The sequence below is a fragment of the Rhinoraja longicauda genome, chromosome 7 (assembly GCF_053455715.1).
Source record: "Rhinoraja longicauda isolate Sanriku21f chromosome 7, sRhiLon1.1, whole genome shotgun sequence".
NCBI classification, from domain to species: domain Eukaryota; kingdom Metazoa; phylum Chordata; class Chondrichthyes; order Rajiformes; family Arhynchobatidae; genus Rhinoraja; species Rhinoraja longicauda.
Window position 1 is genome coordinate 67,368,544 of NC_135959.1, and position 72,089 is coordinate 67,440,632.

At 41.8% G+C, this 72,089-nt stretch overlaps 3 protein-coding genes across 4 annotated transcripts; 2 read left to right on the forward strand and 1 right to left on the reverse strand.

The window, feature by feature from the left end:
* Nucleotides 1–1,122: 1,122 nt before the first annotated feature.
* Nucleotides 1,123–8,462, forward strand: tex30 (testis expressed 30). Of its 2 annotated transcripts, none has more exons than XM_078402780.1 (5): nucleotides 1,123–1,180; nucleotides 2,792–3,022; nucleotides 3,486–3,537; nucleotides 3,648–3,853; nucleotides 5,621–8,462. In XM_078402780.1, the coding sequence occupies exons 1-5, from the start codon at nucleotides 1,145–1,147 to the stop codon at nucleotides 5,777–5,779; spliced, it is 684 nt and encodes a 227-aa protein (XP_078258906.1). In that variant the 5' UTR covers nucleotides 1,123–1,144; the 3' UTR covers nucleotides 5,780–8,462. The 2 variants fall into 2 exon arrangements, with proteins under 2 accessions (XP_078258906.1, XP_078258907.1); XM_078402781.1 differs by lacking the exon at nucleotides 1,123–1,180 and adding an exon at nucleotides 1,347–1,427.
* Nucleotides 8,463–9,723: 1,261 nt separating this feature from the next.
* Nucleotides 9,724–21,403, forward strand: rmp64 (ribonuclease MRP subunit p64). Its single transcript, XM_078402765.1, has 9 exons — nucleotides 9,724–9,822; nucleotides 12,817–12,971; nucleotides 13,251–13,327; nucleotides 13,403–13,543; nucleotides 15,674–15,751; nucleotides 15,866–16,251; nucleotides 16,455–16,519; nucleotides 16,959–17,197; nucleotides 18,619–21,403. Exons 1-9 carry the CDS (start codon nucleotides 9,726–9,728, stop codon nucleotides 19,064–19,066), a joined length of 1,686 nt encoding a protein of 561 aa, XP_078258891.1. The 5' UTR covers nucleotides 9,724–9,725; the 3' UTR covers nucleotides 19,067–21,403.
* Nucleotides 20,523–32,495, reverse strand: slc10a2 (solute carrier family 10 member 2). The gene is made up of 6 exons (XM_078402776.1): nucleotides 32,098–32,495; nucleotides 28,633–28,751; nucleotides 28,442–28,530; nucleotides 25,553–25,728; nucleotides 22,534–22,691; nucleotides 20,523–20,761 (listed from the first exon to the last, which is right to left on the reverse strand). Exons 1-6 carry the CDS (start codon nucleotides 32,493–32,495, stop codon nucleotides 20,523–20,525), a joined length of 1,179 nt encoding a protein of 392 aa, XP_078258902.1.
* Nucleotides 32,496–72,089: the final 39,594 nt, after the last annotated feature.

The window sequence follows — 72,089 nt, forward strand, 5'->3', positions numbered from 1 at the left end:
CAGTCTCACAGCAGTGGGAAGGAAGGACCTCCTATATCTCTCCTTCACACACTTGGGGTGAAGGAGTCTGTCACTGAAGGAGCTATTCAGTGCAGTGACAGTGTCCTGCATGGGGTGGGAGTCGTTGTCCAGCAGCGATGTTAACTTTGCCATCATCCTCCTCTCTCCCACCGCCCATACTGAGTCAAGGGGGCAACCCAGGACAGAGCTGGCCTTCCTGACCAGCTTGTCGAGTCTCTTCCCCTCCGCCGCTGAGATGCTGCTGCTCCCGTAGACCACTCCGTAGAAAATGGCTGATGCAACCACCGTGTTGTAGAAGGTTCTTCGGAGTGCCCCCTGCACTCCAAAGGACCTGAGTCTCCTCAGCAGTAGAGTTTTGTGAGGCAGGAGCAGGCAGAAACAATAGTTCTGCCAGGGCAGTCCTACTTGTGGATTTTGTGAAGGAGGTAGAAATAGGCAGTGGAGGATTGGGCAAGGTAACTGGGAGTCAGTTGGTTTGTAGTACAGGCGAGTTTGTGTGGGATATTGCTTAATCCACCAGGCCAATGTATGCAGCCACGTGTTTCCAGCTGTTAACTTTGAAGACAGAATCTAATTAAGGTAGAGCGGCGGAGAATTTGACCACGGGTGAAGTTTGAAGGAGACGACTGCTGTTGTGAGTTCGGGAAACCCGGAAGTTCGGTTTTTACTGAACGCTATGCAGAATTTAACTCTGCTGTCCTTTAAATTTAAAAACAAAATATGCAGTTTTAGGGTTAATCGCTTTACAAACAAGATGCAACAAATTCGAAATTAAGACTGAAAATAACATGAAAAATTAATCCATAAATGGAAGCCAAAGATACCAAAGCTCGGCAAAAGTGTAAGCATTGAGTGCAAGCTTGCAAGTGCAAGCGTCCAACCCAGGTCCAGGCACCAAACTATACAATTCCCAACCTTCCAAATTACAAGCACAATTTTAAACAATTAGTCAATATATATCAATGCATTTGTAAATGTTATTCCACTACAAATTGAAAATCACCGAAGAGACAGCGCTTTCTGTGGAATTTATTTTTGGGAGATAATTGACGTCTGGTTTGGCAAATGGTGCAGCGCTTGAAGGTGCGTGGGCGGCGCTGACTTGGAGCAGAGTGCGGTTACAATGGAGGAGGTTAAGGGTTTGGGCTCGTACGAAACGGTGTGCACCTTTATTGCTCTCGACACATGAATGCTTTTAATAATTTCCTCTGCGCTCTTATATTGTTGAATTGTTAGTAACGTTTCAAATAGGGAGTGGGAGAAAGTGGAGGGGTGGGGAGAGAAGACTAAGGAGAGGTGAGGAGGAGACCAAGGAGAGGTGAGGAGGAGAACAAGGAGAGGTGAGGAGGAGACCAAGGAGAGGTGAGGAGGAGAACAAGGAGAGGTGAGGAGGAGACCAAGGAGAGGTGAGGAGGAGGAGACCAAGGAGAGGTGAGAAGGAGAGAAGAGGGGTGGAAAAGAAAAGGACATGGAGGAGGAGAAGAGGGGGTGGAAAAGAAGAGGAAGAGGAGGTGTATGTTCTTTATTCACCAGGGTTTCAGGTTTCAGCCGCAGCATCCACGCATACTGATGGCTCCAAGATAAGTGCGGCTGGTGGTAGAGAATTTGAATTCAGTCAACTGACCGAGCGACATTGACAACCAAATTCCTCATTCAATGTTGTGTACTTTTGGGCAATATTTTGGGATTGTAGACCAGGTCAATTGCGGATGATACCAGGAATTGTTACTGGTGGATAAAGTACTTCAGTTCGGATAAGTTGGCAATGCTCAGTTTTGGTACACTACATGATTTTAGCTGATGTTGAACAGATGGAGGAGTCCATGATGTTTATTTTTGTCAAGCAGCTTTTAGATTATTGGGATATCTGCTTGTAGTGAATTTCTTAGTTTATGTGATCAAGATGATGTATTTTTTTCATCAACACTCAGTTGACATAAACACGAGTTGTATCCAAGCATTTTACTTGGGGAATGGCTCCTTTTCCTGCAAAATGCTTGGATTAACTCGTGTTTATGTCAACTGAGTGTTGATGAAAAAAATACATAAAATTTCATTTGCTTAAATGTATAATCCATATCAACCAATGGAAATTTAATGTATTTTTATGTATCCAAGCATTTTTGCAGGGAAAGGAGCCATTCCCCATTATATCGCTAAACCACACAGTGGTTGCAGCATGGAAAGAGGTTATGCCAGTTCTATGTAGGAGCATCCAGCCATTCCTTCTTCCCCCACGCTCCACAACGCTGCAAATTCTTTCTCTTCGGGTACTTGTCCAGCACAAGTGAGGAACACTGCAATTGAATAAGAACAGGCTTTAAACATTTGGTCTAACCTTAATGGCTTTTTTGTCAATCTTCTTCAAACAGCTTCCCTAGTTCTTGATACCTCCTTCAATGAAAACATTGTTTATATTAATGACAATGATACAGATTTTTCTGCCAGATAAATATTTATCTAATTTGCATGCAGTGATCCAGAAGATTGGAGTGAATCATCTGATGCATAGTAGTATGTTATTTCTCTGTGACTGGCAGGCAGGCAGAATGTTTTGTATGGAAATAACACCAAACATTTTTTTTGAAAAGCCAAAATTGCTGTTCAATAGTGGAACTGGTGTAAAATCCTTCCATTTCACTACTTTAATGTAAACGCAGTAAATAGTATTATTTTAAGACTGTTTTGAATTAATTATATCATTAGTTTTCTTGGTTGTCAGATATTATTGTATTATTGCATATAATAATTTTATGTGTTGATTTTTCAGGTTAAATTGAAAATACCATTTGAAAGAAAAAATCTGGATGCGATCTACACAATTCCAAATGTTAGTTTCACACATGGAGTGATCCTTACTCACGGTGCAGGTGGAGACATGAATTTCCATCAGCTGGTATCCTTGACAGAATTTCTTGCATCTAATGGGATACTGTGCCTTAGGTTCACTTGCAAAGGCCTCAATTTGGTCTATAGAATCAGAGCTTACAGGGCAGTCGTGGTAAGAGAATTATCGTATTTTACTGCTTAGAAAAGAATTCTGACAAATTTAGCTTGCAGTGCTTTTTCGTCATTGATTTAGTATTTCATAGACTCTGATATTTTAATACATAACCCGACTTCTCATTATTTGACTGAGAAACGTAATGAAACATAGCTTAGGGGAGGTGAACATTACCACTATCCCATTTCTGTCTTCATGCAGTGTGTATTGTGTATTCTGGAGTGGTCACTTGAAATGATCAAGGATTGAGACTCTGGGTGAGTTTTCCAAACTTAATCCCGATGTGTTGACACCCATTCCAGGTGAAGTTAGCAAACTCAGTACGACGTTTTTTTTATTGGAACTACTCATTTGCATGGTCAGATCACTGAGCCAATGAATCAGCTTACACAAAATGTCTCTAAAGTCACATTTGTCTCACTTTCAAAAATAATGGCATTTTTGACAATAATTATTGCAGGAATATTTAAAATCTTCAAAGGAATATAAAGTGAAAAGCTGGTTTCTCGGGGGTAAGTGAAAACTTTGTCAGTAATCCTGTTCATTGTGATTATTGATTCTATCATTTTTGAAATATTTAATGATCAGAATTATGGATGCATAATAAATCTTTCTTATGTAGGTCGTTCCATGGGGTCTAGAGCTGCTGCCTGCATTGTTAAACAATGCAAGGATACCCCAGATGATGCATTTGTGCAAGGTCTTATTTGTCTGTCCTATCCTCTGCACCCTCCAAAGCAGCACAGTAAGCTACGATCAGAGGATCTGCTTCATGTACGCCATCCAATCCTTCTGGTTTCTGGATCAGCAGATGAAATGTGTGACAAGGTGAATCAAACTGTTTGTCTAACAAATAGATGTAGTGAATGAACAAATAGATGTAGTGAATTATTTTTATGAACATTTTTAAAATAAAATTATTCCTAAAATAGGTAATCATTTCTCAGTATGACACAACGTACAAAAGCATTGTGCAGAAACTGGGTGAATAAATTGGGGGTGGTTGTTATTAAACCCACATTGAGGAGTTCAAAGGCCTGCTGGTTAGAATGCAGGATCAAGACGGACAGGGATGGAAGGTTCAGAATGAGAGAGAGACAAAAAATGCTGGAGTAACTCAGCGGGACAGGCAGCATCCAACATGGAGAGAAGGAATGGGTGACGTTTCGGGTCGAGACCCTTCTGATTTAAACCAGCATCTGCAGTTCTTTCCTACTTAGAATGAGAGATGTTGCATATTTCGTCAAAAGATAAAGGAAGCTTATATATCGTTTAGAATACTGAAATCAGACTAGGCTCTTGAGTACAAAGGAAATGGGGGAAGGGGAAACTGAAATAGGGAATCACGAGGGCCAAAAGCAGCCAAGAAATATGCATGGCTAGTAGAATTGAAGAGAATCCCAAGGCATTTTACACATTCATTAAAAACAAGAGGGTAACGAGGGGATGGACAGAATTATTCAAGGGCAAAGGAAGTAATTTGGGCTGATTTACTAAATAAACACTGGATCGGTATTCACCAAGGGGAAGTACATGGAGGATAATGAGATCAATGAGACGTATTCTAGGACATGTTGAATGAGGGAGAAAATGCTTTTGGATCTCTTGAGAAACATTAAGATGGATATGACCCCTGACAAGATCTATCCCAAGTTATTGAGAGGGGCTTTGACAGCGATCCTTGTATCCTCTTTATCGTCAGGTGAGGTGTAGAGGATCAGAGAATAATTACTGCTGTTCCTGTGTTTAAGAAGGACAATAGGGACAAGCCAGGAAATTACAGACCAGGGAGTCCTGCACAAGAGTACGGAAATTCTTAAGAGAGATCCTGTAGGATATAATGTACTCACACCTGGAAAAGCATACACAGTGGGGATAGTCAACATGGGTTTGTGCGGGCATAGTCATGTCTTATGAACTTGCTTGAGATTTTTTGAGGGGTGATGTAGATGATTGATGTGGCAAAGGAAGTGGATGTCGTGTATATAGACTTAAGTAAAGCATTCAATAAGATCCCTCATGATAGGCTCATCCAGAAGGTGAAGGCACATGGGATCCCAGGTGACTTGATAGATGCTTTCCGAAGGTCCAGAGATTGTATGGAGATGTTGTGGGTCGCACTCTTAGCCATAATCTGAACACAAAGAGCTCTTAATTTCGGCAATCATGCTTGATAATGAATAAGACATATTGAACAGAATGTTATTGTAAATGAAGCATTTCGTATATTAGTTGATTAAATTAAAGGAACATGAAAAGTAGAGTAAAATTGTACGGTATGTGTTTCAATAAGCCATTAAAATGGATGACGTTTCGGATCGAGATCCTTCTTTGCACTGAAGGGTCTCTACCCGAAACATCACCCATTACTTCTCTCCAGAGATGCTGCCTGTCCCGCTGAGTTACTCCAGTATTTTGTGTCTATCTTTGGTAGAAACCAGCACCTGCAGTTCCTTCCTACACAAGCCGTTAAAATGGTTCGGTAACTATTTTGAAAAACACAATGTTGTTTTTATTTGATTCATTGTCTTATTCATGACTCTGCATAATGTACATGGATTTATTTAATAATCTAAAAATTATTTAAACATATAGGATTTATTGGAAAGCATATTGAACAAAATTCCACTGGCTGCCAGAGTACACTGGGTCGAAGGGGCTAGTCATGGAATGCAAGTTAAAGGTCGAGCAACAGAAAACATCATGGCTGAGATAAATACTGAAGTCCTTTCATGGATTAGGAAGATTCTTTAAGAAAAATCAAGTGTCCATGGGTGTTTACAGACAAAACTTGGTTTGTAACATAGTTATGATGAATGGTTTTGAGCGAGTGAATAAACCCAATTCAACATATTGGACAGGTTTTATTTTACCTCAATATTCATTGTTACTTGAAGGAAAACGTGCCATCTAATGTCTCAACACTGAAACTAAACTTTAATGTACAGGACCTCTATATGTAAATGAAAAACACGTCATAACAACTTTATCAGTCAAATATTTACTTGTGTTTTAACTCAACACGCCAGTAAATAATTGTAATGTAAATAATTGTAACTAGAATCCCATATTACTTTTCATTGTTATAAAAGGGGAAAAAATACAGAAAGTATGTCATAAAATGAAACAACGGGTATGTTAACTTTGTTTCACTTTCAACAGATGCTGCCTGTCTTGCTGGGTATTTTGAACTCTGTTTTATTCCAATCCCCAGAATTTTGCATCACCATTTATCAGATCAGCTACTACAGCAAAATATCTAAACATCAGCTACAGTTGAAATATCAAAATATACAATTAACAGGAATGAAAGGTTTACCTGAGTCTAGTGACAGAACAGTCTAGATATACAGCAGGCTTGCTCCCACCTTGTCCATGCCAGATGTGTTGCCCTACACGGCCAGTCCCATACCCTTGCATTTGGCCCAAAGCCCTCCCTTTTTAAAAAAATGTGTAAATATCCTTAAACTCTTAACAGTATCTGCTTGTATAGCTTCCTCTGGCAGCTCATTTCAGATCTGCACTACCATCTGAGAGAAAATGTTGCCCCTGAGGTCCCTCCTAAATCTCTCACCATAATCCAATGTCCTTTAGTTTTAGAATTCCCCACCCTGGGAAAATGTCTGTGAGAGTCTCTGTATACTTGTCCCTCATGATCTTGTACATCTCAATAAGCTCATCCCTTGGTTTCCTAAAGGCAAACTATGAGAGGAACTTAGTGGGTCAGGCAGCTTTTGTCGAGTGAAGTGGACAGATGACATTTCCGGTTGGGGCCCTTCAAACATCCTCTGTCCTCCTCCATAGAAGCTGCCTGAAAAATGAGGCCCACATTGGGCCCATTTGCTGGAGATCTGCAGACACATTGCACTTTAGATCTCCAGATGAAAGCGACAACAGCTGGGGTAACTGCTGCAACGCAAGATGGATGTACAGACTGCATCTGTGCTAGGTAGAGCAACAAGGACAGCACTTCCCACTTCATGGCCAAATCTTCCCAGTGGGAGGGTGGGAAACAGTGTAAACTCCATCATTAAGTTCACCACCGTTGTTGGACAAATCACAAATGATCATGAGTATAGAAGCATGGATCGATCGACTGACCAAGTGGTGGCAGCAGAGCAACCTGGGTCTCAATGTCAGTAAGACCAAGGAACTGATTATGGACTTTGGACGAGAAAGGATTGAGACCCACAAACCTGTCTATGTTGACAGGAGGATGGTGGAGAGTGTGTGTGTATTTTATATATATATATTATTGTTTATTTGTTTTTATGTGTGTGTATTATATAATACACAAAACAAATAAACAATAATAGTGCAAAAAGACAAAACCAAGTGTATGTAGTTCAGAGCTTATTTTGAGGTTGTAGTGTTTATGTGTGTGTGTGTATTTATGTATATATATACACACACTGAACTTTCTCTTCTCGTTTATTAAATTGTTCACAGAGTACTCTCTCCAGAGATGCTGCCTGGCTCGCTGAGTTACTCCAACATTGTGTGTCTATCTTCAGTGTTTACATATTCTGTTGTGCTGCTGCAAGCACAAATTTCATTGTTCTATCTGGGACATATGACAATAAAACACCCTTGACAATTGTAAAGGGTGCTCCCTCAGTGCCGGAGAGCAGTTGAAACCAAAGATACAAGAGGAAAATAGACCGCTCGACTCTTAAAAACCGTGGTAAATCATGGGTAGATTTCCACGCCATTTTAGTAAGTGGATTCTGTGTGCTAGACTGGGTAGTGTTAACAATTCTCTGCGATTTCTTCGTATATAAAATGTTTGCAAACAATTATTTTTGTTCAACGTCTTGGATAAGTTGATAGATGACATTTATAACTTTCTTGAAGAGTTGCTGCTTCGTGATCTTTAAACTTTGGATGTTACTGATTGAATATTTGCACTAGAGATCCACTCTGTCTGTATCAGGCCAATTGATCGTATTTAATAAACTGTTCTTCTTTGCTTTCTCTTTTAATTTTAATTTCACCTCCATGAGCTGTATCTCTTTTTGTTTTATTTTTAAAAAGTCATGGAAGCAGAGATTAGCCATTTTCAAACAATAGAACTCTACTGAATCCACAATATAATTGAAAAGACATTTAACTTTATACTTAGAGCCATAAAAAATTGAATTGATAAATTGATTAGTTAAAAACCCTTGACAGCCACTGAAATGACCAATGCTGCCTGACGTCGTGCAGAAGCATGAATCCAATTCAAATAGACACAGTGGGGGAGTAAATCACCGGATCAGGCAGCATCTCTGAAGAAAAAGGATGGGTGATGTTTCAGGTTGGGACCCTTCTTCAGACAAGGGGGGGAGGTGAAGAGCTGGTATAAATTAGGACCTGATCTTTTCATTGGTTAGCTGATATGCAAAACAGTGCAACCATGTATATCTCACACACAAAATTATGTAAATCTTGCCATGAATGACAAATAAAAAGTGTTATCCTTGTTTATGAAGTTCTTTTTTGAATGATGTAAATTTGAAGGGGGTTGGTGCAATATACTGCTAACCCACAAATGTGTGGTTATGAGATATTCACATTTGAAAAATCCATAAATCACAAAAAAAAACAAGAAGGTGCCTGTGTTATTTGACCAACTTATCGGTTGAATTTAAATATGAATTTTTTACAGGTTGTAGAGTAGTGGGTAAGGATCGTGTTAATGCATGTAACTAATTTTTCACAAATGGGTTAGCACTATATTGCACCGACCCCCTCAATTATATGTGAAATTTAAAACTAAACTATGGTAGCAATGTACATTATTCATGTCCAAAGCTAGCACTTCTGTATCAGTGTAGGTATGTATAATTACATTTTATTACACTAATATAGAATGAAAAAATATCTTGACATGTGTTCATAGTTATTTTATTCACAATATTAGGAATTCTGGAAATAAGTTTGATGTCACTGATTGCGAATGTGTATGGGTAGTCTCTAATGAAATGTATGTGAGAGAACAGTGATCATGATAGGGAGAACAATGTGCTGAGAAGTGTGTGCATGACTGGTTATATATATATATTTATGATTTATGTTAATGCATATATATATATATATATATATATGCATAAACATAAATCATAAAGGTCGAATCGCCTTTATGGTTTATGTACATCATGTAAAAAATAAGATGAAGAGAGAAATAGAGTGTTGCTTTAAATCAAAGTTGTTTCTGATCCATGAGAAGGCACTTTGAGATCTATTTTTCTCTATCTTGCCTCTCACACACAAACACACATTCATATATATATATATATATATATATAAATTTGTGCAGTGTGTTAGAGCAATACAATGGAAACTGCACAAAAGGGGGCTGGGGAGGAAGGATGGGAGGGAAATGGGCTGAAACAGTAAGCAAGACTAAAATCAAAGAAATGAAGCAGGGGGGAAACATTTAAAAATAAAAATGTGAGTTGATAGATGAAATATTTTCTGCATTTTAATGGTATCATCACACATACTGTTCCCCCACAACACTGATTACACTGCAAGAGGCAGAGAGAACGGCGGGTTTTGCCTACTAAAATGGCGGCCGTTCCGCTCAACACTTCAGTACAGGCGATTTCAGTACAGGAGTGGTCCATCTTGCTCCTCTAGTATCTTTGCTTGTGCAGGAGCTGCACTGGTTGGACGATGCGCCGGTTGCAGCCACTGTCTCTTCCTGCTGTGGAACATGGCGGCGGGCGGCTGGAACGCGGCGGAGGTTTGGAACGCGGTCGACATTCCATTCCCGGGCTCTGTTTCCCTCACCGTCACGTGCACCGACCTAGGTATGAGCGGACACGCGCCGCAGATATCACCGTCCCACTCACTACCCAGCACCGTGCAACCCACAAGCTGCTGATATCACCGCCCGGCACCGTGCAACCCACACGCTGCAGATATCACCGCCCCACTCACTACCCAGCACCCCGTGCAGCCCACACACTGCAAAGAAGGAGCGGACTGCGGCGACGTTCTGCCCACACGCTGCAAATACCACCACCCGACCTTGCTTATGCTCTGTAATCAGAACCACGTAAAAACACGCACGTGACCAGTCATATTTGACCTCTGACCATAAACAAACATTGTCAGCATAATATATAAAAATTTCACTTAATAAACTTCGACATATATGTCATATATACAGTACAAAACAATATACCTGTAATGCTTTCAGAATTAGATGAGATGTATTAGAATTAGGAGAGATGTATTCCACAATTTTTCACATTTTTAGTCACACACGTGACTAAGAATGGTCCCTACCCGTACTATTCCACTCATGATTCTGTACCTCTATATAAGATCCCCCCCCATTCTCCTGCACTCCAAAGAATAGAGACCCAGCCTACTCAACCTCTCCCTATAGCTCACCCTGATCCACACTGACCTAAGATCCTCGTAAATCTTTTCTGAACCCTTTCAAGCGTGACAATATCTTTCCTATAACATGGTGCCCAGAACTGAACACAATGTTCTAAATGCAGTCTCACCAATGTCTTATACAACTGCAACATGACCTCCCAACTTATATACTCAATACTCTCTGATGAAGGCCAAAGTGCCAAAAGCCTTTTTGACCATCTTATCTACCTGCGACTCGACCTTTAAGGAACTATGCACCTGCACTCCTAGATCCCTCTGCTCGACAACACTCCCCAGAGGCCTACCATTTACTGTGTAGGTCCTGCCCTTGTTAGACGTCACAAAATGCAACACCTCACACTTTTCTGTATTAAATTCCATCAACCATTCCTCAGCCCACCAGACCAATCGATCCAGATCCTGCTGCAATCTTTCACAACCATCTTCACTATCTGCAAAACCACTCACTTTTGTATCATCAGCAAACTTGCTAATCTTGCCCTGTATGTTCTCATCCAAATCATTGATGTAGATGACAAACAGTAATAGGCCCAGCACCGAACCCTGAGGCTAGTCACGGGCCTCCAGTCCGAGAAGCAACCTTCCACCATCACCCTCTGCTTCCTTCCATGGAGCCAATTTGTTATCCATTCAGCTATCTCCTTGGATCCCATGTGATCTAACCTTCCAGAGCAGCCTACCATTCAGAACCTTGTTGAAAGCCTTACTGAAATCCATGTACACAACATCTACAGCGCTGCCCTCATCGACCTTTTTGGTCAAGTCTTCAAAAAAATCAATCAGATTTGTGAGACACGATCTGCCACGTACAAAACCATGCTGACTATCAGCCCTTGCCCATCCAAATGCCTGGAGAACGTATCCCTCAGAATACTTTCAAGGAACTTTCCAACTACAGATGTTAAGCTCACCGGCCTATAGGTCCCTGCATTTTCCCTGCAGCCCTTCTTGAAAAGATGGACAACATTTGTCACCTCTCCTGTATTTAAGGATGACTCGTAAATTTCAACCAGGCCTCCCGCAATTTCCTCTCTTGTTTCCCGCAATGTCCTTGGATATATATACTTGAAGCTTGTATTGTGCCTGCTTGGTTGTTGCTCTAACGGCTCATTCCTCTCAAATTTACTGTTAGATTAAACAATAGACAATAGGTGCAGGAGGAGGCCATTCAGCTTCGAGCCAGCACCGCCATTCAATGTGATCATGGCTGATCATTCTCAATCAGTACCCCGTTCCTGCCTTCTCCCCATACCTCCTGACTCCGCTATCCTTAAGAGCTCTATCTAGCTCTCTCTTGAATGCATTCAGAGAATTGACCTCCACTGCCTTCTGAGGCAGAGAATTCCACAGATTCACAACTCTCTGACTGAAAAAGTTTTTCCTCATCTCAGTTCTGGCCTACCCCTTATTCTTAAACTGTGGCCCCTTGTTCTGGACTCCCCCAACATTGGGAACATGTTTCCTGCCTCTAACGTGTCCAACCCCTTAAAAATCTTATACATTTCGATAAGATCTCCTCTCGTCCTTCTACTATTTTTTCAACATAGCAACTTGTCTTTGTACGAGACCTGCACACTTTAAATGAAAATAGAAAATCCATTTTTTTAACAGTGCCTGTATAGAGAGAATGGTTTCTGATTACCATTTGTAATACAGACGTAAAACATGGCATGAATATTGTTGATAATGTTTGTTAGTGGGAAGAGTGTAAGTCGATGAGCTAGTTTTACACATTTTTTTTAGGACTCGTGTTTTGAGGAATTTTAGTTTAGTTTAGAGATACAGCATGGAAAAAAATGCCCTTTGGCCCACCAAGTCAATGTCTACCATTGATTACACGTTCACCCGAGATCCATGTTATTCACTTACACTTTCTACACACTAGGGACAATTTATAGAAGCCAATTAACCTACAAACCTGCCCTTCTTTGGGACTTGGAGAGAACCATACCAAAGTCGTAGAGACTTCCTACATGTGTAGGAAGGAACTGCAGATGCTGGTTTAAACCGAAGTTAGGCACAAAAAGCTGGAGTAACTTAGCGGGTCAGACAGCATCTGTGGAGAAAAGGAATAGGTGATATTTGGGGTGTGAAGAAGGGTCTAGACCCGAAACATCTCCGATTCCTTTTCTGCAGAGACTCTGTCTGACTCGCTGAGTTACTCCAGCTTTTTGTGTCCATCTCTATTCCTACCTTTTTGGTATAGTTTATTTCATTTAACACGAGACATTAATCTGTGTTCGACTGTTTCTACATAAGATTTAGTCGTAGGTTTTTAAATAAGGGTATCATCTGACTGATATTTAAGTTCATTTAAGGTGATTTGTGTCACGTGCTAGAAACGTTTCAAATTAAAATGTGTTGTGACAGAATCACACGTTGTCTTATTCCAGACAGCTGCATAATCGATCTTCATAAGGCCTGTGAAAATGCCATCAGAGTATTAACTGATAAATCCCTTACAGTGGAGCTGCTGGTCCTGCATTCTATTTTATATACTTTCCACAACAGGCTGTATCGGCATAAACCTTACCTTGTAATAAAGCAGGTTAGTATCCTTGCATAGAGATTTGTGATAACTTTCAGTCAACTGCGTGATTGCTGGAGTGTAATACTTCACACAAAATTAGCTCCATTATATTAAAAACTATTTTACTGTTAACCACCATTCAAGGATGGTTCTTTTACTTAAGGGAAAAGACAGAGTAATGCACAACATTCAGTTTTGAGATGTGTGCAGCAGAAGCTCTCACTCACATGTCACATTTATTTTGTATTAATACAGTGAATTTGTGAAATGACTTTTAATTTTATCTACCCTCAATAGGTTGAACATTGTGCAAAACGTTTCCAAAAAATGCAACTTAAACACTCAGTTCAAAGCCTGGTCAACATATGCTCAAGGTAAACCTAGAAACAATGTAAAAGTACACATTATTCTAATGAATTGCTTTGTAACTTTGATTTTTTTATTTTAAGTGTCACCAGAAAACGTAGGACGGAGATCAGTTGCCCAAAACAGGTCCCCAACCAGCCAGTCTTGGAGTGGATGTCACTGAAAGTATTGGGAGCCAGTAAGCTGATACTGCGGTTGATGGATATGTGCTCCAAAGCCTTTCTGTATCCTTTAGTATGGCGATACCCTCCATTCCCCACTGTTTACATGTGCTGCACTGTCTTACTCTGATGTGCTATTCGCCTTTATAATAAAACCATCTCTCAGCAGTTACAGATACAGAGAAACAGCGTGGAAACATGCCCTTCAGCCCACCGAGTACATGCCGACCAGCGATTCCCACACACCAGCACTGTTCTACACACTAGGGACAATTTACAATCATTACCGAAGCCAATTAACCTGCAAACCTGTACGTCTCTGGAACGCGGGAGCATCAGGGGAAAACCCAAGTGGTCAGGGGGGATTGTACAAACTATACAGACAGCAACCGTCGTCAGGATCAAACCCGGGTCTCAGGCGCTCTAAGTCGCCAACTTTATCGCTGCGCCACCGTGCCGTCCGTTTGTTATCGTCAAGAAACATTTGGGCTGCATAGTGGCACAGCTGGTAGAGCTGCTGCCTCGCATCGCCAAAAACACGGACTTGATCCTGACCCCGCATGCTGTTTGTATGGAGTTTCCACATTCTCCCTGTGATGTAGGTTTCCCCTGAGTGCTCTGGTTTCCTCCCCACATCTCAAAGACATCAGGCTTTGAAGGTTAATTGGCCTCTGTAAATTGCCCCTGGTGTGCAAGGAGTGGATGTGAAAGTGGAATAACAGAACTAGTGTGAATGGATGATCAATGGTTGGCATGGAATCGATGGGCCGAAGGGGCTGTTTCCTTGCTGCATTGTTCGATCAATAGCAATCAATTAGAAGTGGAGCTTTGTCCTGAAGATTTATGTATGTGTTTTTGACAGTTAAAAAAAGTGCACATTTGCAGAATATTTAATCATGTGGAGTTTAGAAATTGTTTATTTTTTATTACTATTCTTTTTTGAGTGAATGAAGTTCCCTATTCAATCTCTCTGGAAGTATTTTGAATGTAGCAAATTGACAGCTATTTTAAAATGCTGCTGAACTGTGTATTTGATGCAGGGGTGTTTTTGACTCTCAGCCAACCTCTAGTGGATAGTGAGGCACAAAATGAACCCCTGTTCTTCAAACTGTGTTACTGGACTGTACAAATAAAGAACTGCAGATGCTGGTTTATACCAAAGATAGACGTAGAGTGAGTGGAAAGACAAAAATGATATGTGACATTTCGGGTCGGGACCCTTCTTCAGGATTAAGGAGAACATTATGTGTGTATGTGTGTAAATATATATATATATATATATATATGTGCGTGTATGCTTGTGAGTATGTGTATATATACACACTGAACTTTTTTTCCTCTCGTTTATCATATTGTTTACAGTGTACTATGTTTACATACTCTGTTGTGCTGCAGCAAGGAAGAATTTCATTGTTCTATCTGGGACACATGACAATAAAACACTCTTGATTCTTGACAGTTCCATCTTGTCCAATTTCCATGTGCTCTTCAGACCTGAAGAAGGGTCCCAACCTGAAACGTCACCTATGCATTTTATCCAGAGATGTTGCCTGACCCGCTGAATTACTGCAGCACTTTGTATCTATCTTGTGTTATTGGAGTGTTGGCCTCCATCAATGAGAACTAAATCTCTATCTCCTCTCCACTTTTTGAATCCGGATGAAAGGTTCCAGCCCGAAACACCAACCCATTGCACTCCGCAGATGCTGCTCGACTTGCTGAGTTCATCCAGCAGATTGTTTTGTTGCGCAACATCTGCACAATTTTGTGTCTTATTTGGGAGTACTGGCATTCAAATAATCGACTGTTAGCCCAGAGATATAGCGTGGAAATCAAGTCCACGCCGACCATCGATCATCCGTACACTTGTTCTGTGTCTTCCCACTATCCCACGTGGTCACAGGGAGAACGTACAGACTCTGCACAGACAGCACCCATACTCGGGATCGAACTCACCTCTTTGGTATTGTGAGGGAGCAGCACTACTGCCATACCAAGCAACTCGACCCATTTTAGATTTTTATTTTAAAAGCACTGCAATGGGACTTGAAACAACAGCCTTCTGACTCGAGTAGGAGTGTCCATAATAGTTGGCAGGAAGCTACCAAATTGAAGTGAATTCTCTGATCTTAATCTAATGCGAAATTAAAACATTTCTGAATTGCTGGTTACCTTAATTCTAACATATTGCAGCTTGGCCACTCAGTTTCTTCGATATGGAAGGTATATAATCCTAAATGTGGTTACAACGGGAATGCTTAGCAGACTGTGGTAAGTCAATAATTGATTTGATGGAAATGTTATTTGTAGTTGCTGACTTGCAGTAAATATTTTAGTGAAAGATTTGCAACAAATATTTTACAATTGTCTTTTGCTTTTTTCTAGGGTCCTGTTTAAAAGAATCTTACTATATCTCGAAATTTTGTATGACAAACTGGTCGTGGCAATAAACAAAGTATCTAAAATTCAACCTTTGCCTTTTGTGAAAGACTTTTCCTTCCCTGGAAGCATCAGACAGTGGCTTGGTCTTTCCAGTATTAAAGGAACACTGGGTAAATTGCCAGGTGACCTTTCTCGAAAAACTAGAGTACCTTTGGAAAAGCCAAGTTTACTTGATAAGTTGTTCTCTGAAGAAGAAGCATTACTGTTGTCGGATGATCAAGGTATACAATTGGAAGGAAATAAAATAAATTACAACAATGATCCTCAGATCAACAGTCGGTTTCTGGATATTGGCGTCCCTGTACAGGGTAAAAAACTCTGTAAAATTGGTGAGCCTTTGTTTATATCAATCACAGTCGATTGTTGTGTTATTTTTATCTGTCTAGTAAAAATCTAAACTAAGGTTTTCGTCAGAATAATCTGCTGTTGTGATGTTTTTCACAATTGGTTGCTTTTGGGTGTGTTACGATTTTTTTGCCAGAATTAATTTTGTTGGTATTGAATTGAACTACTGATTCTGTTTACATTAAAGGAGCTGACGGACAGTTTGGATTTAAAATGAAGTTTCTACAGGCTCAGAGTCCCAACTTTTCTACGGTCAGTATGATTCCCCAGCTGCAGTAGCGGCACGGTGGCGCAGCGGTAGAGTTGCTGCCTTGCAGCGCCAGAGGCCCGGGTTCGATCCCGACTGCGGGTGCTGTCTGTATGGAGTTTGTACGTTCTCCCTGTGACCGCATGGGTTTTCTCAAAGATCTTCGGTCTTCTCCCACACTCCAAAGACGTACAGGTTTGTAGGTCAATTGGCATGGTTAAAATATAAATTGGCGCAAATGTATGTAGGATAGTGCTAGTGTACGGGGATCGCTGGTCGGTGCGAACTCGGAGGGGAGGGGGCAAAGGGCCTGTTTCCGCGTTGCATCTCTAAACTAAACTAAAACGAAACTAAACTAAAGGTAGATCAAAAATACATGTACTGCCATTGTTGTTACATGTTATCTTTCCTTTTTATATTAAAAAGAGCATTCTGTTTTACTAGAGGAACCAGAACTCTGAGGGAGAATTTAGCTGCAAAAGAAAGAAGAAGAATGAACGTGTCCCACTGAATGAGTTTTTGGAGAAGATTACTGCAGCACAGTCGTTCAGTGTACTATCTCGTGAGCTCAAGACGATATTCCGTTGGTTCGGGCAAAGGAAATTAAAGATTGAGCGCTGCTATTTTGGAAATCTTTATCAGAAATGTCACAAATTGAAGATGGTGGAATGTCTTGGCTACAGGTCTGTATAATCGATGCGAGGGACTCAGAGAGGATTCAATTGAAATCTTGTTGTAGGCGCAAGGAACTGCAGATGCTGGTTTACAAAAAAGGACACAAAGTGCTGGAGTAAGTCAGTGGTCAGGCATCATCTCTGGAGAACATGGATAGGTGATGTTCGTGGTTGGGAACCTTCTTCAGATTGATTGTAGTGAAAGGGGGTGGGAGAGGAAGGCTGGAAGGGAGGTGGGGAGGGACAGAACAAAATCTGGCAAGTGATACAGGTGAGGAGAGGGGGGGGGGTTGATTGGCAGATAGTTGGACAAAGGCTAGAGATGAAAAGATAAGAAAGTGTCAGGTGAGGAATTAATGATGGAAGAGGCATGAAATGTGTAGCCAGCGGACGGTATATAGGTGGCACGGGACAGGAGGAAGGTGAAAGGAAGAAAAGGGTGCACATGCAGGTGGGGCACAGAGAAGAGAGTGAGTCCGTCTTAACCAACCTGATCTCCCGGTGGCTGAGCACTTCAACTCCCCCTCCCACTCCCAGTCTGACCTTTCTGTCATGGGCCTCCTCCAGTGCCATAGTGAGGCCCACCGGAAATTAGAGGAACAGCACCTCATATTTCGCTGGGCAGCTTGCAGCCCAGTGGTATGAACATTGACTTCTCCAACTTTAGATAGTTCCTCTGTCCCTCTTCCCCTCTCCCTTCCCAGATCTCCCACTGTCCTCCTGACTCCACCTATATCCTTCCTTTGTCCCGCCCTCCTGACATCAGTCTGAAGAAGGGTCTCGACCTGAAACGTCACCCATTTCTTTTCTCCTGAGATGCTGCCTGACCTGCTGAGTTACTCCAGCATTTTGTGAGTGAATAAATTAAGATTAGTCTAAACGGGTGTGATGAATGGCATGGATTCAATGTGCTGATGAACCTGTTTCCATGTTGTATAATTCTGTTAAAGTGTTAATCAGGAAACTGCTGGAAAACACTTTCAAGCAGGAGAAGGTTTGCTCAAGACATGTTTTATGATTTGTAGTCTTTCTCACTTGTTGAATTGGTCAGGATCTTATCTGTTAATCACTTAATATCTTGTCGTAGTGCTGGAGTGGGGGAGAAAGCATATGGAGGCAAATTAATTGGTGAACCACTTGCTTTGAAAGTTGGCCTTTTGCAGCATTTGACTGCTCTTTATAATTAATGTGCACCCATCCTTCCTAGATGCTTGCTCTCTCATACTCCCTCCTACTCAGCTTGCACTTCATCATTTTGCAATGTAGCCACTTGTGATCTTTTTCAGCTGAGTTGCAGACCTTTTGCAGAGTGCAGGTGAAAATAGTTAATTTAATTTACAAATGTTTTTCAGTTCACTTGGTTCAGACTTATCCATTGGTGCGAGTGATTTGTCAAAGTTTAATACGGTTTATTTCTTTTTACTATTTAGTTTCCCAAAGAAGATCAAGTTTATAAAATCCTCTATCTGCAAATATCTCACCAAAAAGTTCCAAACATTCCAACGAGACAAAATATACAACTATCGTTTGAGCAGAACAACCCTTCTACGGAAGCATAAAATAAGACACAAGAGGCGGTTAAAGTTGTGCAAAATACAGTCAAGGAGAAAGAAATCATTGCTGAAAGCAAAATACCAAAGAGCTAGACTTACAGCAAAGAAAAGGAGCAGAAAATTGCATACAATCCCACATTTTGATATTGATGAGCAAGCTTCTGGAAAGAGACAAAGTGTAACCACGGACATGCCTGCTGAGCCTGTGGGCGATATTGGTCCTGATCAGAGTCTGAAGAATGTGCCACATCCACCAAGAACAGAATCTCCAGTCATGCTAAATGTGGATGATATTGATAATATTTTTGCATCAATTGGTGTATAGTTTGTACCTTTAAATTTAAAAGTCACTATAAATGATTTCCAAAGCAGAATATCGGAAGCAAACCTTGAAGTGCAATGCAGTTAAAAATAGAATGGTTATTATGATACTTGTGCCACTTTAATTATTCTTGTTGCAACAAACCTGGCTGCTCCAAGAAATTCCTCTCTGGAAATGTCTCCTCCACAACCTCTCAATGAGCCTTTGCAGTGATAAAGGATTTTATTTTTTTTAAAGTAATGTTCTCAATTTTTGTTTCCTGAATTTTGTCATTATAAGTTTCTATTGCAGCACTTTCAAGACTAAGAATGTACCCTCAAAATTATTTGAAAACCATTTCAGTGACTACTGTAAATCATTGGCCTGGTTTAAAAATTTGACCAAGATGGAAGGTTGCCATCAATAGTTTATTCTGACATCTTCAGCAAAAACAATACAAAATGGACCGTAATTTACATTCCACCACAAATATTCTAGTTTGATTAAGTTACTGTACATTATTTCATATTTAATTACTTATCCTTGTATTAAACTACAAGAGAATGGTGCATGTTAACTGATAATCACACTGTTGAACTTCATGGGAAAGGCTACCTACCATTACTCTGGCAGAGCAGTCCTCGGTTCAGCACTGGTGTAAAGACAGGTGTTTCATAAGTTCTTACATCAGAGACCTTCTTATCCGTTAAGTGTAAAGACTAGCTATGTCAGTTACCCTGACATTGGCAGCTTTTTACACAACTAATTTATTCCTTCTACCCACTATTCATACATTTATAGTTCAAGAATTGATTACTTGATATCAAAGTTGAAACATAGTCTTTGTGGTTTTTGCTCTCCCTCATTGGGTGACTGGATAAAAATAACTACAGGTAATTTTAGCCAGCAGTTTCTTATTCTCTCCTTTGGTCAAATGTTGCTGTTAGAACAGCTTTAATATCAAGTGAAGTTGTTGATTTTTCCAAATAAGTTTGGTCTGTGGACAGCAAGATCGTTATAATATTTTGTATTCCAGTAATTATGCATACTGATGCGTTTATATATAACAAAATGCAAAGAGGACAGTGGTCATTTATTCTTCCAGTCTTTATTCCTTTCCCCAATTTCACAATGTTACATTATAATTTTGATAACATTTAGATGCTTGTGAAGAAATCAAACAGAATTAGCAGGATGACTGAGCAGGAGATGAGAATGGATAATGCTTGTAGAACCTCATTCCGTTTCACGGGGCCATAATTTCAGAGCCATTTTGAAAATATATTTCAATTTCCTTCATTCTTGGATATGGCAATAGCATGGGACATACTTGAAGGAGGAAATTGGGGTTAACTATCAATCTTAAGGATGTGCAGATTGTTCTTTCAAAAAGTAATCTCTGCATTAGTATCTGCGAGGGCCAATCCATAATGACCTTGGCAATAAGTATGTTATCAAATGTACACATGAAGCAAAATCCCTACAGGTCGGTACCTGTGTCCAAGCCTTCTCTTGGTGGCTTTTCTGCAGGAAGCCCTCCCTTCAAGAAGCCATTGTTTAATTTATCTTCAAAGTGGGAGGCCCCAATGGGTATTTTTTCATCTGTTTGAAATCCTCCGTTTGTAAAAGCATAGGACGCGACTGTGCTTTCTTCATCTTTATCTTGTCCATCAGAGTCACTTCTGGTTCTCTTGCCATACCACTTGTAGAATTGATAAGCTGAGTGGATATAACAGGTTAAAAATTTCACTTCTGAAAATTGTGAAAATGGGCAATACTGTAATTAGTTTCTTCTGACTTTACATACCACATTTAATGAAGCAAACCATGCCATGGCTTTCAAGCCATCATCAAGCAGGATTGGAAGTCAAGTCAAAGACGAAATGATATTTGTTTTAAATCTGAAATGTTAACTTTTTCTCTTTCATGATGGTGCCTAACCTGTTGAGTGTTTTGATTATTTTGTTTTTATTTCAAATTTTCGGTGTTATGTTTTCAAATATTCAGCATAGTCAGTGAGTTGTATTTTACGGATGATCTTAATAGAGATGGAGGCCAAAGAAGTTTGAGAAAATTCCTGAAGAAAGGGCCAGATAGTGATGTGTGAAATGTTTGAGGATGCATTAACAGCAGTGCCAATGGACTGTGAGGTTTCAGGTGGTGGACAGGCTATAAATAGAATTTGCATTTAAGACATGGCGGTACTGACATCCAGCACAGATGAGCAAAGGAACTGAAACCCTCTCCAATGGGAGTGGACCATCAGGTGCGATAAGCAAACCGGCTGATCTGTGTCCAGGTTCAGTGGAGTTTGATATGGGTGTTATATTTCTGAACAATAATGGATCTGGGTGTGGGTGAGGTTACGGAATGCTTTGCCAGGCAGAGATTCTTGCTGCTTTACCTCCTGTTTATCAGTGTTGAATTAAATGGCATACTCCAGTGCTTATACATACTTCATTTATTTAATTACTAAATTCTGGATCCAGTGATTTTCCCAGATCTAATGTATTTTTATTTCCCTTTTCCAGTGTGCTCACACCCAGACCAATAGCCAGCAGTTTAGTTTAAAGATACAGCATAGAAAAGGGCCCTTTGGCCCCACCATCCGTGCTGACCATCAAATGCCTGTTCACACTATTTCTATATTATCCCACTTTTGCATCCTCTCCCTCCACACTAAGGACAACGTTTAAAGGCCAATTAACCTACAAACCCGCACGTCTTTAGGATGAGGGAGGAAATATACCTGATGTCATTTTCTATTTCTCCAGAGTAACTTGTATCACATTTACATTCCTGGTTTTGTGTTTTAACCCACATCCCCGTGTGATTAATAATGTTACACCCTTGAAGTCTCAGATTTACTAAGATTCATCATTCATATATAGATCTGAGAGATCAATTTCCCTTATGCTCCTGACGTACAGGTATGTAGGTTAATTGGCTGGGTAAATGTAAAAATTGTCCCTAGTGGGTGTAGGATAGTGTTAATGTACGGGGATCGCTGGGCAGCACTGACTTGGAGGGCCGAAAATGCCTGTTTCCGGCTGTATATATATGATATGATATGTGTTTGTTTCATTATAAGCAATGGATTAGATGGAAAATATAAAATGTACGTGACTATAATCTGCAAATCCCTGCTGCACTACATGCAGTTGGTATATTTTCTAAATCTTTAGTGCCAAATCTCTTATTCTTTTCCCACTCGCTCCCTTCTTCTATAATGTAAATCCTCCACCTGCAGTTGAATTCTCTGAAAATATTGGTGCCAATCTAATTCTGATGAAACCAATTGTGCATATAGCCTTGTCCTTCCCCAGCACTTGTCTGAGTAGGAATGTCATCCTCTCATTGCAATGGCCTCACTCGCCTCTGTTAGCTCTGATGTCACAGTGTCCTTAGCCCTTGTGACCACCTATCATCAACTAGTTTGAACTCTTGTCAATGGTTGGCATGAGGACAAAGAATCTTTTTTTTAAACTTACCTCCAATCAAGGTAGCTGCAAACGATATTTGAAACACGCTGTAGATAAGTGGAAAGGTGAACATGAGTTTAAGCTGGTCGTGTGTAAAAGAGAGCTGGACTATGGTTGTGCAGAGCTGAGTATTCTGTGCACCAGTTTCCAATGCTACAGTGCGGCATCTGCAAGATAGAAAAATAAAAAATAAATGAAAGATTCTAGACCAATGATGCACTACAAAACATTGCATGGTCTTTTTATAAGTCATTGGGAAATGTGTTAAGGTACTACATACAGTTAGATAATAGAGTTTGCAAGTTATTGTTGGATTCCTTTAGGAAGATATATTTCCAGTTCAAACATTGTTTTCCTAGGAGCGGAGAGGGAAGGAAGGGGATGGTATGAGGGCTACAGATGCGGTAGACAGTGGGAAACATCTCCCAAATGCAGAGACATTTAGAACAAGTGGCATTGGTTTAGGGTAAGAAGTAAAATGTTTAGAGGGCATTTGAGGAAGACTTGTTTTCACCCAGAGAGTGGTTGGAATCTGGAGCGTATTATCTGAGAGTGAATGGACTTAAAACACTCACAACATTCAAGTAACTAGTTAGACGTGTACTTGAATTGCCAAATAGAAGGCTATAGAAGGGTCTCGACCCAGTCTGAAGAAGGGTCTCGACCCGAAACGTCACCCATTCCTTCTCTCCCGAGATGCTGCCTGACCTGCTGAGTTATTCCAGCATTTTGTGAATAAATACCTTCGAGAAGGCTATAGACCAAGTGCTGGTAAATTGGATTAGTACAGGTGGGTACATGATGGCCAACATGAACGTGCTGGTTAAAGTGCTTGGTTGTGTGCTTTATTGGATATATTTTCAAAATCACTTTATTAAATGTAAATTAAAAACAAATGGGAACTATTTACTCATTTCCACGCACTACCTAAAGCGTACACGAGTGTTGAAGTAGGAGGTGACTAGGGCTGTAAGTACATATTGCATCAAAATACCAACCAAACCACTAAATGAGATTACGATACTGGACTGATACGGTGTGAATTGGTCATTTATAAGCATCCTAATCAGATGAACAGTGACCTCAGGACTGCAATATTTGATCCACTGAAGAATTGAGAAAAATTCATAATTGGATGCCATCTAAAAACCCTTCAATTTTTGGTTTAAGTTTTTAGGTTTGGTTTTGATAGTGGTATCTGTTATTAATCCACATTTTATCTCATGAACTAAAATCTGAGTTGTTAGAAATAAAAATCTGGAAGTTAAAAAAAAATCAGCATATTGAATCCATGCCTTCAGAATGAATAGATGCAAGTCATGGTCCTAAGTCTTTAAAAATGTATGAGTTACTAAACATATTGCAAGGAGCAACGAAAGGGGAAGAAGGAGAAGATACACGTATCAAAAGCAACCGTAAAGGGATGTTTGCTGGGTGTCGATGATCAAATAATGACCCTGTTTAGAAACACCTGTACTTCCAAAAGTTTAATGATGTACCTTTGCTCAAAATATTCATTGTTAAACTAAGTGTTCTAGGGATTTGTAGTAACCCTTGGGTAAGCAGGGACTGGTGGCGCTGAAAACAGTATTCAGTCGGGAATTATTTTGAGATGGACTGAAATTGGAAGTGAACTCAAAGTAAATGTGTTATTGTTAAGACACAGCAGATAACTTTGTAACTTGAATTTGAATCTCCACCATCTTTGGAAGAAGAGCAACCACAACCTGACTTCCAAAGTAACACACTTAGTTGGTATTAATTCATGGACTTCAAGATCGCATATGTCATACTCTGTTCTTTCAATAAACAAGAAGCAATCTTGTGACTAGGGCTTTATCAGAACAAAATAAATGGAAGCTAAGGCACTATCACTGTCATCTCTTAAATTGATGCTAATATTAATGGTTAAAAGTGTGTTTTTGCCTAACACAAATAAAGTGGCAGGTATACAATTGGCATAATTTTCACAACATGTGGACAGGACAATGTAAAATGAAATTCAATGCAGATGAGCATAGCAGAAGTAATTGACACATGAAGTAAAATAGGCAATCTCATCAGATTCTTCAAGTTAAAATTTGAGAAAAGGTAGAAGAAACATGGCTGTCCTAATGTATTATTATTAGTTTCAATCTACTTAATTCCATTCAAATTCTACTCAAAAGCAAATCAATATTTTCAAGAAATTTCCAGGCAAATTACTGGAGACAAAATCTGGACATTTAAGAAACAGGTGGATGATGTAAAGAATGAATTGTAGCATATTTCTTAACCATAAATTATTCTTGTAATCTGTAAATTATATGGGTGACTGACAGAGAGACATGAATGAAATCATCGATCGGGTTTGTATACAGCTGGGACAATAAGAATATAACGAGAAGGATGAACGGTTATCCACGGACAGTGTGCACTCTAGGGGGGCGAAGGGCTTGTTTCCATGTTGTAACTTTGAATCAACAAATCAATTAAAATGAGAGACAGAACATGCTTGACAAGAAAAGTTTTGGACCTTCTGTATTTTTCCTATATCCATTTTAAATTCCCTTTGGTTTAATGTCAAACCAGATATGACAATCATCAAATTTTAAAAAGTGAACAATCATTTCCTAAATATTCTAACTTCAAAACAAGGAGTGCTACGAGGTAGGAGTTAGCTTCATCAAATCTGACACAAATGTGTTTTATCTTTCCAGATTATTTTATTTTGTTAGATTGTCCCCCAGCTACATTTGTTCGTACCATGCCGCTTTAATATCTCTTATGCATCTGCTAATTATTCTTCCCAAATAATTATTGCAGCCACCATTCCTGTCTGCAAGTCCATGTGACATCTTGTCCTTCTCCTTACTTGGTGATATGCTTGTTTTTCTACTACTTTTCAATTCTGTTCAAGAATATGTGGCTCAATTGCTTGTTCTCAATGCAGATTCTTCCAGATAGTTTTGTTTTTGTCACTCCCAGAGCTGGCTTGTGAATAATCAGAATGCAATGTTTGATCAATAATCTTACAAAGTTTTCGTACCTAAACCAAGGCAGACCAGCAACTCGAGCCAAAATAAAGCCAAGGGAATAACCAATAGCTGGAAAGATTGTTCCAATGATCCACAGGGAAGAAGATGTTGCCCAGGATCCTCTATACAGCAAGGCACCAGTCACAGCTATACCGACTATGAGGATTGCTCCAGTAATGGAGCCAATCTAGGAGAATAGATTATTTTGAAATTAGAAGACCAAAGCAGAAAAATATACACATTTAAAAATATGAACAATGAATTTCCAAATGCTCCATCACATTGAGATTAGGAGGTATCAGAGACAGGAGGAAGTGTTATAAAATATCATTCAAATGCAAACTATCTTACTTTGAAAAAATGATAGTTAACATGGAATCCAATGGTTGACATTTTCTTAAATTGTACATGTAAGTGATTTTTAATGATAATAATAAGAGTTATTAACTTTTTATCTTGGTAACTAATAATCCGTTAAAAAATCACATCATTGGTCTTAATTAGAAGCCATAACAGTAACAGTAACAGAACAAAGTAATAATAAAAATAATTATCTGATGTATTGATTTGGGAGGAATTGTCTGCCAAAAGCATATTGGTAGTTTGGACAATTGACAATAGACAATAGGTGCAGGAGGAGGCCATTCGGCCCTTCGAGCCAGCACCGCCATTCAATGTGATCATGGCTGATCATTCTCAATCAGTACCCCGTTCCTGCCTTCTCCCCATACCCCCTGACTCCGCTATCCTTAAGAGCTCTATCTAGCTCTCTCTTGAATGCATTCAGAGAATTGGCCTCCACTGCCTTCTGAGGCAGAGAATTCCACAGATTCACAACTCTCTGACTGAAAAAGTTTTTCCTCTCAGTTCTAAATGGCCTACCCCTTATTCTTAAACTGTGGCCCCTTGTTCTGGACTCCCCCAACATTGGGAACATGTTTCCTGCCTCTAACGTGTCCAACCCCTTAATAATTTTATACGTTTCGATAAGATCCCCTCTCATCCTTCTAAATTCCAGTGTATACAAACCTAATCGCTCCAGACGACAGCTTTCTTGTAATAACAGGGCAGCACAGTGGCGCAGTGGTAAAGTTGCTGCCTTACAGCACCAGACACCCACATTTGATCCTGACTATGGGTGCTGCCTGTATGCAGTTTGCACGTTCTCCCTGTGATCGCATGGGTTTTCTTCGGGTGCCCCAGTTTCCTCCCACATTGCATGGACGTGCAGGTTTGTAGGTTAATTCTATAAAATTGTCTCTCGTGTGTGTGTGTAGGATAGAACTAGTGTATGGAACTAGTGTATACAAGCCTAGTCGCTCCAGTCTTTCAACATATGACAGTCCCGCCATTCCGGGAATTAACCTAGTAAACCTATACTAAACCTAGGTGTTTCCTATCCCTAAAATTGTAAACCATGTGTGCCTGAGCTTTTGAACTGCGAATAATAAAAGTTGGAATATTAGCCTATACAGCATTTGACAAAATTACAAAACTTTAGTCGAAAATACTTAGAACACAGGTCAATGTTTCATTGGTTCAATCCTCCAAATTTCATGCTTGTCTCTGGTTTTCCAGATTTGATCCAGTGACTTTTTACTTTTTGTGCCATTGTCAGAATATAGGGTACGACTTTACCTTGAAAATAAGTGTGTGATGGATGCAACTAGTTTAGTTTAGTTTATTGTCACATGTACCGAAGTACAGTACCGAAGTACGTGATAACCAGTCAGCAGAAAGACAATACATGATTACAATCGATCCATTTACAGTGTATAGATACATGATAAGGGATATATGATAAGATACATGATAACTAAAGTGCAGGGAGTCAACAACTTGTGAGGACGAGAAGGATGTTGTGCTTTTCACATTAACTTTGATCGAAGACGGGCAAAGCCCAAAGTAAACAATTTTAGTCTTGAAAGGCTAGTTTTAGTTATTTCACATGAATTACACCAGAAAATCCTCCCTCATGGCAAGAAACCTCATGGCAAGAAACCTAATCATGTACATATCAATAGTTTAAATATTTTTGTCTTGCAAATAGAATGATGTGGCATAATGCAATATTGCGGGGCAGAATAATTTAACAAATTGATCTCAGTTTTCTATTGCAACTGGCAGAAAATTGAAATAAATATAGTGAATGATAGTTTATTCTGTTTCTCTGTGTAGTCACATTGGGAGAATCCCCACAAAATTACTGAACATAAGAAGTCGTTTATACGTAGATGGAAGAGCAGACCTCTAAAAGGAAGCTAATATCATCAAAGACCCATACCATCCTCACCACGCTCTCATCTTGCTGATACTACTGGGAAGAAGATACAAGAGCCTGAGAACCATGACGTCCAGGTACAAGAATAGCTTCTTCCCACCAATCAGGCTCTTACAAAGCACTGCACAACCCTACTTCAGCAACCGTGGCATTGTTTTGGTTGCACTATCTACTTTGGCTTGCACTTTTATGGTCTGGTTACCTAATATTACCAATAAATTATTGTATTATTAACTTGTGTATTTGTTTGCTCTGTTGTTACATTATTGGCCCTGTGAAGGTGCAGCAAGTAAGAATTTAATTGTTCAATCCTGGTGCATATGACAATCAAGCACTCTTGATAAGACCCTTTGAGCCAAGAATCCAAACCTGTTCCTATCTCCCCTCGGCACCTAGAGTGACCATATTCCTAATTATTTTCTGCAGCTTTGGCAAAATATTGGTCGAAATCCTGAACAAAACTACATCCATGTTTACATTGCTTCTCCAACTGAAGATTATCACTATGAAATAGTTTGTTCCATTCACTCACAGCCAATTAAATATTAGAAACTCCATATAAATTCAAAACTCTTCAGTGTTTCTCTATTTTAAAAGCTGTTTGTTTAATGGTGCTTACCTTCAATATTATTTTGGCCTTTTTTGGCCACTTGTAGTTCACATAAACTCCAACAGCAACAGGAATTAGGAGACTTGCCAGGGTAATACCTGAAGTACATAATATGCAGCTTTATTCAGTTCCCATTACTGAACATGTTAACATATAAACTTCCATCTTGACAACCACAGCACAATTCATACATATATTACCTATGCTGTCATAAGGGATCCTGATGATATCGGAGTCCACCCAAGTTCTCGTGTAAAGGAAGAGGCAAAGAGGCATCATTCCCATCCCCAACACTGTGGAGCATGTGGTCATGCTTATGCTGAAAGAAAATTATTTTCAAATAAATATAGAAAGTAATATTGCACAGTAAAATAAATTCTTATGGCTTGAAAAGTAGCATATGATCAAAAAGGTGCAATGTCTTTTATTTGGATGGAATTGCTGACCTTGTTTAAAAATGAACTATAAATTATTTATTTCATTTAGTTCCCCTTAAGCCACACTTTTAAATTATTTTTTTCATAATTGAAGGGATTAAAGTAAACTTATCTATATAGCTGATCTGATAAAATAATTCTTATCATATTTAGAATTATGTAAATTTATTTGATTTTATTAAATTATTTCTGATTAAAAACAGTTAAAAAGATCTGTGAGCTGTTAAAAGGCTGCCATATTTTTCTGGGAGAAACGCAGGCCACAGGATGTCCTTGGAATCAAGACTTCCAGGTGGATTGATCCCATGGAGCTGCAAAAGTGAGCTCACGTGCGCAGACCACGGATCATATCAAGTACAATCCAGCTCATCAAAGTGAGTCAGGCTTGGATATGGCATTTATGGCACAATTGCAGAAATAAAATTAATGTATAATTGCATCTATTTTTAAGCATTTTAATTGTTGGCGATACCTTCTTAAATGATTGAGGTACTCTTTAATCATTGCCAATTCAGTAATTGGTGACTTTGTAAACCTTTGTAAGCTTTTTGATTTTATTTGTAGATCATGAAACATATTGCAAATTTTCTCCATCACAGAAAAATGATATCACCCCTATTGTATATGTCCTATGAATTGGTCACTGATTTAAAATAATATTTCTTTCATCACGGTATCAAACGTTTGTTCAGTTGTACTGATATGGAAAGTCCCTAGAGCCTGATGGGATCTATCCTAGATTATTGAGTGGAAATTGTTGAGACCTCCTTGAGGATTTTGTATCCTTTTTATCCACAGATGAGAGGTAGCTGAGGAATGGAGAATAGCCAATGTTGTTCCTCTGCTCAAGAAGGCAACTTGGGACAAGCAAGGAATGACTGGCCAATGGGCCTTATGCCTATGGTAGTAGATTCTTGGAGAAGATTCTTAGGGATAAGATCTACTCTCATCCAGAAAAGCAGGGACTAATTAGGGGTAGCCAGCACGGGATTCCCATGCAGGGAAAATGATGTCCTACAGAACTAGAGTATTTTCAGGAGGTAACAATGATGAATGATGAGGGTAGATGTAGACATAGTATTTCATGGGAGGCTGATTCAGAAGATGAAGGCATGTGGAATCCATGGAGACTTGGTAGATTGGCTTGGTCTAGATGACAGGGTAGTGGTGGAGGGGTTTATTCTGGGAGCTCTGTGATTCAGTGGTGTTCCGCAAAGATCAATGCTGGAACCGCTTTTGTTTGTAATGCTTATAAACTATTTGGATGTAAACATAGGCGGGCCGCTTTGTAAATTTGTAGAAAAATAGGTGGAGCCGTGGATAGAGGGAAAGATAGTCAAAGGATTTGCAAGGACTTAGATCAGTTGAAAATGTGGAAAGAACAATGGCAGATGGAGTTTAATCCAAACAAGTGTGAGGTGTTGTAGTTTGGTGATCAAATGTAAGATGAAAATATGCAATAAATGGTAGGATGCTTAGGAGCATTGAGGTTCTTGAAGCGCAAGTCCATAGCTCCCTGAAAGTGGACAGGTAGGTTAAGTATAAAAGTTGGAAGGTGATGTTGCAGCTGTGTAAAGCATTGGTTTGGCCATATTTAGGTTGTTGTGCGCAGTTCTGGTTGATGCCTTACAGGGAGCATCTGGAGGTTTTGGAGAGGGTGCAGAAGAGGCTCACCAGGATATTGCTTGCATTCGCTATAAGGCAAGATTGCACCTTTTTGGATTACTTTTCCTGGAGTTTCAGATGCTAGATGATAGAACCAAATAAAATTATGTGAGGCATAGATAGGGTAGATAGTCAGAGCCTTTATTCTAAGGTTGAAATGTCCAATACTCTAGGGCATAACTTCAAGGTGAGAGGTTGAAAGTTTAAATGAGGTAACATTTGAGAAAAGGCAATGGAATTAAAGTCGTAAGTACATTAGAATGCAGTGGCCCCAAAATCATGGATATGTAATCTACTGGGAGAGGTTTTGGAGAGGAAATAAAACTTTAAAGAGATATTTAATGGAAAGAATCTGTTAAAAAAAAAATATGGGGTACCTTTGAAACTTGCTTCCTCAACAAAAAATTAGAATGATTGCTCATAAAAAAAACTACCATTTTAATGGTTCTGGTTCTGGTTGATTACTGTGCAAACATCTCATAAGTGTTATCTCGTGCAGGTCGTAATGATTTTCCAATCTACAATCTCATGTTTAGATTTAGAAAATTGAGACTCTATTGCAATGCACTGCCATGGTTAGCTGAACAGAAAGCAGCGGGTGATCACAAGAACACAGGAAAATAAGAGCAGGGGTAGGCTTCTCAGCCCCTCGAACCTGTCCCAGCTTTAAAAATGATAGTGGCTGAATCACGTTGACCTCAACTCCTCTTCATATCATATCATATCATATATATACAGCGCGGAAACAGGCCTTTTCGGCCCACCAAGTCCGCGCCGCCCAGCGATCCCCGTACATTAACACTATCCTACACCCACTAGGGACAATTTTTACATCTACCCAGCCAATTAACCTACATACCTGTACGTCTTTGGAGTGTGGGAGGAAACCGAAGATCTCGGAGAAAACCCACGCAGGTCACGGGGAGAACGTACAAACTCCTTACAGTGCAGCACCCGTAGTCAGGATCGAACCTGAGTCTCCGGCGCTGCATTCGCTGTAAAGCATCAACTCTACCGCTGCGCTACCGTGCCGCCCGTTCTCAGCCAGTTCCCTGTGACCTTCAATTCCTTGATCTTTCAAGGAATTTTCTATTGACCTGGCCTCCAACATCCTCAGGGACAGAGAGTTGCGGAGATTTACTGCCCTCTGAGAGAAGAGATTTCTGAGCACTTCAATTTTTAGTGACCAGCCCCTCATTTTGTGCAGCAGAACATTTTAACTGATGAGTTTTATTCCACATGGTAGAAAACACTCTGCAATCAATGTAACGGATATTAATTTGCACTATTTGAACCATTACCAAAGAGCAACAAAATCATCAATAGCTTTGGACTTTATAGGAATTTTGTTCTTATAATGAATCTCTAACCATTTACAATTCCTACTGTCTCAGATGCAGTAAACCTTGCATTGTTTAGTTTTAGAGCATGAAAAGTTAAAAAATTGCTATTCTGAAAATGTCTGCATTTGATAAAACATGTGACAATCCAATGGATTACGGAAGCATTGTTAAACTTACAAATTGAACTAGGCATAATAAGATCAGAGTGAAGTTGGCCTACCTTAAATCCATGTCTCCATCCATCCAGTAGGACATAATGTTTGAACCTGTTCCGCCAGGACAGCATCCCATTATTAACACAGCAACTGCTTGAATGGGGTGAATGTTGAAGGCTGTCGATAATGCAAAGGCTGTGAGGGGCATTATACCAAACTGACAAAGGAAGCCCACACATATACCCCACGGTCTCTTAATATGGCCCCAGAGTTTCTTCGCTTCAACAGTGCAGCCCATGGAAAACATAACCAAAGCCAAGAGGATTGTCAGCACCGAACTTAAAATTAAGCTCATAAACTTGTTAAAATTGTCAATTGGGATCAGGCAACTTGTGTCATTACATTTGGTGGCATTTTCAGGACAGAATGAATAAGTAATTGCTGGGCTTCTCACAGCCTCCATAGTCACAATTTATCCGGTCTTCTCAGCTCCACAGCCGGAGTTGATCCCAATAGTTGATCCAAAGGTAAATTGTTACGAGAGAGAAAGGAATGTGCGAGCTGGAGAAAATCTTTTCTTTATATTCTTCAGAAAGAGAAGGAAGTGAATGTTCATTACCTTTTAATATAGTTAGACAGTAATAAAAAACACAATAAACACCTACTCATATATTATTGGTTTGATCATCGGATATATAAAGAAAGGGTGTCATTAGTGTAAGAGAGAGATGGTAGTATCAGTTCTCTTGAATACCACATTTTAGCTTTCAAAGCTTTGTACAGTTAGTTTGGTGAAAGCACTGCAAAGATACTGTAATAAAGACTAGAGACGACAGATCCTGTCATCTTGAGCAAGAAAAAGGAATAACTCAGCATATTAGGCAACATCTGTAGGGGCAGAGGGATGGTCATTTCTGGTCGAGACCCTGGATTAGGATAATATTTTTATACATTAATATAGATTTTTTAACATGTGTTCCAGCAGAAATGTTCGCTTTTCTACCAATGTCGGCAATACCTGGGAAAATACCGGGCATACAGCAGACTGTCTATTTCAGATTAGATCATAAATTGAGAGAATGCAAATGAAAATGTTTAACTCGTCAGGTATAATTAAATTTCATTACCTAAGCGTCATATAAACTATTGCTTGAGTCAAAACAATGGTATGCCTGGAGTATGTGAGGATAAACCTTAGATTAGGAAATCAATTTTCTGCATTACCTAAGGAATGTGAGCAAAAAACATAAGGTGCTGGAATAACGTGATGGGTCAGACTGCCTGACCACGGGAGAAGATTGAGGAGGAGATAAGACTTTTCTTTGCCTTCCATCACAGTGAGGGTGTGCCTGGAGCAATCACTGTGATGGTTGTTTGTGTTAACATTGTAATTGTGTGTCTTGTGTTCTTTATTGTTTACTGCCGGACCCTGACGTGAGAGGACGCTGGCGCTGTTTGTTCGCCGCTTCTCTGTCAGGACAAATCTTTTGTTTGTTTGTTTGTTTTTATGTCTTGTTCGCTTTGTAAAGCGTCTTTGAGTATCTTGAAAAGCGCTATATAAAATAAATGTATTATTATTATTATTATTATTATCTCTGGAGGGAATGGATAAGCTAATTTCAGGTCCGAACCCAAACCGTTGCCTGACCATTCCATCTATAAACACTGCTTGATCGATAGGGTTACCCCAGCACTTTATAGTTTCCTCAAGTTTCCAGCATCTGCAGTTCCTTGTGACTCCATCTAAACAATGGTTCAATTGAGTGAAGTATTGATTCTGAGCCTGATGCTGACTAAATAAGCCTGCACCAGAAGCTTTTCACTTCTCGGAACAAAAGTGATTTCTTAAAATCATTGATTAAGTTCCTCTAGCATTAGAATGGCAATAGAATAGAAGGCAGGCAGCTGGTTCTTCAATTGCTGCTGGACCCACTCTTCTCCGTGGATTGTCACCTTGTCGTGGTGGAGAATCTTGTGTTGTCCTGAGATCCTAAGAGCGATGTTGTCTGGAGCTACGCTCGTGGTAGAGTCACCCATGGCAGTAGGGTCGAGGGGGAGGTCCCTGACAAAGAGCAATCGAACCAAGACCTCAACGGTGGAACAGGTGGAGGGTGATGTCTGACTTTAGTGGAGCATCACAACAGCTGGGAAGGCGGATGAAGGCTGCAGCAGAAAAGGGTCCCCGGTCGTCTTGAACTCCATGCCGCTGGACCCTGACCCAGATCTGTCAAGGACCTTGTGTGGCTGTCTGTGCACCAGTCTCCCCACGTTAAACAAAGTCACGCGCAGGCGTCCTCCATTAAGAGGACAGTCATGCTCGCTTCGAGTGACCGCCGATGATGCTGGACCCAGTCTCCATTCTTTTTCTGTAGCCTTGTAATTCTTTTCAGGTACTGATTCTCTTTGTTTTTTAAATCCACAAGTGAATTAGCTTCCCCATCCTGTCAGACAATGCATGTAAGGCGTTGGATATTATCTGCCTAAAAAATCATCCTCAAATCATCCATCTTACCTTTACACGTAGAACTTAGAACAGTACAGTACAGGAACAGGCTTCCCATCTCACAAAGTCCAAGTTGAACATGATGCCATAAAACTAATTTCCTCTGTCTGCACATGATCCATATCCCTCCGTTTTCTGCTATTTGCCTAAGATCTGTATTTCCTCTGGTTTTCAACACCTCCACCAAAAGGAAATAATCTCTCTCTGTTTAGACCCTTCATTATTCTGAACAGTACCTCTGCAGCTTTGTTTTGTCATTGCTTTAAGGAGAACAGTTCCAGCAGGTCCAATCCACCCTGTGATCTTTCTTTATCCCTGTAACTATTCTAATCTTTTCTGCCCCTCTCCAAAGTCCTCACAAATGTAGTACATGTAGACCAAATCAATGTTTTGTAAAGGATCATCATAACCTCCTTTGTGCCACAGCAAATGCTTTGCATCCATTTGCTCAAACTTCTCTGCTAATTTCAAAGATTTATGCACATGTAACTACAAGCCTTTCTGTTCTTGCACCCCCTTAAGAATCATACCCTGCATGTATATATTCTCTCGTCATCTCCTTCCAACCAAAATGCATAATTTCATAACGTTCTGCCTTAAATTTCATTTGCCATTTGCCTACCAAAACCTTGCCTTTTTGTTCTAGATTCCAGCATCTTTAGTCCTTATAGTATTCAATATAATGTGGCATTTAGTATGGATAGGACATAACATTTTTCACTCTATGTTGGTACACACGATAATTATATACAAATACCAATCCCACCACTCCATTCACCTAACTGAACTCTGCCTCTCTCACTTCCTTCTCCACCTATCCCTGTCCACTCTACTCCAGTCCACTTCACCCCACTCCACTTCATCCAATGTCACTCCCTTCTCCTTCTCTCCCCTCTACTCCCCCTCACTATTTCACTCTGCCCCTCACCACTGCCCCATTCCGTTCCAGTTGCTCCGTTTCCCTCTTTCCTGCCCTCCATCCACTCTCCTCCTCTCTTCAAACCTTAATCCATCCCACCCTTCTCCCACCATCACTCTGCCCACCGCACCCCACCTATTTTGTTCTGTCGCCCTGCTCTGCTTCGACCCCTTTGCACTGTCAAACTCCACTCTGCTCTCTTCCTCTCCAGCCTGCCCTCTCTACCATAAGCTGTTTCCCTCCACACGTCCGAGTGGCTTAATTCCAAGACCATGCACCAGATTGCACCTCTGCACTACTGCAACACTGCATTCCACTCCACTCCTTCCCACGACACTCCCACTTCTCTCCACTCCACGACACACTGAGTTTTTAGTCTCCTGCAAGCCACCACTTCAGTTCATTCTGCTCCATTCTTCTACTTCTTTTCATCCCACTCCACTCTGCTCCTCTCCTCTCCAATCTGCCCCACACCACCACACTCCAGTTCATACTGTTCCATTCCATGCTACACCAACCCACTCTGGTCCCTCCTCTCCGCCCATCTCACTACAGCTATCCCCATGCCAACCATTTAAGTCCATGTCACACTGCACGACTCAGATTCACTGCCTCACACCATGATACTCTGCCCTACCCCAATCCACACCACTCCATTCTGACTCATCCCATTCTTCTGAACATTGGTACACCCAGTCCGCTCCACCCTGTTTCCTTCTGCTGCCCATCAGTCCACTGTTCTCCAGTCCTACACACCTCAAGTACACACAGGTACATAACACAAAGCAGGTAACAATATCATGTTCTCGATGTTGGGGGAGTCCATAACCAGGGGCCACAGTTTAAGAATAAGGGGTAGGCCATTTAGAACGGAGATGAGGAAGAACTTTTTCAACCAGAGAGTTGTGAATCTGTGGAATTCTCTGCCGCAGAAGGCAGTGGAGGCCAATTCTCTGGATGCTTTTAAGAGAGAGTTAGATAGAGTTCTTAAAGATAGCGGAGTCCAGGGATATGGGGAGAAGGCAGGAACGGGGTACTGATTGTGGATGATCAGCCATGATCACATGACCGAATGGCCTACTCCTGCACCTATTGTCTATTGTCTATCAGTTTTAAGTTTTGTCAAGTATATTGTCTCTGCATTCTCAAAATATAGGACAAAATACAATCTGATGGAAACATTGATCTCAGACAAACTCTTTGTCTCAAATTAAATGAAATGATTCGACACGAAGTTTTTTATGATAAAGAATGAAACCTTTTTTCCATCCCACTAGAGATTTATTAAAAACAATCCTAATTTAGTCCAGTGAAATTTTTATTTTTTAGAAATGTATTTTCACATCTTAAAATGTTGCTAGAGAAATGTTACTTGTCTTAAGGTGTTATCTGTCATATCTCTTCATCTGCATGGTGTAATCAACACGGCGTTCCTCACGTTGCTTGATGAGGATTTATCAGCTGACTTCATCTGAGTTCAATTACCAAAAGATAAAGCTAATGGGGCACTAAAGTAATAACCGAACAATGTACCAGCACCTGAAATGAGGAAATGTCCTTCAATCTGATTAGAGAATCCACAGCATGGAAGGAGGCCACTCATTCCATTATATTCATGCTGACAGGCATTTGATCCACCTTCCCATTCCAGCTCTTGGTCTTTAGCCTTAAGGCTTGAGGCTTAACAATGATCCATCAGAATTTTTTTACTAAGTGTTTCTGCCTTAAGAGGTGCATCACTGAATGCCACTTGTCCCTGATTTTTTTTTCTCAACTTCCCTCCAATTTTACTGCCGTGGAGTTGAAATCTATCTCCTCTAATTATTCTTATCTCTGCTAAAGAGTCTAGTGCGTTTTCTTAATTCTATTTATCCCCTGTACGATATTACACACCTATTAATTCTCTCTTCAGCCTTTATGCTTCTGAAAGAAACAATGCAGCCTGGTCAATCTACCACAATATCCTCTCAAATGCTGTCTCACCCTCTTGATTGTGGTGACCAGAATTGCACACAACACTTATCTGTGATCGAACTTTTGATTTATACAATTCCAGTGCAACTCCTGGAGTCTGATATTCTCTGCCTGAACTGATAAAGGAAGGTTTCCCTCATATCTTTGAGACTAACTTATCTATCTGCTCTGTACATATCTCTGCCTGTGAATTCCAAGGTCAACCTGTGCCACTGTAAGCATCTGCACCCTATCATTTATTTACCAACCTTCATTGCCTCTACCCACACAAGCTCACACTTCCACTCTTCGCCAGATTGAACTCCATTTCGTACTTCCTGGACCAATGTTTTTTTCCTTATTATCTTTCCCTTGCTGCAGGTTTCATTAATAATGACAAACATAATTTTTGCATTCTCTTTCCATGATATTTGAAGAACATAGGATATACATAGATTTTAGGAAAGCTCCCCCTCCCCCCCCCCCCCCCCCCCCCCCCCCCACACTCACCATCAACAACACCACAGTCACATCTGTGGAGTCATTTAAGTTCCTTGGAACCATCATCTTCAGGGACCTTAAATGGGGGGCCACCATCGACTCTACAGTCAAAAAGGCCCAACAGAGGATGTACTTCCTGCGGCTGCTGAGAAAACATAATCTGCCACAGGCAATGATGGTCCAGTTTTATACTGCCATCGTAGAGTCTGTCCTCACCTTCTCCATCATGGTCTGGTTGGCTCAGCCACCAAGCATGAAATCCAGAGGCTGCAGCCTATCGTTCGATCAGCTGAGAAGGTTGTTGGCTGCAACCTTCTCCCCCCCCCCCCCCCATCGACGAACTGTACACTGCAAGGGCCAGGAATCGAGCGGGTAAGATCATCTCTTTCCCCTCTCACCCTGGCCACAAACTCTTTGAAGCACTTCCCTCTGGAAAGTGAATCCAGACTGTCAAAGCAGCCACAGCCAGACATAAAAACAGCTTTTATTCCACGAGCAATAGCTCTACTCAACAACCAAAAGTCTGTAGCCTCCTTTTGGTCTGATATTTTATTTCATTCTTCACATGTTTAAATTATTATGTTTTATTCTTAATTGTTTACTGGATGTCATGTTGTTACTTGTGAGCAAAGCACCAACTCAAATGCCTTGTATGTGTACATACTTGGCTAATAAAATTTATTCAATTCAATTCAATTCAATTCAAATCAATTCAATATATATCTACATGATTTTAGTGTTGATCACATGTACATGAAAACATAGGAAATAGGGGCAGGGTCAGCTGTTTGGTCCATTTGGCCTGTTCCACCATTCAATAACGTAGCAGTTGATCTTCTACCTCAAGAACATTTTCCTTCAACCCTATGTCCCTTATTCCGTTACTATCCAGATGACATGGAAGATTAGAGGACTGTTTCCAGCAGAAACAAAAACGACCGTTCCTCTGTGACCTTTATTGATCCCATCATTCTCATTCACTCTTTCAATCTCAACATTTTGGACGTCTTCAATAACCAGAAGCCAAATTGTGGATGCCATAGCAAATGCCACAGCTGCAAAAAGCGAGGAACTCTGCAATGGTCATTTGCTTCTAATCTTTTAGTGCCTTTTCATCATTACAAGAATCACAGAGCCTTCCAAAGGACAACAACTGTGCACAGTTGCAGCCACAATACTGTTCCAGACTCTCAATTCTCTTGGTTGATATCCCTGCAGTTTGGTTCACTGTTTGCCTCTGCAGCACATACTATTTGTGGATTCACCACAGAAACTTATGGGTGTTGCTTCGAGCATGTTCTTGTGTGCTTCTCAGTGGCAACACTGTGGTCAGCTTAATTGTAATCATGTATTGTCCGTCCGTTGACTGAAGAGCACGCAACAAAAAAGCTTTTCAATGTATCTTAGTGCATGTGACAGTAAACTACACTAACTAAAAGACGATAGCAACAACATTAGGGGAACATCATCACTAAAATTTTCAACTCTACCTCACGCATCATCCTCTTTGCTACTCTTTCAATTTTGTGCGATTTCTTCCTCTTTGCACAATAAATGTGGCTTTGGCAGCATTGACGTGGAATAAATGGAAAACATCATAACTCTATTACAATGTCAAAGAGATTACAGATTGCAGTCAGGTCCGTCAGAAATAGAATCCAAGCCTGGACTTCTGAGAATATTGTATAGACACCAGTAAAGATATCTGATACCCGTTCTATGCAGAGCACAGCTGGAAGGGAAGACCACTGAAAATTCATTTGTAGGTTGCAGATCATAAGTCACATGTAACCCATTAGACTGTAAGGATTGTGCCTCACTGGTTACGGTGGCAGGGGATGTAAATTCTTGTGTCCTTTGAATGTTGCTAGTGAGATTAGTGAAAATTTCTTTGAATCTCATAAGTTAAAATGCTGGCAGATTTCTTCCTTGGTTTGTTAATCATGGCATTTTCAACATTTTCTATTTTTATTTTAGACTTCCAGTATCCAGTCTTTACTATTTAATTTCTGTCTCGCAGTAAAGTTACATGCATCTCCAAACAAGTTGCCTAGCAACCAGAAGTTGCATAACAGTACCTGAAGCTGAAACAATGGCGGAAATGGCTTCACATTAATCCAGCAGGTGGCTCCAAATAGTTAAATACCTTTCTCACATTTGGAAAATGCGATACAAATGTTATGTTTAAACAGAAGAGGATAATTCTTTACAGTTCTCTTTATTTTAAGAATGTGTATGAAGAGAATCTTGCATTTATATTTTGCCTTTTATTTTCCCTCAGCATCTCATAGTAATTGACAGTCAACCACATACTTTTAAAATGTAATCACTTCTCCGATGTTGGAAACATGACCGCTGACGTGAGCATAACTTCCCACAATAACCTGAAGAAGAATAACCAATTAATCTATTTTAGTTTGGCTGAAGGGTAGATGTTAAGTTTATAGTTTAGTTTAGAGATACAGCGTGGAAACAGGCACTTCGGCCCAACGAGTCCGCACCGACCAGCGACCCCCGCACATTAACACTCCTACACACCCTAGGGACAATTTACAAATACACCAATCCAATTAACCTACGTACCTGTAAGTCTTTGGAGTGTGGGAGGAAACCGAAGATCTCGGAGAAAACCACGCGGCCACGTGGAGAACGTACAAACTCCGTACAAATAGCACTCATAGTCGGGATCAAACCCGAGTCTCTGGCGCTGCAAGCACTGTAAGGCAGCAACTCTACCGCTGCGCCACCGTGCCATGTTAGAGATAATTTCACAAAATTTTATTTAACTCTTTCACATGTTACATAGAACATAAAACGCAGAATAGTACAGCACAGGAACAAGCCATTCGGCCCACATTCTCCACATCGTATCATGATGCCAAGTTGAACTAATGTCTTCAGCCTGCTTGTGATCCATATCCATCCATTCCCTGCATATCAATGTGCATATCTAGGAGCCTTTTAAACATCTGCTGCCCAATCCTGGCAGTGCTTTCCAGCCAGTTTATTGGGGATCTTTGCACATAGCTCAGCTTTCACCACATTTATTACTGATTTAGATGAGGAATTATAGGGATGGACATCTAAGTGTGCAAACAATGGTGAATTGGGCATTGTAATGAAGTACATAGCAGCCGTGACATATTTAGACTAAGGGAAAGAGATCAGTTAGCAAAAGTGAGATCTGCCAACTCTGTATTCTGAATATTTCTTACCAGTGAGGGAAGAGGAGCAAGGAGCTTCAGGTAGCCGTGCACATGAATCACGAAGCACTGGGTACAAAACAGTGACAAGCTTTGACCTTTATCTCAAGGAGATTTAAATGCGAGGTGGTGGGGAGATGAACACAGTCTAAAATTGGATAACATATTCTTTTGCCAGACACTAGTGACAGGATTCTGCCCAAGACCAAGGCCAAACAGGCTCAGGATTGCACTGAACCCACCCTATTCAGACCTGCTCTCTGTGCTGCTGGAAGGATTACTGCTATAGCACGAAGATGCAATCACTGAAAGCCAATGGGAGCAGCAGTCTCCAAGAATATCTCCATACATAGCAATGGTGCAGCGCAGCAAATGAGTGGAAATATAAGGTTAAAACAGTTATAATCATACTCCTTAACCAGTCGAGTGGAGAGAATGATCCATCTGGTTTCTTCCTGACATCCCCACCATGACAGAAGCCAGGTTCCAGCCAGTATGCTCTATTCCACATGGCCTCAAGAAATAACTAACAGCACTGGATAAAGGAAAGACTACAGGACCAGATTCTGGGCAAATTGTTCCAGTATAGTTATAGTTGTTCCAGTATAGTTATAGTTGTTCTAGTATAGTTAGTGACCTAGTGGTCACCCCCAAGAACAACACCAGCTAATTGTAGTGCAAACCTTAGGGATTGTAACATCTAGTCCTACTAATCAATCAATAACATTAATATAGTCATAGCGAAATCAGCAATTTCGGGTTAGGCAGAGGTTCACTTGCACCTCCTCCACCTTAATTCACTGTATCCGTTATTCAAGATGTGGACTCTTATACATCAGCGAGACCAAACGCAGACTGGGCGATCGTTTCGTGGATCTCTCCACATCACCATCTATATCTCCCGTTTCCCTTATCCCTAACCAGTCTGAAGAAGGGTCTGGACTCAAAATGTCATCCATTCCTTCTCTCCAGAGATGCTGCCTCTCTCGCTGAGTTACTCGAGCTTTTTGTGTCTATCTTCACTAAGAATGATATTCTGCACTCTGTATCTGCCCCTTTGCTCTATCCATTGTACTTGAGTGTGACTTGATATTATTTTTGTACGTTATATCTGATCTTTTTCGATAGCATGCAAAACAACGTTTTTTTGCTGTACATTGAACCAACTCTTTGTACCCTTCATAGAGAGTAGTAAGTAAATTACAGTAAAATGTATTCCAGACATCTTGGGACTTTGGTGGGGCTGAACTGGCTGATGCTCTGGACTATTAGATGTTACTCCAATCAATGCCACAGTACAGTTTTAATTCAGAAGGCTCTCGATCCGAAACGTTACCCATTCCTTCTCTCCTGAGATGCTGCCTGACCCGTTGAGTTACTCCAGCATTTTGTGTCTACCTACAGTTTTAATTCACTTGTTTAGGTGTTACACAGCAGTGCGCTAACTTTTTTAGTGAACCAGCTGAGTTTAAACAGAGCATTGGTCACAAATCCTGAGCTTAAAAGGAGCAGTGGAATGGACCAAAGTGAATTAATAAGGATCAGGGGATTGGGCCTCAGTAGGTTTATAAAGAATGCAGGAAACGTGCAATGTGCTTAAAAGGAAGATAGGAGCAGGGCCACAAAGAATTTAAAAGGGTGCATGAGATTGGAGCTCAGGTAAGTTTATAAGGAACATGGGGATGAGGCTTCTGTGAATTTATAGGGGATGTGGGGAACATCACCTGATGAGCCTGATGCCAAACAATCAGAATTTCAGATCAATTGAATACTCGTTATTGGAGCTTTACTAAAGGGGCAAACTTTTTACTCAGAGGGTGATGGGTACATGGAATATGCTGCCAGAAGAGGTAGTTGAGGCATGTACTGTAACAGCATTTCAAAGGCACAGGCAGGAATATGGATAGGAAAAGTTTAGAGGGACAAAGTCTGGCAAATGGGACTAGCTTAGATGGGGCATTTTGGTCGACATGGATGAGTTGGGCCAAAGGGGCTGTTTTTGTGTTGTATGACTCTATGTCGCTATATGTGCTAAAATGTGTTAATTCACAAATTGATGCAGTGTATTATTTATAAGAACCCAGAATACTAGCAGGATGTTGGTGGGGGAGGGGGTGGGGGAGAGAGAATTACATTGCATTGGCAGCAGGACAAAAGACATTGAATGGATATTGCATATTGCATAACATTTAAAACATATTTTTAGGAAAAATAGAATTTGGAATCCAATATGTTTTAGTTATGAATGTTTTATTTATGAGTTATTTTAGGTACAGATGGAGTATGTTGTAAATGGTTCAATCGTTTGCCAGATTTTTCACTGCCTCTTGAGCAATCAAATGAAGAGCGGTAAAATTGTACGGACCTTTGCACCAAATTGTGAAGGTTCATGTTACAATACGAGCAGTGCATCATTTAACAAACAATATAACCTCTGTACTAAGGTGCAGCTACTTTTACTTTGACTCATTCACTTTAAATCACAGTGTTTAGGTGCAAATAGCACGTAGGCATATCCATAAGTCAGTTATTGACCGCTTGTTGTTTACACTTAAGGTGTGCCTGGCTCAGGAACAGAAGGAAACAGTTTGAAATGACCGTCCTTCTTCTTGTGTTAATGCTTTATTGAAGTATGAGTATTATTTTGGCTAACTACCCTGAAAACCATTGACCTGGTAGACTGGAGCTTTAAACTCCTGAACCCTTCCTGTTACTCCTACACCCACGCTCCCATTCAACCCGATTTCTTCGCACTAATCTGATAAAACCGAGAGGACCCTGGACCTGATGAGTCTTATCAGGAAGTTTTTTTGTAACAGGATGGTGCAAACATGTACCAGTACATTTTGGGCCGTTCCCTGGATTAGTTGATGACTAATAATTGGGCTCAATTAAATTTGGCGATGCAAAAGAATACAGACTTGAGAAAATGCTGATATTTTGAAAGGTGGAGGATCAAGGCAAATATCGATATGGAGTGCTGGGCAGTGATACAATGTTACTTTCTTCTCATTTACTCTGTCCTGATTAATCTTAACGTTTTCTGGCCCTGCATGTTTGAACACACGGAATGCTCAAAACGATGGAGACCTTGTATGTTATTCGGGTTCTTAGAAATAGCATTGGCTTTTCCATTTTCTGCCTTTTTATCTGATGGTTTTGCCTACATAGCATAGTAGAAAATCATGATTGGTTTGACGAATGGGAAGCTGGGATCCCTGGTACGACTGGCTAATATTCGGGAAGTTTCAGAAGTTCCAGAATTACAGAGGGCTCCAGTCAAGCAGTTTCAACATAGAAGGGAGGTTTCTCGAAATGAGCTCTGCCTGTGTTTGCCAGTCCAGTTGTTAGCTTTTAGAAGCATTGGCCCTCATCCTGAGTGACCCAATCCAGACTAAGGCCATGATGGCTGATGCACGCCCCTTCACCAAATGAGATGGGCAGCTAGATCCAAATGTGCCAACTGGTAAACTAACAATGTATCTCCACCATAACCCCAAGAACTCCTCTTGTGTGGATGTCCAACACCTATTTGCTCAGCCTCGGCAAATATGATTGAGGTATTTCCCATGCATGTCCTCGCCTACAACAGACTACTTGCCACTGAATCAATATGCATGACTATTGTTGCATTCTCTATGAATAGGATAGCTTTAAATGTACCGCTCTTATCATTTCCCCTGGGGCTTTAATAGATGCTATTCATTTTACCATTTCCACCACATTATCTGATTCTGATGTGTACCTCGTACACCTGTGGGACTCATTCATAACCTTGCTCACTTTGATCGAGTGGGAACTATCTATGCAGACTTTCTTTTCTTCCAGGACCTGTATCCCTGTGCAATACACCCTACCCAAAACAATTATAACACCAGACCATCATCAATGGGTGTTCCGAGGCTGAGTACATTTGATTTACTGGTTTCCCGTTGAACAGATTTATAGTTTCCATGTAACTTGAATACCTGTTGCCGTTACCATTTCTGTGGGCTTGTTCCCTGCCTGCAGTTTGGATCCACACCCTGAGCAAAACTTCTTCAGTTGTTTAAACACCATCGCTCAGTTGAGACATTGTTCTCTCGTATTAATTGCAGTGTCAGATATTTTGCCTGTTAGCCCACACTCTAAGCCATCCTACAACAATCCTGCTGTACTCAATCTAAGAAGATCTGAAAGTGTCTTTTCCCGACTATGTGTTTCCTGAGTCCTTTTTGCCAAAGCTGTGGCTTTTGAAAAACTCTGACCGGGCCAGATGATACTTTCCCACCAGGGTTTTATTTATGTCCCCATGGGAGATTAATCTAGGGATTCTGGTACTAGCAGGCTCACCACATCCACTGAAATCACCACTGCCTTTCTGTTTTCAGTATAGTCCCATTGCTCTGTCCTCCGTCCTCCCTAGAACATCAATTATTTCAATTTTCCTTCAGGATGATTTCAAATGACTGCATGTGCAGGCCCAGCAGATGAAACTGTTCATACTTGCTGTGTTCACTGACATATCCCCTGTCAGCTACCCTCATTTAGAGAGATGCAGAATTCTGGAGTGACTCAGTGGGTCAGGCAGCATCTTTGGAGAAAAGGATCTGAAGACACTTCAGGGTTTCGACTCAAAACGTCACCTATTCCTTTTCTCAGAAGTCGCTGTCTAATCCGATGAGTTACTCCAGCAGTTTTCGTCTATCTTCGGTGTCAACCAGCATCTGCATTTCCTTCCTACAAACCTTCATTTAGACCTGGTATTAGGAATGTTAGTTGGGATTGATTATGATTGGCTGGATTACAGTGCTAGGGGGTGCCACAGAGAATTGCCCGAGGAGCAAATAAAACCATCTTGTAGATAGCTCCAGATCCTGAGATCTTTGACCTTAAATTTGGCCAGGTAGACACATGCACCTCCTTAAACCGACCTACTGCATCCAATGTTCCTGATGTGGGTTCTTGTACATTGGCAAGACCAAGTGTAGACTCAATGACCGTTTCACTGAACACTTAAGCTAGGTCCACCAAGGCATCTGTATCTCCCGGTTTGCTAACCATTTTAACTCCCCCTCCCAATCCCACACTGACCTTTCTGTCCTGGGCCTCCTCTATTGCCGGAGTGAGGCCACATGCAAATTGGAGGAACAGCACCTCATATTTTGCTTGGGCAGTTTATAACCCAGCAATATGAATGTTGAATTCTCTAACTTTAGGTAACTTCTATATACACTCCCCTTCCCCTTCCCCTCATTTCTCACCCCCACCCTTGTTCCCCACTTCCTCCACTAAAAGTTGGTTAACCTGTTCCACAGTTTGTCACTGTGTATTGCTCTTGGTATCACTCCGTCCCTAACAGGCAGCCCATCAGGTAACCACCCGGCCTGAGTGCATCTGTTGCCGGCGCTGATTTGTCCTGGTCTTTTCTTGCTTCCAGTTCCTCCACAATCAGTCTGAAGAACGGTCCCGACTTGAAACGTCACCTATCCATTTCCTTCAGAGATGCTGCCTGACCCATTGAGTTACACCAGCATTTTGTGTCTAACTTGGATGTCCTTTAAGTCTTGCTCTTGCAGTCTTCGTATTTATTGTTAAGGCCTGTTTCCAGTGGTGTATGAGTGCATGCACCAATGAAACGGCATCAAAAGTATGTTCGCACAACAGAGGGCTGGTTAGCAACGTGGAAACCTTGGCAAAACATGGTATGTACCCACAAGCTTTCAAAGAGGAGATTATAAAGGATAGTGTTCAAGCCCAGATGAGAAAGAATGGTTATCCTGTGGTGCATGCAAGGTGGACATTAGAATCTACAGGAGCGCTGCTAAACCTCCTTATAATAGGACACAGGAGCTTCATACCAAAGTATATACTTTATTATTTACTTCATAAATTCTTATGTCTTCTGTCTTAAGACTGGTCTTATTCTTAAGACTTACGCTTAAGTCTTTTTCTAACAAAGTGACTTTTTACATGTTTTAGTTTAGTTTAGTTTAGAGATATAGTGCAGAAACAGGCCCTTCAGCCCACCGAGTCCGCGCCGACCAGCGATCCACGCACATTAACACTATCCTACACACACTAGGGACAATCTCTTTTGCCGGCAGCTTCTGCCTCCAGTCCCCACAGCCGACGCTGCAGTTCCACGGCTCCTGGACAAGTTAAAGAGTCGGGGAGAGTTGAGGGGAACTCATCGCATAAAGCAAAAAAAACTGCAAAATCATCGTAGTTTTTACTAATTAACCACATATACACCAAATTAACAGTTTTGAAAACACTATTTTCTTACCTATACGGAGAAAAACAGGAAAAAACGAATGAAACGAAGGCTCGTTTACACGAAGCAATGAGCTAGCGACCATTCTTTGCCCACGCGACCTATGACCTGCGCATGCCCAGTTGGAATACCGAACTTGCTTATTAACCTACAAACCTGTACGTCTTTGGAGTGTGGGAGGAAGCGGAAGATCTCGGAGAAAACCCATGTGGTCATGGGGAGAACGTACGAACTCCGTACAGACAGCACCCGTAGTCGGGATCGAACCCGGGTCTCCGGCGCTGCAAGCGCTGTAAGGCAGCAACACTACCCCTGTGCCACCGTGTCGCCCTCGATATATATAAATACAAATTTTATATAAATACAACACATATTTATATCTACAGTTCCTTCCGACACATATTTTCTTTGTCTTTTGTCAGCAGTGCTAGAGTGAGGTTCTCTTTCTGGGTCATTGAGGATAGATAGAAGATAGATAGATAGATAGATAAATTCGTTCTTCCATATCGTTAGTCCGGACTAATAATCCAGTAATATAACAGCAATGCCACCATCCTCTTAGTTTGGGTATTAGAAAATCCCATTAATTAATGGAGCATCCTAATAAATGCAATGTCTATAGATCTGACATGATGTTAACAGTGCAGAACATCCATAAGAAGTTATGTCTTAAGGTTCTTTATATAAGAATTTTAGAGGATTGTGGTAAAAATTGTAAAGCAAGACGTCAGGGGAATACACAGAACCATCAAAGTTTAGAATTTTGTGGCGGTCCAGATGACTTGGATTTCTCATTATCATTACTAATTTGGATTTAGTTTGTCGTTTCCCAGTTGTTATTGTAATTGCTTTTGCAATTTCCTGGTGATAATGTATGACCCACCTTTTCTTGTGTCTCATGTTAATCTAAGCATTAACCACTCACAATCTCCACCATTCCCAATGTGACTAGCACTAATATGTTGAATGTTTTTACTCTGGAGATATATGGTTAAAAAAAAAGTGACAGGTAAGAAGTAATAGAAGTACATAGAACTCCCAAAATTTAGAATTTTGTTGTGTTCTAGATGGATTTTGCTCTGTTATTCCTAATTTGACTTTGGTTTATCTTGGTCACATGGTTCTTTCAGTTGCAAATAAAACTGTCCTTTAGAATTTCCTGTTGCTAATGGTTTCGCCCACTTGTTTAGTCACCCATGGTAATATAATTATTAACCCCTCAATCTTTCTCATCTCATTCCTGCCCAGCCTGACCATTCTCACTGGCACTAATGTATTGACTGATTTTAATCTACAGATATAGATGATGTACTCATCCTGTTCTTTCCTGTTTGGACTACTTAAATCTCAAACACACAAGGAAGTGTAGATGTTGGAATCTTAAGCAAACCGTAAAGTGCTGGAGGAACTCAACGAGTCAGGCAATATATGTGGAAGTCATGGACAGGCGATGTTTTGGGTGGGGACTCTCCTTTAGACTGATAGTTGGAGGAGGGAGAAAGCTGGAAAATGGAGGTGGGGCCGACAAAGCCTGCCAAGTGACAGGTGGATATGGGTGAGAAAGCTTTCGATTGGCAGATGGGTGGAGTAAATGACAAAGGCTGGAGGTGAAAAGGAGAAAGGGTATCAAATAAGGGGAGAAGAGGAGTGAAATATAAAACCGGAGGGGGGGGGGGGGGGGGATATAGCTGACAGGGGGGGAGGGGAAGGAGGGGGTGATAAAGGAGAAATGAGGGACTCGGGAATGGGAGATGAGTTTACAAAGGTGTGGAAAGGACCATGGTGACTGGGAGGGTGAGAGATAATGTAAGAAATGGGTGCGTGTCAGGGTGAGGCGATCAGGGTTGGGATATGGGGTACACAGTGAAGAGAGAGGAGATAGGTTCAGTACTACTTGCAATTGAGGAATTCAATGGTCTTAACATTGGGTTGTAATTTCCCCAAGCGGAATATGAGGTGATGTTCCTCCATTTTGTGTGTTGCCTCACTCTGGCAATGGAAGAGGCCAAGGGCAAACAGTTCGGTATGGGAATGAGAAGGGGATTTATAATGGTCAATGACTGGGAGAACCAGCAGGCCTCGGCGGACAGAGCGCAAGTGTTTGCCAAAACAGAAGCCTAATACACGTTTGGACGTCGATGAAATGGAGACCACATTGGGAGCAAAAATGCAGTAGATGAGGTTTGAATAGGTGCATGCGCACCTCTGTCTCACCAGGAAAGATGCTGTGGGTGCTGGATGGAGCCAAAGGAGGAGGTATAGGGAGGTTGCTGCAGCAAAAAGTACCTAAGAGGGGTGGTTTGGGTGGGAAGGGATGAGTGAACCAAGAAGTTGCTGTGAGAGTGGTCTGTGTGGAAAGTGGAAAGGATGGGGATGGGAGGATGTGACTTGTGGTTGGAATACGTTGAAGGTGTTGTAAATGTTGGAGAATGATGTTTTGAATGCGGATGCTGGAGTGGTGAAAGGTGAAGATCAGAACTCTATCCTTGTTCCATCTGAGGTGAGGGGGAGTGAGAGCAGAGCTGCTGGACTCAGAGGAGTGAGGAATCCATCCACAACTGAAACCACATTTACTGAAGCCTTTATCACTTTGTCACTTACATAGAAACATAGAAACATAGAAAATAGGTGCAGGAGTAGGCCATTCGGCCCTTCGAGCCTGCACCGCCATTCAATATGATCATGGCTGATCATCCAGCTCAGTAACCTGTACCTGCCTTCTCTCCATACCCCCTGATCCCTTTAGCCACAAGGGCCACATCTAACTCCCTCTTAAATATAGCCAATGAACTGGCCTCAACTACCTTCTGTGGCAGAGAATTCCACAGACTCACCACTCTCTGTGTGAAGAAATGTTTTCTCATCTCAGTCCTAAAAGACTTCCCCCTTATCCTTAAGCTGTGACCCCTAGTTCTGGACTTCCCCAACATCGGGAACAATCTTCCCGCATCTAGCCTCTCCAACCCCTTAAGAATTTTATATGTTTCTAAAAGATCCCCCCTCAGTCTTCTAAATTCCAGCGAGTACAAGCCCAGTCTATCCAGTCTTTCTTCATATGAAAGTCCTACCATCCCAGGGATCAATCTGGTGAACCTTCTCTGTACTCCCTCTAAGGCTAGAATGTCTTTCCTCAGATTAGGAGACCAAAACTGTACACAATACTCCAGGTGCGGTCTCACCAAGGCCCTGGTATAGGAGAAGGTATAGGAATTGGAAATCCGGGACTGCCAGGTTCAAGAATAACATCTCTACTGCCATCAGGGTCTTGAACACTACACATTACTCACCTCAACAATGAACTTCCATGGACTGTGTTTGGTTTGTCTTGGGACTTTTTTTGACCACAGTCTGGTGGTTATTAATTTCTGGAATTTATTTTTATTATGCACTATCTATGTGTATTGTGTTTACAGGCCTGTTCTGCCGATGCAAATAAGAATTTAATTGTTCTGTTGTCGGTACATATGACATTTAAACACTCTCGACTCACCTGGGTCTTCTTTTGCGGGTAGGTGAAATCTCATGTGTAAATTGTCCAATGTCTGTCGCTAATCCTGAGGATTACCTGTGTATTCTTTTTCCACCTCATTTCCAGTACTCAACAGCCAACAGCAATAGATTTGTGGTGACCAGATGCCCTAGTAATGATATTTAGTTTAATTTAATTTAGTTTAGTTTAGAGATACAGTGTGGAAACAGGTCCTTGGGCTCACCGTGTCTGCACTGACCAACGATCTCTGCACATTAACACACCCTCGGGACAATTTACACTTAGACCAAGCCAATTAACCCTCAAATCTGTACGTCTTTGGAATGTGGGAGGAAACCAAAGATCACAGAGAAAACTCCACGCAGGTCTGGGGAGAACATACAAACTCCGTACAGACAGCACCCGTAGCTGGGATCGAACCCTGGTCACTACTGCGCTACTGTGCCACCCATATCATTTCACTTGTGTCCTGTCTCTGAGCTAAGCACTGTGTGGGTTTTAAAAACAAAGTGCTGGAGGAATTAGCAGATTTAGTTTAGTTTAGTTTAGAGATACGGCGTGGAAACAGGCCCTTCAGCCCACTGAGTCCGTGCCGACCAGCGACCCCCTTACACTAACACTATCCTACACACAATGGTAAAAGTTGCCATTTTACCAAAGTCAATTAACCTACAAACCTGTACATCTTTGGAGTGCGGGAGGAAACTGGAGCTTGTGCAGTAAACCTATGCATGTCAGACAGAACCCATAGTCAGGATTGAACCTGGATCTTTGGCGCTGTAAGTTCAGCAACTGTACCGCTGTGCCTCCGTGCTGCCCCTAGGTAGCATCTGCGGATGGAAATGGACAGATGTTGTTTCAGGTCGGACCCTTCTGCAGACTGTTGGAGTGCATTTTGTCCCATCAATTGGAGCTTCATATTAGTATTTTGAGGGAAACGAGGGAACATGCATCCCATCCATCTTAGTCTTGGAACGTGGTTAAGACCTGCTTTCAAATGGCTGGCACATTCCTGGCGTAGTCTCGGCAAATCTTCCCCTCAGTGATCCTATGAGGCCTACCCCCAGCCCTGGAACTCAATTATTAACACCTCTCCACAGTTGTTTTTGTTAGGAATCAGTGAAGAGGCATGGCCCTGCCCCATGGAGGTAAGACACAGCTTGCATAGACTTTATTTCCTGTCATATTACATTAATCCTTATGCTGACTTCCATATAGCCACGAGGAACATTAAAACCCACTGTAATTTAAGCATTTTCACTTCATCATCCATGATTAAGCCAACAAGCAGCCATGAAGGGTGAGTTAAGGATCACAAGCGATATCCAATGGATGAGTAAACCATAGCTGAAGGGCTGAGGGTGGAGCAGGTGCCAGAGTGCTGAGCCCTTAGAGTTTGGGCGGCAACCACCAAACATTATTAATGTTTTTAACAATCAGTGTGAGTTATGAGCATTTAATAGGATGGCCCATTGTCCTGTGCATTAGTAATCTCTTCATAAAAAGCTGCAAACCAAATGCTTTTGGTGAGGTTTCAGAACAGAAATTTAAATTGTTACTTTACCCAATACTGTGAATGTACTTAAATGAACAACTGTCAGACTGAAGAAGGGACTTGACCCAAAACGCCACCTATTCCTACCCTCCAGAGATGCTGCATGCCCTGCTGAGTTACTCCAGCAATTTTTTTGTCTATTTTCAGTGTAAGCCAGCATCTGCGTCCCTTCCTACACAACACCGTACAGAAATACAATCAAGTGAAACTCAAGTACAATAGGTAGAGTGTAGGCTGCAGGCTTCACCGGTTGGAGTAGGCCTTGCTGGTCAGGGAAGTCTTTGGATTGTTAGACCTGCGGGAACATTGAAGAGCATATCATTAGAACGGCTTGGAATTAGTGGTGTCCTTGCAGGTAGAAAAGAAATTGAAAAGAGTAGAGCAATTGTATTGAATGACAATAGATTCTTCTCTGGGAGGTGCTCATGAAGTCACCTTCCTCCACTGCCACCATGCAGATTTCCAATCTCTATTATAGTTAATACTCCAATCTAGGCAACATGCTAGCGGACCTCTTTTGCACTCTCTCTAAAGGTCCCGCATCCTTCCAGCAGCAGGGCAACTGGAATGGCACACGATATTCCAAGCATGGCCGAACAAAAGTTTTATCCTGCTGCAACATGGCTTGTTAACTTCTTTGCTCAATGCCCCAACCAATGAAGGCAATCATGCAGTACGCAGGGCATGCAGCATCTCTGGAGGGTAGGAATGGGTGGTGTTTTGGGTCAAGTCCCTTCTTCATGCAAGCATGAATAACAATACAATACAATACAATACAATACAATATATCTTTATTGTCATTGTACCCAGGGGTACAACGAGATTGGGAATGCGCCTCCCATACAATGCAATAATTGAGGTAATTTAGACTGCAGCAACCCAACGAAACGAAACAGTGGTAACAGTTTTGGACAGGGTAAAGTGCAAGTTGATCTATGCGTTGTGGCCATCCGGCTCAGCAGGACCGGTTCATAGCAGCTATGGCCCTGGGGATGAAGCTGTTCCTGAGTCTGGAGGTGCGGGCATAGAAGGCCTTGTATCGTCTGCCCGATGGAAGGAGTTCGAACAGACTGTTGCAGGGGTGTGAAGAGTCTTTGTGGATGCTGGTGGCTTTTCTGAGGCATCGTGTGTTGTAGATGCCCTCCAAGTCTGGTAGCTGTGTTCCGATGGCCCTCTGAGCTCTATGGACTACCCGCTGTAGAGCTTTCCTTTCTGCCTCCGTGCAGCTGAGGTACCACACAGGGATGCCATGCGTTAGGATGCTCTCTATGGTGCAGCGGTAGAAGGTCGTCAGCAGCTGTTGGGGTAGACCAGACTTTTTCAGTGTTCTTAAGTAGAACAGTCTTTGTTGTGCCTTCTTGACCAGCGCAGCAGTGTTATTGGACCATGTTAGGTCCTCCGAAATGTGAGTGCCAAGAAACTTGAAGCTGGACACTCTCTCCACACTGTCCCCGTTGATAGAGATCGGGGCATATTCCCCGTTATGTGACCTACGGAAGTTGATGATCAGCTCCTTGGTCTTGGTGGTATTTAGGGACAGGTTGTTATCCGAGCACCAGTCCGCCAGGTTCTGAACCTCCGCTCTATAGTTTGTTTCATCCCCGTTGGTGATCAGCCCGATCACCGTTGTGTTATCTGCAAACTTGACAATGGTGTTGGTGTCGAATGCAGGAACACAGTCGTGTGTGAAGAGGGAGTAGAGCATGGGGCTCAGAACACAGCCCTGTGGTGTGCCGGTACTCAGGACAGGTGCGGGCCCATTCTCACTGCCTGCGGTCGTTCCAGCAGGAAGTCCAGGATCCAGTCACATAATGACGAGCTGAGGCCTAGCTGGTGGAGTTTGGTGATGAGTTTGGTGGGGATGACCGTGTTGAAGGCGGAGCTATAGTCTATGAATAACATACATGTTGCTACTTTCAGGGAGCTATCGACTTGCACCACGATATCCTTCTGCACATCAATGCTTTCCTCTTACATTTGCCCTCCCAAAGTGCAACACTTCCAGATTCAGCTCAATCTGCTCTTTCCCCATACATATTTCCTCAGATCCTTATCCTGCTGTGTCCTTTGACCACATTTCTCAGTGCCCACAACTCTTGTGAAGAATTAAATTCCTTCATGTTTTGTGAAAGGCTTGCAGTTATTAGTAGTTCTTGGACTCCTGGAAATGGATCCAGTAAGTATAATATAAATCTAATCATTGGGGGTGTTCTGGGAATGTTGGCGATATTTAGGGAGAATGCAGTTGGCATCTTTTAAAGCCAATAATCATTAGTAATCAGGAAGAGCCAAGGTTTTCATAGCCAACTAAAGGGACAGTAAAAACCAAGCCATTCATTAACATTTGTGCCAATCATGACTTTTCAGATCTCTTTGAAAATAGTTCTCTAGATTTTCACTCTAGCTTACACAATTCCAAGTATAAGAACACTTATTATTGTAAACAAATGCAACATTTTATCCAATTTCTATGTTTCAGTGTTCCACTTACTTGTAAATTGTCAGCTAAAGAGTAAGCAAAAATGGTAGTTCCAGCAAATGGCATAATTTAGGTATCAGTCACAACAACATATTTACTTACTGGCAAACCACTTCTGAGTCACAGTTTTTTAAAGTCCTGGCAATTCCTTGTTGATTATATGGTCTCTCATTCGCGTGTGCTGCCTATCCATCAACATCCTTCCTCTCTGCTGTTTTGAGGGTGTGTGTGTTTAATGCCTGTTAGAACCTGACCCGGCCTGGTCCACATCCAGCAGCATCCCAGTGATCAGGAGAGAAGAGACTAGGAAGGTCTGCTCCCTTCTGACTCAGGCCCTGCACACCTGCCATAGCTCTGCTGTCTGTCTTCACTAATGCGTTTTGTGACAAATCATTACTACATGATTTCCCAGTAAAAGATCCCTGAGGGAGAGGGGAAATCACAGAAATTTAGAATTCAGCTTACGGATTGATAGTGAAAATCGTAGGTCTCATTCAATTGGCAAGGTGGCGCAGTGGTAGAGTTGCTGCCTTACAGCACCAGAGGCCCGGGTTTGACCTGACCTCGGGTACTGTCTGAACGAAGTTTGCACGTTCCCCATGTGACCTACGTGTGCTTTCTCCAGGTGCTCCCGTTTCCTCCCACACTCCAAAGATGTACAGGTTTTTGTAGTTTAATTGGCTTTGGTAAAATTGTAAATCGAACCTAGTGTGTGTAGGGGAGTGTAAGTATGCGGGATTGCTGGTCAGCGTGGATTTGGTGGGCCGAAGGGCCGGCTTCCACGCTGTATCTCTAAACCAAAAAACTAAAAATTTTAATTGTTTTATGCCTAAATAAAGGGAATTACAAAAGAATGAGGAGAGAGATATCTGCGGTAGACAGGGAGAATAGATTAGCTTGTAAGTGAATGGACAAGCTGCGATAAACATTTAAGGAGAGAATTTATGACTCCCCTCTAGAATGCAGGCCGTCAAGGTCTGGGTGTATTAGCCTTTCGCCACATCATTTTGCCTAGTGGGTTTTTTCTATTGAATGACACAATTCTAAGTTCCTCCTTCCCTAGAGCCCCAGATTATCTGTTATTTTTGGCATTTTTTTAGACATAGAAACATAGAAACATAGAAACATAGAAAATAGGTGCAGGAGTAGGCCATTCGGCCCTTCGAGCCTGCACCGCCATTCAATATGATCATGGCTGATCATCCAGCTCAGTAGCCTGTACCTGCCTTCTCTCCATACCCCCTGATCCCTCTAGCAAAAAGGGCCACATCTAACTCCTCTTAAATATAGCCAATGAACTGGCCTCAACTACCTTCTGTGTCAGAGAATTCCACAGACTCACCACTCTCTGTGTGAAGAAATGTTTTCTCATCTCGGTCCTAAAAGACTTCCCCCTTATCCTTAAGCTGCGACCCCTGGTTCTGGACTCCCCCAACATCGGGAACAATCTTCCCGCATCTATTGTGAAGACCAATCTGAAATAATTATTTGGAGTATCTATTTTTCTATTTCTCTTTATTAATTTCCAAGGTATCCACTTTGGATATTGATCTACTTTAGATATTCTCTTCCTTTTGATATACCTAGGTAGACACTCGGGTCCAACAAGTGATCCCAAATACACACAATTAACCTATTCTCAAGGCTACCCTCACAAATTTGATTGTCCAAGCTAAATATGAATTCAAATTGTCCAAGCTTTTGCAGTGCAGTTTCTCACGTGGTCTCATCATTTCCTAATGCATGCTCTGTTCCACAGTTTAGCCATGGGTTTATGGCTTATATACATCTGTCACCATAACATTTTACTCCTATCTCTCATCTCCACCCTAAGTGAATCTGCATCTCACCGGAGCCAAAATCCTTTCTTACCACTGCAGTGATCTCAACCTTATTAAGCTTTTGGGAATCCTGCACCAGTACTCCCAAGTTTCTTTGCACCTCTGATTTCTGAATTCTCTCTCCATTTAGAAAGTAGTCTATGCCTTTATTCCTTCTACCAAAGCGCATGATTACAGACTTTGCTACGCTGTATTCCATCTGCCACTTCTTTGCCCAATCTCCCCACATGTCCAAGTCCTTCTGCAGGCTCCCTGCTTCCTCAACACTACCTGCCCCACTGTCTTCGCATCACCCGCAAATCTGGTCACAAACCCATCAATTCCTTCGTCCAGACCATTAACATATACCGTGAAAAGTAGCGGACCCAACATCGACCCCTGCGGAACACCACTGGTCATCTGCAGTCAACCATAAAAGGCCCCCTTTATTCCCATTCTATGCCTTCTGCCAGGCAGACAATCTTCTACAGTATATATGCTCATAACGTGCATCTAATACCATTGGTTCTTATCTTGTTTAACAGCCTCACATATGGCACCTTATCAAAGACTTTCTGAAAATTCAAGCAAACAACATCTACTGACTCTCCTTTGTCCAATCCTGCTTGTTATTTCCTCAAAATAAAATCCAACAAATTTGTCAGGCGAGATCTCCCCTTAACAAAACCACACTGACTTCAGTCTATTTTAACATGTGCTTCCAAGTATCCAGTACCAACATGATTTTCCCAGTCTACCTGCATATTGAAATCTCCCATGACCACCGTAGTATTGTCTTTTTTACATGCCAATTGTAACTTGTACCCTTTATCCTCGCTACTGTTTGGGGGCCTGTAAATAACTCCCATTAGCGTCTTTTAACCCTTATAATTTCTCAGCTCTATCCACAATGACTCTACATCTTCTGGTCCTATGTCACCCCTCACTATGGACTGAATTTCATTACTAACCAACAGAGCTTCCCGGGTAGGGCCGAGGATGTCCTAGTTGTGTTGCTCCTGGGCTTGGCCAAGCTGGCCATCCGCGAGTCACGGAGCCAGGCGGAAGAGGGCTCTGCCTGAGCCAGCTGCCTACCCCTTTTCCGTGGTTACACCCGCGCCCGGGTGGTGTTGGAGAGGGACTACGCGCTGTCCACGGGCACCCTGGAGGATTTCCGGGACTGCTGGGCACCGCGGGGGATTGGATGTATCCTGGATGGGGATTGTAATATAATTGTATAATAGTTTCAATTGGTATATTTGTTTGTATAGTATTCTGGTGGTGGGTTCTGTTTTGGTTTTATTGTATTGTATATATTATTTTAATATTTGAATAAATATTTTTGATTTGAAAAAAAACAGCTTCTCCACCCCCTCTGCCCACCTGCCTGTCATTCCGATATGACGCATAACCTTGAATATTTAGCTCGCAGCTCTGATCCTTTTGCAGCCACGTCTCTGTAATTCCCACAACATCATACCTACCAATCTCTAACAGTGCTGCAAGCACATCCACTTTATTTCTTATACTACGCACATTCAAATACAACACCTTTCATTTAGTATTCACCTCCCTTCTCACACCGGTCCCGACCTTATTCCCTTACCCCTTCTTAAACTTTCCGTCCCATTAATCATTGATTGTGGGGCTGGAAGTTAAAACTCCGCTAGATTTCAGTACATCCACAGTAGAAAGAAAAGTTGTGAAGTTATAAGAGAATGACGAAACTCAGCAGAGACCAACGGATACACCCGTGCTGGTTTGCCCCGACAGAAAATGCATGGCAGCACCAAACACAAACAAATCAACTGATTCCCAGAAATTAGTCATTTGTCAGGGAAATTCTATGATTGCATCTCTTGTAGTTATTTCTACCTTGTTTGGGCTGTGATTAAGAATGAAAGTACCTCTCCTAAGCTATTAATGTCTGGAGTTGCCCCACAACACCGGAATGTAATCATCACTTTACATATTACACATCAGTATCAGTGCCCTGCAGGATATGTATCTTGTACTTTTTATTTGCACGCGTCCAATTCATGATCTCATACTTCAACAAGTTAGAACTCAAACTCCTGATATTTTTTGGCAAGTTGAGCTCAATGTTCTGAAATCTAGTGGAGTTTTACCTTTCTAGCCCCACAATCACGGTACGGCACGGTAGCGCAGCGGTAGAGTTGCTGCTTTACAGCGAATGCAGCGCCGGAGACTCAAGTTCGATCCTGACTACGGATGCTGCACTGTAAGGAGTTTGTACGTTCTCCCCGTGACCTGCGTGGGTTTTCTCCGAGATCTTCGGTTTCCTCCCACACTCCAAAGACGTTCAGGTATGTAGGTTAATTGGCTGGGTAAATGTAAAAATTGTCCCTAGTGTAGGATAGTGTTAATGTACGGGGATCGCTGGGCGGCACGGACTAGGTGGGCCGAAAAGGCCTGTTTCCGGCTGTATATATATGATGATGATGATGATGATGAATCAGTGAAATAAATCCCAGGTTTCCCATGTATGACATTGATACTGGGCAGAGAGACAGAGAGGCACTGCATGGAAATGGGCCCATTGGCCCTCCAACTTCGCACTGATTATCATCCATCCATTTACACTAATCTCATCCAATTTTAATCTCTCCATATTATTATCAATTCCTCCCAGATTCTACGAGTCACCTACACACAAGGGGCAATTCACAGTGGCCAATTAACCTATCAGCCTGCTCGTATTTGGGATGTGGGGGGAAACTAGAGCACCTGTGATGACAGGGAGAATGTGCTAATTCAACACAGACAGTTCCTGAGGTCAGAACCGAACTTGGGTCTCTGGTTCTGTTAGGTAACTGCTGTACTGAGTCTGATGAAGGGTCTTGACCAGAAACGACACCTATTGCTTTTCTCCAGAGATGCTGCTTGACCTGCCGAGTGACTCCAGAATTTTGTGTCTATCTTCTGTATTTTGTGTCTATGTTCTATATTTATGTCACCCATCCCTTCTCTCCTGAGATGCCGCCTGACCCGCTGAGTTACTCCTGCATTTTGTGTCTACCTTCAAGAGATTGTCTTGTTAGTTTCCAAACCAAATCTCTTAAGTGTCCTGCTGCTGCATTTGGAGGCACAAGTGACTGCATATACTGTAATCTAGAGTAAGAAACAACTAGAGTGGAAGGAAAGGGGATGAGACAGATAAGGAGAGAGGAAAAAAGTAGGCAGATGCAGCCAGGTTGGGGGAGGGGAGGATTAAGGTAGGTGGCAGCCTCTATGGTGTCCACTGGTCACCTTGCAGGTTTGCGTTTGAATGGGGACCTATACTTTAAAATACATATCAAATCTAGATGAGATAATTCAATGATATAACTCACAACAAAACAATGGTCGTTTAGGTGTACGACTTGCATTTAAATTTGCTGGCCCTGTTTCAGACACCCTGAGGGTAAATAACATGGAAACCACTTAAAATAAAAACTGCCAGACCGCATGACTAACCTCCGATGCTGTGAAACCCACTACATTATTTGCACACGCAATATAAAGATGAAGCGAAAAAATAGAAATAGACAAAAATCGGTAGTTTTTTTGTATTTTGTGTTTATTTATTTATTCCCCCCCACACAAATTCCAAAAGAGTAAATTTTATTCTGTATTTTGGATTTTTTGGGCGGTAATTTGTGAACTCCATAATGGTGAATTTCAGTAACCTGAATGGCTGTAATGTGAGTGATAGACAATAGACAATAGGTGCAGGAGTAGGCCATTCGGCCCTTTGAGCTTTCACTGCCATTCAATGTGATCATGGCTGATCATTCACAATCAGTTCCCCGTTCCTGCCCTCTCCCCATACCCCCTGACTCCGCTATCATTAAGAGCTCTAGCTAGCTCTCTCTTGAAAGCATCCAGAGAATTGGCCTCCACTGCCTTCTGAGGCAGAGAATTCCACAGATTTACAACTCTCTGACTGAAAAAGTTTTTCCTCATCTCGGTTCTAAATGGCCTACTATTTATTCTTAAACTGTGGCCCCTGGTTCTGGACTCCCCCAACATTGGGAACATGTTTCCTGCCTCTAGCATGTCCAATCCCTTAATAATCTTATATGTTTCAATAAGATCCCCTCTCATCCTTCTAAATTCCAGTGTAAACCGTGTGGAGACCAAAACTGCACACAGTACTCCAGGTGCGATCTCACTAGGGCACTGTACAACTGCAGAAGAACCTCTTTGCTCCTATACTCAACTCTTCTTGTCATAAAGGCCAACATGCCATTAGCTGTCTTCACTGCCTGCTGTACCTGCATGCTAACTTTAAGTGACTGATGAACAAGGACACCCAGATCTCTTTGTACTTCCCCATTTCCTAACTTGACACCATTCAGATAATAATCTGCCTTCCTGTTCTTACCACCAAAGTGGATAACCTCACATTTATCCACATTCAACTGCATCTGCCATGATTCTGCCCACTCACACAACCTGTCCAAGTCACCCTGCATCCCCATAGCATCCTCATCACAGTTCACACTGCCACCCAGCTTGGTGTCATCCGCAAATTTGTGAATGTTACTTTTAATCTCTTCATCTAAGTCATTAATGTACATTGTAAATAGCTGCGGTCCCAGCACCGAGCCTTGCAGTACCCCACTAGTCACTGCCTGCCATTCTGAAAGGGACCCGTTAATCCCTACTCTTTGTTTCCTGTCTGCCAACCAATTTTCTATCCATGTCAGCACCCTACCCCCAATACCATGTGCTCTAATCTTGTCCACTAATCTCCTATGTGTGACCTTATCAAAGGCTTTCTGAAAGTCCAGGTACACTACATCCACTGGCTCTCCCTTGTCCATTTTCCTAGTTACATCCTCAAAAAATTCAGAAGATTAGTCAAGCATGAATTCCCCTTCGTAAATTCATGCTGACTTGGATCATCTGTATATGATAAATGAACAGAGCCCAGGTGGCCTTGCCTGCCTTCTGTAAGTATCTGACATCTGATTTCAATGAGGTCTCTTCCCCCAAAGTCTAATGAGAAGTAGATCCCCAAATACCCTTCCCACTAAAGTCCAGACTCCGGAGCTTTCATCTTTGATGTCAATTTGGGTCACTTGGAGTCTTTTTTTACAAATCTCCAAACTTGGCTTGATGTAATGTGTTACACCAAAGCACCTTGAATGCAGAATAGAAAATAATGATTTTCATGATGCATCCAAATTGACTTTCTTCAAATTTAATTACCTTGAATTATACTTTTCAACAACTTTCATCCAGCAAAGTGTCCAGGTGGTATTAGTGAGCATTCCTTACAAAGTTTACTTGTCTTCCAAGGCAGCTCCCTAGGATCCAGGATGACTTACTTCCGTTCTGGTTTAGAGGGCTCCCTGGTGGCTAACCATAGATGAATCCACCGACGGGACAGGTGTGATTGATGGGCAGGTGGGCAGGTGGGTGGTCATCTGTCACTTAACCTGGGTCTCCGTAGCCCCATGAGGAAAGATGCCGAGATTCTCAATACCATCATGAATGCTCTTTCTCCACCTTGAGCAAGCAGAGGGCACAGATTCCCAGAGGTCTGTGGCTGTATTACATTTCCCAGGAGGCAATGAGCACACTTTTCCTTTGTCCACCTCACCGTCACCATCATCTCCCTTGACAGAACTCGGAAAGGCGTGTTTGTATCGGGATTCCAGAGTCTGGTGCTAGGCAGGGGAGAGTCATGGACCGGTGGAGTTAGTTGTGTTTCTGATGTCAGGAGCCAGGGGTTGAGGGTCGATGTAGTTATGTTCGTGGCTGGAGTCAGGGGCCAGAGATCAGCATGGTTAGGTGTGTGCTCATATCAGGAATTGGAGGTCGGGGTAGCTGGGTGTGTGGTCAGACTAGGGGTGGATGTAGTTAGGTGAGGTAGGAGTCAAGGGCCAAGGGTCAGTAGTATGCGTTTGGTGCCAGAAGTTGCAGACCAGTGCAGTTGGGTGAGTATCCGGAATTATGGATCGGGGACTACCATGCACATGGAACTGGTAAACCACTCTATGGTGTAACGCCCAAGTGGTTGCCACAATATTCTACGACATCAAAAGATTAAGCTTTGACCTTTTCTACTTCGTGCCTTTTCCAAACTTTCCAAACCATTCCACATCATTCATGTAAACCACATTTTGGCAATGTAATGTATAATTAGAACATTTACTTCACCTTTCTAATTAGAGGTTTGTACATCAAGCCACCAGCATATGTGTGTGGTTAAGTTGCTGACCCAATTGTGCGATCTTGTTGATACCTTTCGTGTTTCCAAACAGATTTGGTATCAGTAAATTCCTATAATTTGGGTATTTGAGTGTTATGATATGCAACAGTTACGTTATAATTTTCTATGGAAAAGAAAAAAAAAAAAATGCTGATCATTTGACAAATGAGTTAAGGCCCTGTCCCAGTTAAGCGTTTTTTAAGGCGACTGTCATAGTGGTAGCAGGTCGCTGAAAAACCAGCGACTGGACCTCCCCTACGACAATGTCTACGACAAGCTACAACAACCTACCATCTGGTCCATGTCAAGCTACGGCAAGCTACCGACAACCGGCGACCCAATCGTCGCAAGTAGAACGTCCACCTGTGACCGCACCTACGACAACCTACGACGACACCTACGACAACTTACCACCACAGAGGCGACAACCTACGACAACCGAAGTCAACCTACGTCCACCCGCGACAAGCTACAACAAGCTATGACCCTGAAGACTGAAGACAACTGAAGAAATTCACGTTTCACCCACTTTCCCTATAAAAGGGGGTGTATGGTAGGGTTTCCAATCATTCAGCATCATGACTGTTTGCAAGTTCTCATGCGAAACTACTCTGAAATACAATAATTTCATACATCAATTTTCTGTCAAGAATTTCCTTTATTGATATTCAAACAAAATGTTTAAAAAGGTTGATAAAAAACATACAATAGTGCATACAAAAATATTGGAATAAACTTCAAATAATTTCAATAAACTTCAAACTTCAAACTTTAAAATTCAAACTTTAAACAGAATACAAGTGCAAAAACGTAAAAAGCCTGACATCATTTATGGACACATTACACTGATGGATGATCAGATCAAGTCCACACAAGGAATTCGCCAAAGTCAGCACCGGCGACAACCCACGTCAGCCAGCGACAACCTGGCGACAACCTACGTCAGCCAGCGACAACGTGGCGACAACCTACGTCAGCCAGCGACGACCTGGCGACAACCTACGTCAGCGCCCACGTCAGGAGACGTCAAGCTACGCTCATTGGCGTCAAACCAACAGTCGCCGAAAAACGCGACGACTCTTTGGCGACTACTCACGACCACACACGCAACACCCCGACGACCGTGTGGCGCCAGCCTAGTCGCCTGTAGTCGTCTAAAAAATCACTGAACTGGGACAGGGGCTTTAGCGTTTTGGTGGATGTAAGTGTAGCTTTTCAGCTGATATTGCAGCACCGGGAATGTATAATGCAACAATTTTGTGGCCACTGTGGCGCTAATTACTGTAGATGCTAAATGTTCTGCAGTTGAATCCTTGCCCACTATTTCCAAGATGTGATGCCAGGAAACTGTATCACTATCTCTAAGTACTGGCAGCAATCTTGAGGTTTTCCTTTCTCCGGTTTAGAGTCATGTAGTAGTTTGACGCATTGCGACTGTGGTGACTATTAAACGTTCTTTTACCCAATCCTACATTCATCCCATTTTAGTCTCACATTTGCATGAACTCTTGCCATGTCCTACTATTCATCTACAAACTCAGGCAATTTACAGTGGCTAATCAAACCACTGACCTGCACATCTTTGGGATGTGGGAGGAATGTGCAAACTCCACAGAGACATGCCCCGAGGTCAGAATTGAACCTGTGTCATTGGAGCTATGTGGCAGTAATTATAGCAGCTGAACCTTCATACCAGTCCCATTGTGGGCCATTATCACTTCACCTGCACGCAAATCGCATGCTCAGTCATGGATATAAATCAATGCCAAATGTCCCTGAACAGTTCAGGACATGCAATAGCAATTTTGTTTAGTAATGGTAAGTGATGCAGATAACTATCAGGAAAGTCTAGCTATTGCAACAACCACAGGATGTTTGCGTTGCGTGTGTATTGGCATGAGGTAATAATGAGGGCTGACATCCAAAAGTAAAGGAAAAATTCAAATAACTGAGAAAGAATTGCAAGCAAAATGGGCCACAGACTATTTAATGAAAATTCTAGTAAGGGACAAATTGGTATGCTTTTAAATTCACCGTGTTAATTTTGAAAAATTAAATGCATATACAAACATGGGAGATGTGGACAGACTTTTAATTTGGATTTACTCTTTTACTCTGTCTTTAATATCTGAAATAAATAAGGAGTCAGGAGTCAAAAGTGTTTAATTGTCATATATACTAACAACAGAACAATTAAATTCCTACTTGCAGCAGCATAGCAGGACTGTAAATACAATTCATATTAATAATACATAATAAACAAAAAAAATCACTAAATTAATAATCTCAATACTGGTGCAAAAAAAAACCCTCGAAGTCTTCAGTGTAACCAAAGAGAGTCTATAGAGGTTCATAATTGAGGTTAGTGTTGTGTAGTGCTCAAGCGTCTGATGGTTGTTGGGAAGAAGCAATTCTTGAACTTGGTGGTTATGATTTTCAGAGTCCTATACATTCTTCCTGATGGTAGGAATGAAATAAGAATGTGGCCAGCTTGATGTGGATCTTCGATGATATTGGCTGCCTTATTGAGGCAGCACCTCCTGTAGATCTATCCGATGGTGGGGAGATCAGTACCTGTGATGTTCAAAGCAGAGGAGAAAAAGAGCTGCCAGATAATGCAATGCTATATTCTTTCACTGGATTAGCAATTATTTAACTCCTGATTTCTCTCTCACGGGAAAGGTCAGATTTAATAGTCACTTTAAATTCCTAGGAGAGAGGGAATGGGTGACGTTTCGGGTCGAGACCCTTCTTCAGACTGAGTCTGAAGAAGGGTCTCGACCCGAAACGTCACCCATTCCTTCCCTCCTAGATGCTGCCTGACCTGCTGAGTTACTCCAGCATTTTGTGATACCTTCGATTTGTACCAGCATCTGCAGTTATTTTCCTTCACTTTAAATTCCTGATTCCTTGTCCATGTATCTATTGTCACTAACCCCTTGACGTGGAATTTTTCCACTTCTGACCTTATTGGTCTTGTTGAAGTAGCTGAAGCTAGTAGGGCTGAGGACTCTGCCCTGAATTTCTCCTCCAATGATGCTCCAGAGCTGGGATAAATCATCTCTAACCACATCCACCTTTATATGGAGTATCACTCCTTGATGTCACACCCAGTTAAATGCTGTCTTGCGATTAAGAACAGTCACTCTCACCTCTCTTCCAGAATTCAACTCTCTTTTCCATGTTTCGATCCAGAATGAGATCCCAAGCTAAATGGTTAAGGTGAAACCCAAACTGGGCATTGGTGAGCAGGTTTTCAGTGAATCTGTACCGTTGGCGACAGCTTTCATCATTTCACTGATAATTGAGAGTAGACTGATGGGATTTGTTTTGATTTTTGTGAACAGGATGTATCTGGACCATCTTCCACAATATCAGGTGGATGACAATATTGTAATGGCACTGGAAGAGATTGAATAAGGGTGCTGCTAGCTTGCTAGCACAGGTCTTCTATACCGGGATGTCGGTTGGTCATAAGGTCATAAGGCCATAAATGATAGGAGCCCATCAAGTCAACTCTGCCATTCAATCATGGCTGATCTATCTCTCCCTCCTAATCCCATTCTCCTGCCTTCTCCTCATTAGCTCCGATACCTGTGCTAATCAAGAGGTCTTGTAGCCTCTCCTGTACACTATACTATCAGCTAATTCAAGATTTGACATGGAGCAAACAAAATTGGAAGTAGATTGGCTTCTGTGATGATAGGAATCTCAGGAGCAAGTTGACCAACTCCTGTATATCTTTTGTTGCTATCTCTCCCATATGAACCATGTTAATCCAACAATTCATTCGAGTTTGGGTTTTCGTCCCCATTTCCACCCATTCTGTCCAAAGACCATGGAATGATCCTTTGAGCTGCCCAATTTTTTTCTTTAACTTAAATAAGAAATTAAATGCTTAATTTTAATTGTAATTTCCCCTCACTCCCAATGACGAGTAGAAGTGTTCCCCACTGCCATGTAGTTTGGGTGGACTGTTGTCCATGTTGGGAGTGCAGGCCAGCTCTAACAACAATAATATTCACAGGATACAGGACGCTTCAGAACAAATGTGTGTACTTTATTAAAAATTAACTGCAAGGCATTCACCAAGTGCTACTAATGTGTTACCATGCATGTTGCGATGTATATCAATATGAAAATGTATGGCAGCCAAAATGTGTAGTGCCATTTTCGCCACCTCCTATGATATCCCACCACTAGTCACATCTTCCCTTCTCCACCCCTGTCTGCGTTTCGCTGAGACCGTTCGCACCGCAACTCACTGGTTCACTCATCCCTTCCCACCGATACCACCCCCTCCCCAGGAACTTTTCCCTGCAACCGCAGGAGATGCCAACACCTGTCCTTATACCTTCTCCCTTGATTCCATCCAGGATCCCTGCGAGTCTTTCCAGGTGAGGCAGAGGTTCACTTACACCTCCTACAACCTCATCTACTATATCCGTTGTTCTTGGTGTGGGCTCCTATATATCGGCGAGACCAAGAGCAGACTGGGCGATCATTTGGCTGAACACACGCTCAGTCCACCTTGGCCAACGCGATCTCACGGTTTCCAAACATTTTAGCTCCCCCTCCCATTCCCATACTGACCTTTCTGTCCTGGGCCTCCTCCACTGTCAGAGTGAGGCCACACACAAATTGGAGGAACAGCACCTCATATTTTGTTTGGGCACTTTACAACCCAGCAGTATGAATGTTGATTTCAAGTAACACCTGCATTCCCTCTCTGCTCCCCCTCCCCCACCCTAGTTCCCTTCGTTATCACCTCTTCCCCAATCAATAATGGGGCATTATGGGCTCCACTCTACTTTGGTCATCTGTTGTCGGCCCTAGTTCGTTCAGGCCCTTTTTTACCTTCAGTTCCATTCCCTCTACTTTCAATCTGAAGAGGATCCTGACCCAAAACATCACCCATCCTTTTGCTCCAAAGATGCTGGCTGACCTGCTGAGTTACTCCGGCGGTTTATGTCTGTCTTCGGTATAAACCAGCATCTACTGTTACTTTCTATAAACTAAAAATGTAGGAAATAGAAGTAGGAGTAGAAATTGGATCTTCAGTCCTGCTCAGCAGTTCATCAGGACTACAGCTGATTTCTATCTTAGTATCTCTTTATGCGCATCTCTTACTTTCCTTAATTATCTAGAAATCTATCAATCCCTGTTCAGAACAAACTCAAGAGTGAGTCTTTGGTAGAGAATTCCAAAGATTTATTATCTCCAACATCAAGAAATTTCTCCCCATCTGAGCTACAAAGTTGATCCATTATTCCGAGACTGCGACCCACATTGTAGATTACTCAGCTAAGAAAAACATATCCTCGCAGTCAGCTTGTGGAGCCATGTTAGAATTTTCAGTGAAGTTTTGTCTCTGTTAAAAACTAGTGAACACTAGTGAACAAAACTCCACAAATTCCAGAACAGTTTAGACAGGTTATAAGGTAGCATGTGTAGTCCACTGGTTAAGAAGAGAGGGGGAGAGGAAATGGGCAACTCCGGAACAGATTGTCTGACATTAGTCGAATTGAAGAGAGTTGTTCAAGGCACCCTGAAAAAAAGAATTACTGGAGTCAACATGGATTTATGAAAGGGTAATCATATTTAACCATTCTATCAGAAGTTTATGACTTGGAGTCATAGAGTCATTGGGTCTTACAGCGTGGAAACAGGCCTTTCAGCCCAACCCGCCCACACCAACCAACATGATCCATCTACATGTCCCACCTTCCTGCAATTGGCCCATATGCCCCTAAACATATCCTATCCATGTACCTGCCTAAATGTCTCTTAAACATTGCAATAGTACCTGCCTGAATTACCTCCTTTTAAGACCCAGCTTTTTCCATACATTCATCACCCTTTGTGTAAAAACGTTACCCCTCAGATTCCTATTCAATTTTTCCCCATCACTTTAAACCTTTGTGCTCTGGTTCTCGAATCCCCTACTCTGGACAAGAGACTCTGCATTTACCTGATCTATTCCTGTCATGATTTTGTACACCTTTAAAAGATCACTCATGATATACTGGATACTGCCCAAAGCCTTTTTGACTACCTTATCTACCTGTGACGCCACTATCAAGGAACTATGTACCTGCATTCCTGGATTGTTCTACTCTACAACACTCCCCAGAGCCCCACTGTTCACTGTTTAGGTCCTGCCTATGTTAGACCTCCCAAAATGCAACATCTCACATTTCCCTGTATTAAATTCCATCAACCATTCCTCAGTCCACCTGCCCAAATGATCAAAATCCTACTGCAATTTTTGACAGCCATCTTCACTGTCTACAATATCACCCACTTTTGTGTCATCTGCAAACTTGCTAATCTTGCCATGTACGTTCTCATCCAAATCATTGATATACCATAGATGACAAACAACAATGGGCCCAGCACCGAACCCTGAGACTCACCACTAATCATTGGCCTCCAGTCTGAAAAGCAACCTTCCACCATCACTCTCTGCTTCCTTGCATGAAGCCAATTTTCCATTCAGCTATCTCTCCTTGAATCCCATGGGATTTAACCTTCTAGAGCAGCCTACAATGCAGAACCTTGTTGAATGCCTTACTGAAATCCATGCATACAATGTCTACAACTCTGCCTTGATTGTTCTTTTTGGTCACATCCTCAAAGAAATCACAGATTTGTGAGACATGACTTCCTTGGTACAAAACCATGATGACTATTCCTGATCAGCCCTTGTCCATCTAAATGCATGTATATCCTACCCCTGAGAATACTCTCTGGTAACTTACCGATGGCAGATGTTAAGCTCACTGTTCTGGAGTTCCCCTACTTGAATAGAGGCACAACATTTGTTGCTACCCTCCAGTCTTCTGGCATCTTGCCTGTATTTAATAATGACATAAATCTCAGTGAGGGTTCCTGCAATGTCCTCTCTAGCTCCCCACATTATCCGCGGATATATTTGATCAGGCTCAGGGGATTTGTTTATCTTCATATGCATCAGGACCTTCAGCACCTCTGTGATCATATTACTGACCGCTATCAAGACACTCCCAGTGACTTCTTCATGATCCCCGTCCTCCTGTCTTTCTCCATGGTAAAAACAGAGGAGAAATACTGGTTGAGGACCTTGCTGATTTCCTATGGCTCCACACAGATTTGACCGCTTTGATTCCTGAGGGGTCCCACACTCTCTCTGGTTACCCCTTTCCACTTTACGTGCTTATAAAACCTCGGGATTATCCTTAATGCCACCTGCCACAGCTATCGCCTGTCTCATTTTTGCACCGCTGATTTCCTTGTTTAGTTTACTCCTTAGTCTCTGAAACTCCTCTCGGGATGCACTTGATCCCAGCTGCCTGTATGTGTCCCATGCCTCCTTCTTACTCTTGACCAAAACCTCAAATTCCCTCATCATCCAGGCTTCCATAAGGTTGCCTGCCTTGCCACTCACTCTAACAGGGATGTTCATGTTCTAAATACTTGTCAGCACACTTTTAACAACATCTCACTTTCCTGACATTCCTTGTCCTTCAAACAACCTACTCCAATCAACCTGGGCAAGTTCCTGTCTGATACTCTCAAAGTTGGCTTTGCCCCAATTTAGGATTTTAACTCATGGGCCCGCTTTGTCCCTCTCTATTGCAATCTTAAACCTAATAGAACAGTGGACACTGGTCCCAAAGGGCTCACCCACAAACACTTCATCCACTTGCCCTTTCCAATTTCTCAAGACTAGATCAAGCGTTGCCCTCTACCAGATAGGGCCCTCTACAGATTGCCAGAGGAAATTCTCCTGAACACATTTAACAAATTCCACCCCGTCTAAACCTTTAGCACTATGACATTCCCAGTCAATATTGGGAAAGTTAATTTATTCACAAAATGCTGGAGTAACTCAGCAGGTCAGGCAGCATCTCGGGAGAGAAGGAATGGATGACGTTTCGGGTCGAAACCCTTCTTCAGACTGAAGTTAAAATCCACAACTACTATAACCTTTTTAGACCTGCAGCTGCCTGCAATCTCCTGGCACATTTGCTCTTTTAATTTCAGTTGACTATTCGGGGGTCTGTAGCACACTCCCAACAAGGTGATCATCACTTTCTTGTTCCTCAGCTCCATCCATAATAGCCTCACTAGACGAACCATCCGTAATGTCCCCTCTGATCACAGCCATGACATCCTCCTTAGCCAATAATGCAACCCCCTCCTCTTTTACCCTCACCTCTGTTTCTCCTGTACCCTGGAACATTGAGCTGTCAGTCCTGCCCCTCTCTTACCCAGGTTTCTGTAATGTTTACGATGTCCCAATTGCACTTACCTATCCATGCCTTAAGCTCACCTCCCTTACCCGTCAAGCCTCTTGCAACAAAATAAGGGCATTTTAAGCTACCATTTCTTCCTCGCTCCCTGCCTTTCTCCTGCCTATTCTGTCCTCTATACGGTCCCTCATCAAACAGAACAGCAGAAAAGAGAGAGAACCAATAGAAGCATAGTTATGATTCAATGACTTTATGACTCTAAGCGATGAGATTCCAATTGGACTAATAGATTCTGCGATAATATGACACAGTCTGTTCGAACTCCTTCCATCGGGCAGACGATACAAGGCCTTCTATGCCCGCACCTCCAGACTCAGGAACAGCTTCATCCCCAGGGCCATAGCTGCTATGAACCGGTCCTGCTGAGCCGGATGGCCACAACGCATAGATCAACTTGCACTTTACCCTGTCCAAAACTGTTACAACTGTTCGTTTCGTTGGGTTGCTGCTGTCTAAATTACCTAAATTATTGCATCGTATGGGAGGCGCATTCCCAATCTCGTTGTACCCCTGGGTACAATGACAATAAAGATATATTGTATTGTATTGTATTGTATTGTAAAAAGATAAATAAACAAATTTAAAGTACTTAGCATGGAAGGTAATATGATGATAATAGGTAATTAGCACCGAACCCGAGGCACATGTGGTGACTGTGAAAGTGAGACAAGAGAACGGAAATTTTCAGCTTTGGAGACTGTAATTAGTTGGATTCCACAAGGATTGGTGTTAGGCCAAAATCAATATTAATGACTTGGTTTATGGGAGTGCATGTAATATACTTGAATTGCTTAAGATCAAAACAGGGTGTGAGAAAGATGCAGACCGGCTTCAGGGGGGTACACCAGCTAGGTGAATAAC

Excerpts from the sequence above, each read along its gene's own strand:
- rmp64 (XM_078402765.1), top strand. The coding sequence starts at position 9,726 with ATGGCGGCGGGCGGCTGGAACGCGGCGGAGGTTTGGAACGCGGTCGAC. Across the intron at positions 13,544-15,673 it reads ATGTGCTCCAAAGCCTTTCT|CTTGGCCACTCAGTTTCTTC; the intron begins GTATCCTTTAGT and ends AACATATTGCAG. Across the intron at positions 17,198-18,618 it reads GTGGAATGTCTTGGCTACAG|TTTCCCAAAGAAGATCAAGT; the intron begins GTCTGTATAATC and ends TTTACTATTTAG.
- tex30 (XM_078402780.1), top strand. The coding sequence starts at position 1,145 with ATGGAGGAGGTTAAGGGTTTGGGCTCGTACGAAACG. Across the intron at positions 3,023-3,485 it reads GAGCTTACAGGGCAGTCGTG|GAATATTTAAAATCTTCAAA; the intron begins GTAAGAGAATTA and ends TAATTATTGCAG. Across the intron at positions 3,538-3,647 it reads GAAAAGCTGGTTTCTCGGGG|GTCGTTCCATGGGGTCTAGA; the intron begins GTAAGTGAAAAC and ends TTTCTTATGTAG.
- slc10a2 (XM_078402776.1), bottom strand. The coding sequence starts at position 32,495 with ATGGAGGCTGTGAGAAGCCCAGCAATTACTTATTCATTCTGTCCTGAA. Across the intron at positions 25,729-28,441 it reads AGGCCAAAATAATATTGAAG|ATTGGCTCCATTACTGGAGC; the intron begins GTAAGCACCATT and ends CTATTCTCCTAG. Across the intron at positions 22,692-25,552 it reads GCTGGTCTGCCTTGGTTTAG|ATGCCGCACTGTAGCATTGG; the intron begins GTACGAAAACTT and ends TCTATCTTGCAG.